Genomic DNA, 71,593 nt, shown 5'->3' on the forward strand with positions numbered 1-71,593 from the left:
AAGATAGTTTCCTGGACCTTTATTTAACTGCTTAGGGAAAAACATGACTAATTATTTAATGGCCTCCAAACTAGCTATCTCTATTTGTAGATTGAGGAAGCCTGAAGTAAACTAGGTTTCCTTGGTTATTCTAGCTTAATGGATCACTTACCTCTAAATAAATCTTATTGTGAGGAATTATAAGGTTCCTCATAAAATTATTACAATAACCTAAATTAGTTTATGAATTATAATTATAATTATAAATTAGTTTGGAAAATGACATTCTTTGTTCAAACTTTATAATAGAATGCCCATACTAACTCAAGTATTTGTAAACCTTGTAAGGCTCATCACCCTAAACTTATAAACTTAGGCAAACACACCCGCCACAAGCTAACTATATTGCCTTGGCTAGAATTGAACAAATCTGTGCTATTTCCACCTGAGCAGGCAGTGAAAATTAACCGGATAAGGGAAGGTTATGACTATATAATCCCCCTTAATTTCCGTGACTCTGGAGAACTCCAGTGAATGGACCATTTGCTTCTCTAGAGAGTTTAATGAAACTTCTGATTCTTACTTTAAGAAATCTGCGTAGTCATTTTGAAATTGCCATACCTCACAGTCATGTGCTGAATTCACAATGGCCTTCCTTTTACCCGAAAGTTGTTTTTTGTTTTGTTTTGTTTTTTAATTTAAGAGAATTGGTTATAGACAAAATTAAGAAATAAAATAGACACCAGGAGTGGCAAATACAAAGCAGATTTGGGAAAGGAAAGACAGGGATTTCTAACAATGAAAATGGAAAAGACAAGTTCCTCAATATAACTCACAATTAACCTCTTGCTTAAGAAAGGGAATAAATACACCATGAGTGGAAGTACACCAGAGGAGTTTAGGCCCCTAAAAGAGTTAGTAGGTGGAAAGACACCATTAGGCATAGAGGAAGGATGGAGTAAGAAGACACCATGAGGCAGAACTGGACCTTCTTCCCTCCTGTCCTCCCTCCCGCTCCCTTCCAGTAGGCCTCAGACAGATTTAAATTTCCAGGGGGGGGGGGGCGGAGGGGGAGGGGAAGGAGAAGGGGGGGAGGGGAAGGAGATGGGGAAGGTTGGGTTGAGGGGTTTTTTTGGATCTAACTCCACCTGCAAACGTACGTAGGATCACAGAAGACCTCTACAGGGCGTGGGATTTTAAGGTTGGGCTGATGCTCATCAGCGCCCTTCCTGCTAGTCTCTGAGAGTAACTGGAGGCTTTCTCCTATATGAGGCAGGACCGCATCAGATCTAAGTCTGCTTGCAGTTTTTGTTGAGGGCGGTAGCCCCTTTGGTATTCCTTGTTTGATCTCCAACTTCCTTTGGGACTTGGACTTTGATACAAGATCTGGTCAAACTAGTCTGGGCTTGTACCCAGCCCCCCACTGGATCTGAGCTGGCTTGGATAAAGCCCGCCAAAAATCTGGCCTTCTAGGAATTAACCTGAGCTCCGCCCATTACTTCTTCAAGCAGATAAAAAGAGCAAAGCTAGAACCATCTTTGGTTCAGAGATTTGAAAGATGCCAGCCAAGATGCTCGCATCAGAGATTCTCTGTCCCCGCCGCTTTCGCCTATATCTTCCTCTATCTAAAGCCTTTTACTAACCAGACCTTAACCTTGCTTCCAAACCCTGCAATAAACATCTTTTACCCATCTAGGTTTTCGGGCCTGTAAATTCATTTACAGGGGACTCTCGCAGCCACTAGACCTGACTTAACTTTGTATCCTTGTGCCGAATCCTAAGGGGGTTGCAGGGGAGCTCCATGTGACTCCCTGTACCCCGAATCCTGCCACTAGACCTCACTTAATCCTATTGAGGTATATACCTCATTATTAGGTATTTATCTCATGATTTGGTTCAAGTTACCTCATCATTTTGAGGTTCCCTGTTACCTCATCAGTTTTGATCACAGATTTTGTCTTAAATCCCGATTGGGACGTGCTTGCTGCTGCCCAGGAGCTCCCCATCTCGTAGGGAACTGCCGTCCTCCCTCCCCCAGTCCCCCATCCCCCGAGCCCGGCTCAGGGAATGTGACAAGGCCGTGGGGCACTCGGGGAGCCAGTAACGGAGGGCTCTGGGAAGTTCCCCAGAACTCACCGCCTGGTGAGGGGGCGCCGGCTCTACTTCCTGTTTCTGCGAGGTGGTTTTCTCCGCGACCAGCAGGGGCGGAAGAAAAAAGGAAGGCGAAAAAATCTTGTAGGTGTGTGCACGAAAATTTCTGGCTTCGGTGCCCTCTCTGCGCTTTCGCACCGCCCTCAGGGAAGCCATTGGTCGGCCGGTTGCGCAAGTGGGAGGGCTATGCAAATGAAGAGCGTCGGAGTGAGCAAGGTTTTCTGGGTGTCAGGAAAAGGGTTTGTCTTGCGACGAAAGCGCTAGAATTTGACAAAGTTCTGCTTTGTGGCGCGTTTGTGGCGATTGGAGTGTGTGTGAGCGCGCGCAAGAGTGGCGTTGGAGCTGTATGTTGTGTTGTGAGAGTTGTGGGAGTAAGGTGAGTCTTGTTGGAAGTGCGTTTTGTCGCCGCGTGTGTAAAGGGTAGTGTTTTTCGAGGGGTAGGTGAGCGCGGGCGAGGTTGGTTATCGCTTCTCGGCCTTTTGGCTAAGATCAAGTGTAGTATCTGTTCTTATCAGTTTAATATCTGATACGTCCTCTATCCGAGGACAATATATTAAATGGATTTTTGGAGCAGGGAGATGGAATAGGAGCTTGCTCCGTCCACTCCACGCATCGACCCGGTATTGCAGTACTTCCGGGAACGGTGCACCTCCCTCTGGGAGGATCATGCGGTTCAAAAAGTTAGAACAAACCTTTGTCAGTCTGTTTTTATGCGCTTGCTATAGGTAGTGCTTTTTTGTTTCTATTGAGTTTTTCTTCATGTGTTTGTTGTGTGGTCTGAAGGGGAAGTGAGCAAGCACTGGGAATATACGACGTAGATATAATTTGGTCAACTTGCCTGTTTACTTGCGTTCCCTGAAAAAACTTATGGCATTTGCTTAGGGAGAAATGTGGTTTCTCTCTTTCTGGAGTATCCTAGAGTATAGATAGTGAACACATAGGATCTCTCCCAAATCTTGTGTCTACGTGGGAGCTACCTGGTCAGGGCTGCAACTCAGCAAGTATGCTAGTATAAGAGTTCTTAAGTTTGCGCATGGTTGTTCTCAAACATGCTATCAGTTTTAAAACTACAGTTTGTGAAACCGTAGCCAGAGACCTCTGAATCAGAAAAGATGTGTTAAACTAGCTGTGTTAAAGCTGGTTTACACAGCAAAGGTCCGTGGCCGGAGGATTCAATCTGGAATTAGGAAAGAACAGGAAATGTAAAGAAATGCAGAGTAGGATTGAGGGCATTTGTAAATGAAGTGACTGCCCAGCATTTTGTTCTTTACATTTAGGAATCTATCTTTACTAACTTTACTTTATTCTCAGCAATACAATAACCCAAAACTGGTTTGACTGATTTATGATGACGAATGCTATTCTGTCTGAATTGAAGCATACTTTAAAAATTCTGTAATTAGGAGAGAACTGGCATTGTAAGGAAATGCAGAATAGGACTATAATAGGGCATTTTCAAATGAAACCTAAAACTGGTTTGAATGACTTATGATGACAAATGCTATTCTGTCTGAATAAATAAAGCATACTTTAAAAAACAAAACTTTCTTGAGGTTTCTTTTTGGGGGGCAGGAGGGAGAGCTATGTTTCCTTTTGCATACAAGTCATGTTGACTTGTATGGAAATGTTTTGCATAACTTCACATATGCCTTCTCAAATGGGGGGCGCGGGGGGGGGGGAAGAAGAGAAAAACTGCAATTCAAAGTTTTATATGTGTGTGTGTTTTTATTTATTTATTTTGCTGAGGCAATTGGGGTTGAGTGACTTGCCCAGGGTCACACAACTAGGAAGTATTAAGTGTCTGAGATTAGATTTGAACTCAGTTTGTCCTGATTTAGGGGCTGGTGCCACCTAGCTGTTAAGAATCAAGCCTAAATGAAGGGGCAGTTCAATTATCTGAAAGCCTTCACAGCTGTGGATCATAATATTTGAAGGAGCTGCAAAGTGCAGGTGGGAATTAAATAAATTGGAGGCAAGAGGGAAGAGGAGAGAGGTCAGAAAACTAAACTGCCTCTCACTCTCCTTTTATCAGCAGCAGCAGCATCCTTTTACATGAAGAGATCCATTCTACAGGTCTGAGTTACACCTCCAGCAGCCACTGGCAGATGGCTCCCATATCACAACACTTAGCTGCCATTCTTTATCTATTAGCTACAAATATCAACTACTCAGAAATTGTCTCTTAAACTTCACAACAAAGAGTATCCTTCAATAATGATTTGTAAATTCTCTGTCTATGGCCTCTTTCTTCCCTGGCTGTGTCAATGATTAATCACAAAAAAAATCACTTCTTCAGTGGATGACTTTGGGATTTCTTAATTTTAAGAAATCTTAAGTTCTCATTTTTTGAATCCTCAAAATGATCCTACCTGATTCAAGAGAAACCTAATACGGAGTTATACTATTAGATAGTAAGAAGAAGAGTACTTCTGAGATACCTGCCCATCCTCTCCTCAAGGACAAGGCAGGCTTTATAGCAAAAATGTTCTTTGTTGGTGTTTTTACTTAAATAATTTCATCTAAAATTACTGTTATTGATTGTTCTTCAAGGATGGTCTGTAGTGTGCTTTCTAGAGCGCCCACCCTAGGGTACCAAAATATACCCTCCATTCTAGCTCTCTGAGACCAGCCTGAGACCTTGGTCTTAGTGGAGGAGTGATGAAACAGGGAGTCCATTTATTTCAAGTCCTCTCAGCCTCTAAATACCTTAGTACAATTACATCACCACAGTATACTAAGCATGTGCTAATAATTATAGTACCATTATGTCATCACAGCACACTTGGAAAGTGTTAACTATAAGCACCTTGCTACTGATATGTAAATGCCTCTTTACTGTATCTCTGTTTCAAGTAGAACACAGGTGGTCAGGCCTCCACCCCAAGTGGAGATGGGAAGCCAAACCAGACATTGTCAGCAGTGTCATATCTTATGCTGAGTTCCACCAGTATCTGTTGCTCTCTACAATGGCCATTCTTACAGATGCTGCAGTGACCAGTAACAATCAGAAGGAAAAACATAAGAGGAAGATCTATCTTTTGCTCCTGAATTAGTTGAGGCTGTGATCAGTGTTATCATAAATAAAATTAAGGGTTTGGGGCACAGGTACTCATGTCCATTTACTGGAGCAGCGAGTATTTTGGAAAATATTGCTGCTGGGGGTTCCTAGATAGGAATAATCCACCATTCTTGTGAGTAATACATATCCAGCAGTAATCAGCTGAGACTGTTACAATCATAGCCCCAACACCCCAGGAAACTGGGTTGGAGAACTTAAAATGACTTAGAATGAGAAGTTAAAATTTCTTAAAATTAAGAAATCCCCAAACTCTTTTTGCACTCCTTAAAAGACCCTTGTCTCCTTCCCTCCTACATAAATTGAGTGGAATCTCATGCAAGACTTCTGTCTCTCTGCTCCTGTCTTTGATATATGTCCCCTAACAAACAATTGCAAATATGTCAGATAAGAAAGCAAGCATTTAACCTGTTTTGTTCAAGGCCACATGCACTTTGGATGTGAATCCTATATGGCCAGAGTCGACTTTAATATATTCTCCAATTGAAAATTAATATATTTTATATACATATTCTATGGTGAAAGGTGGTCAAAAGTAAAATTTTTAAAAAGTCACAAGTAAAAAAAAAAAAAAGTGAGTCTACCACATACCTATGTGCATGTTCATTAAGTATATAAGAATGTTTCATACTTATGATTTTTGTTACTAGAATTCCAAGCAATTTTCTGTAAATTTAAACAAATTATATTCTTTGTAAAGGAACATATTGCTCATGCAGCAGTATTATTAAATTGAAGCCTCTTCTGCTTAATTTTCTTTCTTTTTTTTTTTTTTTAATTTTCTTCTGCTTAATTTTCTAATCCATGTAATGTCCTTTCTTCCATGAAATCTGCCATCCTATATGGTCAAATAAGCCAAAAAAAGTTATAAAATCTAAGCAAAACCTTCTCCAAAGACCAACTCATTCCCCCTTACACTAGCCAGCTGTGGTATTGCCATGCTGGTGTTAATATCTGGGACTAGATTTTTCTTGTGCAACAAAATAACTGTAAGGATATGTATACATATATTGTGTTTAACATATACTTTAAACATATTTAACATGTATTAGTCTACCTGCCATCTGGGGGAGGGGATGGGGGACGGAGGGGAAAAGTTGGAACAGAAGGTTTTGCAAGGGTTAGTTCTGAAAAATTACCCATGCATATATCTTGTAAATATAAAGCTTTAATAAAAAAATATGTGGGACTAGCCCTCTCTACCACCTGATCTATCATTGCAGGCTCTTCATTGTCCAGGGAGCTAGTGACAAATCATTGTTGAACCCCTAGGACTCTTGGGAGTGCTAACACCCTTTCCCCCTAATCATTTTGGGCTACGGTAACCTTCCCCCATTCTTTCTTACCCCTTTTCCCTTTTCCCTTCTACAATCTGGAACCTGATCTGAGGAGCAACCCAGCACATTATACAGGTTTCAAAGCATATTCTTCTTGTAAATTCTATACCTTTGGCCTTTCTTTCTTCCCTGAGTGTATCAGTAATTGGTTGCAGTCATTTCTTTAGAGGGTGCTAACGGTAGGAAATTATTTGAAGAGGAAAATCTGCTCAATTCTATTTTTCAATTATTTTTGGTGAACCCACAAAGTAACCTTACCTCCTGCAGGAAAAAAAATGCATAGATTATTACAACATTGGAAGAGGAGTAATTCTGTGATAATATCCCAGACTCTCCAGGTTTCCCTCTCAGAAGGATTTGATGGGTTTTGTAAGCAAATGTGTCTCTTTGTGGTTTTGTGTTGTTCTTAAAAAGATGAAGCAACAGTTTTTGAGTAATTGGTCATTGGTCAGGATCGCTCTTGAATAACAAAGACCTCTCATGAAACCCAGCAAACATTTCATTTTCGATCATCCTCCTGCCCCTGCACTCTTCCACTAAGATCAAGACTGGGCCAGAATAAAGACTTTAGACTCTATTCTTGACCATTCTCGTGTATCTATCCTGCTGAGACCAAGGCCTGTCTGAAGGACCTCCAGAAAGCCAGCCCGGACATTACATTTGTCCTTGGAAGAGTCAGCTCTGGTTAGCAAACGAGAGAATGAATATTATGAGAGGTGGGCTTATTCTAATTAAATGGTGAATGTGACTGATCACTAAGACTAAAAGACTTAACCATACTCATCTCACCCTCTCTAAGCTAATCTAGACAAAAGGGAGAATTGAGTAACATAATGGGCCAAAATCCATCCATTGACTTAAAATAAATTTCTTTACCTTTTGAAAGATCTGAATTTTTCCTCTCATTATCACCCCTGAACTTCAAGGCTGCCTGAATAACCTACAGGCGTGGATTTCTGAATGAAGAAATAAAAAAGGGGGAAACTCCTAGTCCTAATTCAGTGATTAGTTATTAATATAAGAGAAAAATAATAATTTCTTTCAGTTGGTATTTCGACTTAATAGGTTCTGTCCCAACTTGCAATTCTTCATTGTCCTCAAAGTTGGCAGTGCTAGGAAATGACTCTCTGATCAACAAAAATAAAAAGAGAAAATATAAGAGAAGGCTCATTAAATGCGGATGTAGTTAGTATCCTTAGGAATGAAACGGCTAGAATGCTTTGGGGCTTAAGGACCTATGTTCTCTCACTTCCGAGCAGTTCTTTGACTGGAAAGGGTTTCTGCTGGGGCAGTGTCCTCTTTTTTAGGTGAGAATGATCAGTCCTTCATCTATGTACTATTTAGTCATTAGGGAAAATTTCATCCGCTGAGAGTGATGACCTAATGATGCAGGGCCTTTGAGATAATGTTCTTTAGCATCAGCAACCTCAGATCTCTCCGATGTAGCCTCCGTTACATTACATACGTTAGGAAGCTTAAGAAAGGAGAGTTCTGTGCCCACAGAGATTGTCTTTGAAGTCACTGGGACAAAGAAGGTCAAAGCCAAAGGCAAAGGCAGGAACAAGAGGGAAGGGGATGCATTGGATAATTTGTGATCTGGCCACGTTTGTGCGTGTGCATTTGCAAAGGTAAATCAGTTTCACATATTTTCTAGCTATATTCAACTGTTAATGACCCAAAAAGCAGATTCTCTGAAGTGACTACGACTGTGTCTTATAACAAAAAAGTTTTACAAAACATATGAAAACTACGGGATAATTTCAGAAGGGCTTCCCACCTTTTAGCAGAAAAGGTATTGAATGAAACTGAAATGAAAAGGGAGGGCCGAGGCGGAGACTCCGAACAGCCCGCGAGAGGGGAAGCCGAGCCCCAGCGTTCCCGGCGGGTTCGGAGGCGGAGCAGTTAGGACAAGGTTTCAGGGAAGAGGCGTGGCTTGAACTGGGACAGATTCAGAAAAATGGAGAAAAGCGAGGAGAATCGAGGACCCGCATAATAGTAAACCGACCGAAAAATAAAACTAATCTGCTCTCGCCACAGAGAGAGGAGGATACATTCTCATATGTATGCATAAAAAAGCATTTCTTTTGTCTCGCTCCTAGTGGCTTAGAGCGATAGCTTATGAGATGGCAGTCTCCGGGAGGCTGGGTGAGTGACGTCAGAAGAGGGAGGCAGTATGCAGATGAACCACTCGTGGGCCTGTTTTGTTGACCAGTTTTCTCCCCCTGGAAAGTGGAGTTCTGAGGGTCGGAGCTCGTAGATTTCTGGAAGGGAAATGTTTTTTGATTTGTGTGGTTTGCGTGGCTGGAGATCGGTGTGTGGGATGTGTTGTGTTGGTGACCGTGTGCTTGATGTGTGAGCATGCGGAGGGAGAGGGCAAGCGTGGTGTTTCAGAGCATACTTACCTGGCAGGGGTGATTCCATGATCACGAAGGTGGTTTCCCCAGGGCGAGGCTTATCCATTGCACTCCGGATGGGCTGACCCCTGCGATTTCCCCAAATGCGGGAAACTCGACTGCATAATTTGTGGTAGTGGGGGACTGCGTTCGCGCTCTCCCCTGATATTTTAGTATCAAGAACAGCCAATTGCTCCTAGCATTAGTTTAGTGCCACATGAACGAAGTATATGTTATTTTATTTATAGTCCTTGGTTTTAGTATCCGGAAGTCCAAAATGCATGATTTCTGCGACGAAATTATGCTTTGGAATTCCGTCACAAGCTTGTTTTAGGTCAAAGCTCCCCTTATTGGCGCGTACTGGAGTGGGTGACAACATTCTTGGAATACCAGTTAGCACGCGCTTTGCATAAATGGCCGGTGAAATGCAGTTCCTGCACTAGGACTTTGCTTTCTCGGGAGAATCAATATGCAAACAAACTAAGCATTGTAGAGAAGTAAACGTTTGGTGATGAAAGAAAACACTGCAATTTAACAGAGAAGGTTGTGAGGTTGTATTTTAGGCATTCCGGTCAGTCATAGAGAATACCTTGCGCTGAGATGTGTTATATGGAAGAAACTGGAATGGAAAGTTATTTGCTCCTGGAGGCAATCGGAAGACACTGAATTTATTTCAGTAAGGAGAGAAACATGCTCCGTCTGCATTTAAAGAACATTATTTTACTGACTAATTGGAGGATTGATTGAAGTAAAAAGAGACTAAGGGAGGTAGGGGAAAGAGATTTTTTTTTTTAATTTTTTTTATTATATATATATATATTTTATAATATTATCCCTTGTATTCATTTTTCCAAATTACCCCCCCTCCCTTATTCCCTCCCCCCGACGACAGGCAATACCATACATTTTACATGTGTTACAATATAGTCTAAGTACAATACATGTGTGTGAATATCATTTTCTTGTTGCACAATAAACATTAGAATCCGAAGGTACATGCAACCTGGGCAGACAGATATTAGTGCTAACAATTTACATTCCCCTCCCAGTGTTTCTTCTCTGGGTGTATCTACCTCTGTCCATCATTGATCAACTGGAAGTGAGTTGGATCTTCTTTATGTTGAAGATTTCCACTTCCATCAGAATACATCCTCATACAGTATCGTTGTTGAAGTATACAGTGATCTTCTGGTTCTGCTCATTTCACTCAGCATCAGTTGATTTAAGTCTCGGGGAGAGAGATTTTTTGATGGTGAAATCACAGAGTTTGGCAACAGCATGGATGGATGGATGGATGGGTGGAGTGGGATAAGAGTTTGCGAGGAATCCAAGTTGACACCAGGCTGGGTTTTGAGCTTGAGGTACATACAGGGAGTATGTTGCTCTCCACAGAAAAAGGGATGGTTCAAGGAGGGAAGTATTTTGGGGAAAAAAACTAGTTCTCTTTTAGACATACAGAGTTTAAGGTTTTAACTGGACATTCAGCTTGGGATGTCTAAAAGGTAGCTGGAAATGGGATATTTGAGGTCAATAAAGACATTGGGACAGAAAAAGTAGATTTGAGCATAAAGATGGCAATACTGAGCTGGAAACTTATGTGAACTATCTTCCTCTGTCCGTAAGAAGCCCATTTGACAATTATTAGACCAATTCCCAGACTAATCTGTTGTTCTAGAATGATTGTGAGGTTGGAATTTGCCTATCCTTCCAACTTCTGTGTACCTTTAAACAACTTTTGAGATATTGATTAGCATATCTTTAGACAGGTCTGGGACGTGGTCTGTCGGGTTCATTCCTAGCTCTTGGACCCACCCTCTTGAGTTCAGTTACTTCTCTGGTCTCCCTGAGAAACTCCAAAGCCTTGCTTTCCCTTCTAACAAATCTGCTTATGATGAACTTTGATAAATTCTTTCAGGACTAAGCCAACTATGACATTTTTTTCTTTCTCTCTCCTTCATAGTGCCTTCCCTTTCATGGTGACTTTTCCCTTACTCAACTGCTTAATTTAACCTGCCCCTTTAATGGCTTACTCCCATCTCACCAAGTGTTTCTGTTCTCCTGATTATTTCTGAATTCCCCTGGAGAATTTTTCTTTTTCCTTACTAACTATATGCTCTCTCAACTTTATTTCATAGTTGCCACTTCTGGTTCCTGTTTTACCTCTTATCTATTCCCCTAAATAAATCTACTTTTGGCCAAAGAGAATGGCATTGTGAATGTCACATGTTTATTTTGAATTGCTACTTCTGCCATCAAGACCATCAATACCATCTAGCTCATCCTTGCTGAATCGTGTCTTGGAATTTTGGCTGAGAATAGAAGGTTGCCCCTTCAAAAACCATTAGGGTTTTTGGATTTGGGAATTCATTATTCTGAGATTGAGCTCATTATAAATGATTATTTTGTTCAATTTAAGTAAGATGAAGAAGACTAATTTCCTAAACTCTGCCAAAACCTACAATAGAGACTGAGGCCTAAGTGGGAACTCCAGGTTATCACTAGTAGGGTTAATGAGATGGAGAGAAGGCCTGCACTGCAAGGCTTTGACCATGTTTCTTAACCAGATGCCTCATTACAATGATCTTAAAGAGTTTTCACTATTATTTGTTGAAGAGTATAATGCAAATTCAGGATAGGACTATTAAAAATAAAGACTCCTGACATTTTTTGGTTGTTGTTGTTTAATAATGACAATTTATTTTCACAGTATAATTATTTTAAAAGGAGATATCAAATAGCTTTTTTTTTTAAATTCTGCAACTTATTGCAGAAACCATAGATAATTTCCTTTTTAGTTTTTTTAGTCTTTTTAGTTTCCTGTTGGTTTGTCTCAAAGTTCCTAAAGAATTTATTTTTAAAAATTGATTTTTTAGTAACTAAATTAAATTAATAATTAATTAAATTAAAAAAAAAAAATGAAAAGGACCTACATGTGCAAAAATATTTGTGGCAGCCCTTTTTGTAGTGGCAAGAAACTGGAAACTGACCTTTTGTCCATCAATTGGAGAATGACTGAAGGAGTTATGGTTTATGAATGTAATGGAATAGTATTGTCCTATAAGAAACGACCAGCAGAATGATTTCAGAAAAATCTGGACTTACATGAATTGATGTTGAGTGAAATGAATCAAACCAAGAGAACATCATACACAGCAAGAAGCGTATGTAACTGTAATGGATTTGACTATTTTCAACAATGAGGTGACTCAAGGCAATTCCAATAGACTTGTGATGGAAAGAACTACCTACCATCCAGAGAAAACAATGGAGACTGAATGTAAATCAAAGCATAGTATTTTCACTTTTTTGTTGTTTTCTTGGTTTTTTTCTTTCTTGTTTTTTTTTTTTTCCCTTTTGATCTGATTTTTCTTATGCAGCATGATAAATATAGAATTATGGTTAGAAGAATTGCACATGCTATTGATGAGGTTTAGAATTGGGGTACCTAAACAAAATTAGGGTTTAATTGAGGTCTAGTGGCAGGTTCGGAGTATAGGGAATCAAATAGAGCTCACCTGCAACCCCTTTGGATTCAATGCAAGGATAGAGAGGTCTAGTAGTGGCGTAAGAGTCCCCTGTAAAGGAATTTACAGACCAGAAAACCTAGATTGATAAAAGAGGTTTATGTTGGGGTTTGAAAGAAAAGCTAAAGTTTAGTTAGTAAAAGGTTATGGTAGAGGTAAGAGGGCACCAGAAACAGAGTTCCAGTGGGCAGAGATCCTTGGCATGCCAGGTGTAAGGCTGCCATGTTTGGAACCTCTGTAAGGAGAGGACTCCAGCTTGGCCCTTTTATAATGAGAGATTTAGCTAAAGAGGCTGGTGGGTGGAGTCCCAAGTTGGCTCAGATCTAAGTGGGGATTGTGAGAGCCTGGATCTCCTATTGGAATTCAAAAGGATGCTTTTGACAGGATTTGTGAATTAAAGGTCCCATCTTCTTGAATTGATAATGCATCAGCTAGGAGGGGCTGGGAATCAGAAAGGAATAAATCCATCTGAAAGGATTAGTTTCTTAAAGGGACCACAACTGAATGGAAGAAAAATTTGGAGCATAAAGTTTTGTAAAGGTTGAACACTATCTTTGCATGTATTTGGAAAAAATAAAAGAATAGCTTTTTAAAAGCACCAATAATTTTTAAGAGATTTGCATTGATTTACTCAAAAAAGTGTACATTTTTGCTGTGCTTTCATATGTATATGTATGTATACACACACACATATATATAATAGTAAATTTGTTGCCTTTGTTTGGATCAAAAGCAAATATTTTGAAATCCTAACAATTCAAAAAACAATGACCAGAGAAATAATTGTAGGACACAAAGCAATTTTGCAAGTGATACTAAAGTAGTTACTATCCTTTTTATAGGAAATAGTGTTATATTCCAATGGGGCCCAAAAAGTACATCATACCATTGTGTCCATTTCCTTTTCTATTAAGATTGCAGCTTTCTTAAAGTGCTGCTGGGGAAAAGATTATGCTGATACCAATCAGAAAGTAATATTTTGCAGATATTTCTGAATTTCAGTTTCAAAACTGCCTGCCTTTGGGATGGCCTGGGGGGTCTTTCTGAGAAGCTTCTACTTCATTCTTCCTCTTCCCAGGTTCCAGGCTTACTTTCCTTATGCCTTCTCAGACCTGGTCCTCAGTCTCCTCCTCCTCCTCTCATATTCACCTACATCCATCTTCTAGAACTTAGTGGACAACACTGTGTTTCAACATCTCCAAACCAGAAAAGTTTAAATTATTCTCCATTGTGGTCCCTGCCAATGAAACCTCTATTGATTATATTTTCAATACTTTTTGCCAGCTGCCTGGATCATGGGCTTCTGCTCTCAATTTATCTTTTTTTTTTTTTTTTTTTGGAGGCTGAGGTTAAGTAACTTGCCCAGGGTCACACAGCTAGGAAGTGATCAGTGTCTGAGATCACATTTGAACTCGGGTCCTCCTGAATTCAAGGCTGGCGCTCTATCCACTGCGCCACCTAGCTGCCCCTCTCTCAATTTATCTTTACTGCAGCTCTATTGCTTTGGGTTGTCCATCAACTGACTCAGTATTAATAGTGCCACTTAAAAAAAATCCAACAAGATAAGATCAGGGATGTTGTTGGTATGTACTCAGTTAAAGGTAATAAGCAGTCCTGGGGTGCTTACCTTAATGCACAGAATTCCAGAGGTAATCTCCAAATAAAGAGGTAAATGATCTCTCAACCACAAAAAAAATCACATGATTTTCCCCAATCAGATCTCTAGCAGTACATCTGAATTTCCTCATGCACTTTTCATATTCCATTTTGTATTTGTGTAAGAATAAACGTCTTTGAAGGCAAGGATAATATTTTCTATATTTACCCCATCAACCATATAGACACTTTGCATTGTATATTTGATTCATACTTAATATAGTAACATTTGCTGTATTAAATACAATACAGTATTAGTGTTTGATGCTGAAAATGTGCTGACTGATTTTTCTGAGTGGGAGGATTGAGAAATGAAATGTATATAGAAACAAAGTTCAGTGTTGACATACTTGGTGCTTTTGGGGTAATCTGGGTCTCTAGGAATGAAACAAGGAGAGCCATAACTAGATAGTTCAGTAGATTTCCAAAGGACAGATGTTCTTTCTTCCACTCTCTTTAACTTTAGGCCTTCCTGGTTGTGTCCTGCCCAGATGAGCCTGAGCCCTGGACCGATGGTTAACTCTTTTAGCAAGATTAATTTATTAAATTTTACAGAGAGGATGATGAAGGATCATGAGTGATATTACCCCATAAAACAGAAGCACTATAAAATAAACGGGTTTAAAAAAATCGTAGCTATCAGAGGCCCAACCAGGACCAAAGTTGAAGGATTTTCTAGATTTGGTGAGGTCTTCCAGATTCTCTTATCCTAGAATAACCTCCTGGAAAAGTTCTATTACTTTTGGTCCAACTATCCACATATACAAAACCAAGTGAATGAAAAACCTCTATTGTCAGATTATAGTCTGTCCTTATGATGGGAATATAACTTCTAGGGGAAACAGCAGTAAGAAGGTTCCCCCCACACACATGTTAGAGTGCTTCTGTTCTGACAATGTCAATGATTTTAAAGTCTTCTGGCCTTAGAATAGTCCTACAAACATTACTGACCGACAGATACATAATCTGTTGGTCAGTGATACCCAAGTTCCTGAGACCACTCCTCAGTTCTACCTCTAAGCCATATAATTAGCATATCAGTGACATGGAGAACTGGATAAATTTGTCTCCTTGTTCCTGGTTCTTTGCTAAATTCTTTTGAAACTTAGCCTGCTTCAATTGGTGATACAATTACAATAGACTTTGCCCCTTGACTTGGAGATGAGTTCAAGCCTGCAAATGCTTTTGAGACACCTTGCAACATTGGTCTGTGATCCCCAACCTTTTGGGGTCCCTTCCCAATCTCAACATTTAGATAGCTAGTCTTATAATACTTGTCCATCAAGGACAAGGGAATCTGTCTCACAAATATTAAAATTGCACTTTGGGAAAACCAGTATATTTTTCTTGAACAGACACTGCAAATGAGGAAGATATTGGGTAAGGACTTAATAGGAGAACACACCAGATTGTCTTGGGGAAATTGAAAAGCTTCTTTAATGCCCCCAAATTTTCAGCAGGAAGTATTCAGAAGTGTCTTACCCAGTTCACAAGAATAAGATGCAGAACTTGAACTCATATCTTCTATACTCTGAGCCAGCTCACTAAAATGCTTGGAGTGGTCATACTGTTGATGTTCAAAAGGAGACACCAAAATGTTGGGGCTGCAAATCAGTGTTGGGAAGGCTTGAACCTGCCTCCAAGTCAAGGGGCAAAGTTTATTATAACTGAAGTGAGCTAAGTTCCAAAAGGGTTTAGCAAAGAACCAGGAGCAAAAAGATAAATTTCTAGGAAAAGACAGAGATGCTAATTTTATGGCTTAGAGATAGAATTGAGGAGTGGTCTGGTATGCACCTCAATGTTGAATTTTATGGTTTAGGGGTAGGGTTGAGGCATAGCTTGTACGTACCTCACCATTTGTCTCAGAAACCCTGTGATCACTGACCAATATATTTTTATGTGGCAGTCAGCAATATTTGTAGGACTAGTGTTCCATTATATATATATATATATATATATACATATATATATATATATATATATATTCACTATATTATTCCTAATATATATATGATGTAAACTCAGGTCTTTTGGGGAAGAATGATGTAAATTGTGTCCCTTTTGATCTTTAGGGGACACTGAAACTGCCTCCCCCTTTTGGGGGAAGGGTATTCCTGAGCCTCAAACACCTTTCCCAGACAACATCCTTCCCAAGTAAAGTGGTCTCATTCAATTGGAGACCTTGGCCAGGGGCATAATCACCACCCTCTACTAAAATGGAGATTAATCTCTCCAACTGTTTTGGGGGAGGGGCCTGGGAACCCCCCCGCATAAGGGTTCAGAAGGCTGATAAAAGACAACTCTGAATCCTGAATCATTGCAAATGTCCTAACAAGATTTTGCCCACTGGTGAAGATATTTGCTTCTCAGTATAACCCACCTTTGCTATATTCCTAACAGGACCTTGCCTGTTAGGGGCCAGGACCAGTCACAGGAAACCTCAACAGAGACTGCCTATAACAGCTTCCCCGACCGGATGGGGCTTCCCCCGGCCCTCCTTGTTGAGACAGGAGGAGGGAATCACCAGACAGAGAGCCAAGGTGGATAGAACACAGTGATGTTTATTGAAGTTACAAGCCAGCAGTGTTTCTCAGAGCCCTTCCGCATTTGCTCTTTTATTTTGTTTTGGGTTCTTCCGGGGCTCCTCCCTAGTTCCTCCCCGAGGGTGGAGCCAAACCCTTCAGATGCCTCCCCAGAACCCGCCCAGGTCCTGCCGTGTCAGCAGTGCCAAGGTGGCAGTTCCAGGTTCGGGCGGGTCCCAACATCAGGCCGTCTCCGCTCCACTCAGGAGGCCTAGGTCCAGAGCCCCTCACACTTGCCCACTAAGAAAGCTTTCTTTTTAGTGAAAATAAATTCCCTTTTGCCATCCAGACTTTGAGTTGGCAAATACTTTCACAAAGAACCTGCAGCACTGACCAGAGGGGATCTCCTACCCTCAATTCTCACATCCCATCATATATACACATACACACCGATGTAAACTGTGTCCCCTTTAATCTTTGGGTGGAGAAGGGTTGGAAAGAAATCTGTGGGGGAAGGGTGACTAGGGTTCTCAAACTCCCCCCCCCCCCAACACGTGTGGGAAAAGGGTGAAGAACTTACAGACTAAGCACATATTGATCAGAGACTGTTAGCTAAAGGCCCCAGTCCCGTGATTTTAGATAAGGCCTGGACTGCATTCCATTGTCCAAAGAAGCTGTATATCACCTTATCTACTACATTCCATTGACCAATTAGAGAAACAGTAGACTTATGGGACCAATCACAACATATAGAGGGTGGGATTTTGGAGATTCTTTGTCTGAAATGTATAAAAGCTGTAAGCGTTTTCAAGGCTCTGGCCCTATCTTGCTGTGAAATTTGGCTCACAGACCAGGATGGGGTCTGCTTCTTGAGATTCTAATAAATAATTCTGCTTTCTATGCGTGATATCTGAGTAGTCAAATTGGCTATTAATAGAACATCAAAAAATATAGAGAACAAAATGGAAAAGTTCAGGTGGGGACCCAAGTAAACAGTGCAAATGAATGGCTACTTGTTATGGGCCAGAACTTTGTACTTAAAACAAGGATTCTTACAAGATGTTAACTCAGTGGAACTGATGAGATAATGGTGATCTAGTTTAGCATGGTGAGTAATAGTTCTCTAAGTCCAGTATGATTGATTTTATCTTACAACAAATAATGGTTCCCTAGTGATATAATAATTGGTTTATACTCAGTGTGGAGAATATAAGCTGGGACTCAGACTCAGAACCAGATTCGTTCACTTCCTCTCACAGCACTGTGATTGGCCTGGCCTGCTGCACTTCCCCCACTGAGACTAAGACCTGTCAGAGCCAGAGAGAGACTCAGAAGGGACAGACATAGACTGGAAAGAGATTGAGAGAGAGATTCATTTCATCTTCATCAGCCTCTTAATGGCCAGACCTGTCCTTCTGTTCCCCCATGAGACCAAGACTGCTCTGAAAGGCTGGCCTGGGCCCCAGGCAAGGAAACTAGATTGTGAAGGAGTTAATAAAGGATCTGGACTTTTACACCTGGCTATTCTTGTGGTGATTACTGAAAAGAAGGCTGCTCCCTAGACCTCCAGAAAACCAACAAAGAACATTACAACTACTTTTAAAATCTTAATACAAATTAAAAAAAAAAAAAAAAAAACATGAGTCATAAATTCCTTGGTTATTTTTTGTCTACTCTGGTGAACAGAGCCCTCCCTGGGTTTGGAGTCATTTTGGGTTGTGGATGGTGAATTTCCTGTTGTCATGATTTAGAGATCATCCCTCAAACCACCATACTGCTTCTGACACTACCCTTGTTAAAAGGGAGAGCGGGGAATCAATTGTTTTAAATAAAGCAATTTATAAAGGAGAATGATTACAGGAAATATGTTAAACATCCTATACAGATTGTACCTAAGACAAGGAAAATATCAGAACAAAATTTCCAAGCTCCAAGCAAAACAAAAAACTTTTCCAGAAGAAAAGATTCAAAACTTTCATACAGTTATTTCACTAACAATAACGAGGTTATATAGTTCTTAATATGAGCCAACTCTATGGTGTTTTCCAGTTATTATCTCATTGGATCACATAAATCACTATTTATGGCTGCTTTTTTCCTGGTAGTGTAATACCAGTAGAGACTGGTTTAACTTTAAAATGGAGAATTTAATAAGCTAGCTGACCAATGGGACTGTTGTCCCAAGCATTTGGTGCAGAGGAAGCGAGGCAGAGCTTACTTAGGATTGTAGCTGGGGAAGAAGCAGAGAGAACGCAGTTAGGTTAATTTCTCGATTTATCATGTTTTTCACAGCCTAAAGCGATAACAGAATGCATACAATGGTGGGAATGGGTTAAGGGGCCCTTCCAGGGTCAGTGTTTTCAGAGAACAAACAGTAACTGAGAAGCACCTCACAGGTGGGATGCCCCAGTAAGCGGAAGAACCGAAACAGGCAAGGTCCCTCTGTGGTCATGCTGTCACTTTGCTCTAGTGCTCTAGGCCAAGTTTAGGTTCTCAGAGGAAACTTACAGGGACCTTTTTGGCTCAACAGTAGCAAAAACTGGGCAAGTGTTCTCCCACGGGAGTGACTGGATCCCCAGTGCTTTATGAATGGGAGCGTACATTTGTGTACCATAACAAATGATGAAATGGATGCTCTCGCAGCAAGGTGGATGGGACATACCTTTATAAAACAGGGATAATTTTACAATAATATTATATGAAAAGTCTCTGTGAAAAGCCTGAGAATGAAGATGAAACCGGGCTCACGTGAGGGAGTTAAAATTAAGATGTAGACACATACTTGTGCAGTCATGAGCGACGTAGAAAATGGTATTCCTGGATTACGTGAATAAGTATTAAAGGTTTTATTGTTTGGGCTTTTAAAAAAGTGGATGACTACATCGAGGGAGGGTGACAGTCAGCAAAAATGCTTATTAATCAAAATGAATAAAAATTAACATTAAACTATTTAAATAAAAAGAAACTAGTCCGACGCCTGACCCAAGATAAACATTTATTAATTGTTGGACGAATTGGCTTGTAAAAGAAAAGGCAAGGAGAAAAAGCGGTCTCTCCGCTTCCGTTCTCCGAGAAGGGGGGCGCCCTCTCTCAGTCACGGACCACATGCGGATCAGGAGGACCAGGCGGATGTGCAACATATTAAAAAACCCTTAATCCCAGTCAGTGTAACCGTCAAAGCGGCTGAAACCAGCAGCACCATGGTGACAAAGGGCTAGAGATTGCAACCAATTGTCGCAAATCAGCAAAATCTTGCCCTACAGGGCAGGAATCTTTGCAGCTCCAATTAGAGTAAATAACTGGACAAAACCCCTAGGAGCACATTCGTCCTAACAAAGAGAGCTCAAATCAGAGTCCTCCGATCATTTCCGCACTTTCGTCAGGAGTTACACAAGATCTTCCGGCCACTCTGCGCGTTTTGTCTCCTGGGTAACGTCCACTTCCTATTCCACTTCCGCCACGAGCGGGCCAATAGAAAGGCGTTTCAGCCCTTCGTCACTTCCTTCCCGAGAGCCTTGTGCCGGCGCGCGGAGAGCTCAATTCAGCTCCCGTGGCGTTTTCCTCAGAACTCTTTTTTTCCCTCTCCTCCCGTGTCTTTCGTGTCGCTGAAAAGCCGAAGAGAAGCCCGGTCCTGTGTGAAGCAGAGTTGGGAAGCCACTCCGTTGCCGCCGTCTCCTCTTTCGCCGCCGCCGCAGCTGCAGCCGCCGCCGCCATGGTGAACGTGCCCAAGACCCGGCGCACCTACTGCAAGAAGTGCGGCAAGCACCAGCCGCACAAAGTGACGCAGTACAAGAAGGGCAAGGATTCCCTGTACGCGCAGGGCAAGCGCCGCTACGACCGCAAGCAGAGCGGCTATGGCGGCCAGACCAAGCCCATCTTCCGCAAGAAGGCCAAGACCACCAAGAAGATCGTGCTGAGACTCGAGTGCGTGGAGCCCAACTGCAGGTCCAAGAGGATGCTGGCTATCAAGCGCTGCAAGCATTTCGAGCTGGGCGGAGACAAGAAGAGAAAGGGACAAGTGATCCAGTTCTAAGCGGCAAGTGATCCAGTTCTAAGCGGCAAGTGATCCAGTTCTAAGCGGCAAGTGATCCAGTTCCAAGCGGCAAGTGATCCAGTTCCAAGCCGCAAGTGATCCAGTTCCAAGCCGCAAGTGATCCAGTTCCAAGCCGCAAGTGATCCAGTTCCAAGCCGCAAGTGATCCAGTTCTAAGCTTCTTCCAGCGCGCCCTCGGCTTCGGGAGAGAAATGATTAAAATATTGAAGTTCCAGTATTTCCCTGCCTCGGTCTCAGTTTGTGGGGGTGGGGGGGTGGAAGGGACGGGCTTGGGGGAGGGGTTGGCTCTCGGGTAGGGAGGAGGGTTGTTAGGAGCCGGGACTGATGGGACAGAGACTTGGGTCTGGGTACCTGGGAGGTAGGGAATATGAGGTGGCGGTACAGTATTCATTACTGAACTGGGGCAGAACTTGGGAAGAAAGGAGTTCAGTTTAGGACGTGTGGAGTTGGGGATTTCTGGGATTTTGAGTATCTTGTCCAAATGCTTTGGAGGAGGAGTGGGGAGAAAATGCAGAGAAAATAACGAACTCGTGGGAGCTGAAGAGAGATCAGGGGATGGAAGCTCAAGACATGGCGCAGTAGGTGGGTGTGACCTGGAGAAAGACCCCGGGAAGGAGACTGAGAAGTAATCTGATGGGAAGAATCGGGGGCAGAAGAGATTATTTAATGAGGAAAACACTGCTGAAAGAGTTAAGTATCCTAATCTCCCATTTTCGGTTTAGCTCATTGATGTTTCTGGAGGAAAGGTCCAAGTGTAAAGGCTGGTGTAGAGAGGGGTGTGTCCAAGGTTGGATTGAGAAGACCTCATTAAATATATTGGAGATGGAGGGGTGAGGGGAAGAAGATTGGACTTGGGTACTGGGAGGATGATGGTGCCTTGTTTATTAATGAAGGGGCACAAGGTGGGGCTTGGGAAGAAAGGCAAGGTTTGAGATGTCTTACTCCAAAGTAGTGGATGGGAGATTAGGAGCTCATCAGGAAAACTAAGTTTAAGGATTAGATGGGGGAGAGAAGAAATATTCTGCATATAAATAATTAGATCTTTGGCAGCAGATGAAGAGTGCATGGCGTGTTACCTGGACAAAGATCTGAGGAGCAGAGAAGGAGCAGGAGGCGGAAGTGCCATGAGGTGCTTTCCAGGAAAAATGTTGAAGGCATAGATAAGATACCTTGGTCTTTTGTTATTGGAGGAAGAAAATGGCTTAAAAGGTATTGTCCAATTTTTTTTTTTTTTTAAATCGGTTTCACTCTCATTCAGGTAGCAAGTAAAGGTGGGCTACAAATACTATTCCATTGCTGATTTGCATTGGGAGCTTTAACTTGCTATTAGGACTGGTTTGACTCATCTTGAGTAGCATGGCATCCTCACACACACCCTGGGGCTCATGATTTATGCAAAATTTGTCAGGGATACTTCATCAGGTTATCCTCCTGCAATTCTGACATCACTAAATGAACATGAATCTTTTTGAAAGTATGAAATTAGCATGTTTGCAAATTTTGTTGTTTGCTTTTGATTCTTCTAGAGATATGATACAGTCTGAGGTTCTCTTTTCCACCTCTGGGAGATTAGAAAGTAAATTAGCTTCTGGCATTCAGTAGAGACCTCTATGTTCTTTAGTTGTTCCTTGAAGGTAATTCATATAATTGTCTTTCAGGCTTACCAGGAGTTTTTAACCAGCTGTCAGGTTACTATTTATTTTTATATTTCAATGTCTATTTACAATATTCTTTGTTTCCTTTGTCTTTTATGTATTTAAAAACATTCTGTGGAATTCACAAGTTTCAATGAACTGCAGTGACAAAAAAGGGAAGCGCCTTTGTACTAGAGGATTTCCTCAGAGCTCACTTTCAAGGTGCCTGAAAGGAATTGTATGAAATAGGATTGAAAACTGTTATTACCTCTCAAACTCATCCATAGAAAAGGACAATTGCAGAAGAATGAAAAGTGATTAGGTAAGAATTGCTTTTGAATGTTTTTTTTGAAAATGATATTGCAGCTGAACTACCAGTCTTCCATACTATGAACATAGCCAAATAATTGAGAGGAATGGTGGGAGAATCCCAAAAGTAAAAATGCAAATCACAGTAGATCCCTAGAATATTGAGATTATTCAACCACCTTACTAATACAACTTTTTAACATACTAATACAACTTGTTTTTTTTTAGTGTAAGCCATTGAGGGAAGCATTAGAAAGATTAAATTTCTTTCTTCCTGAAGCCTAGACCTTACTGTAAACTGGCAACCAATTGTATTCAAATTGATGTGGATTGATGGGGAGTAATACCTTAGTTTCAAAATTTTCATTTTTACTCCCAAACCATATATGTTCCTTGTTCTCTCCCTCTGCAACTTTTTTAAGGGATCCCTGCAGAGCTTATTCCTCAGGTGTGATTCCCCTATCCTTGGAAGTCCTAGTTACTATTGGTACCTGGTAGAGAAAAATACTCTCTGATTTTTTGCTCTGTATCAATCTTTTCACATAGGTAGATATCCAACATTTGTAGTCTGAGTGGTAGCCTTTTAAGTTTGATATATCAAGAGTTCCTAGGTCCCTCAGTGGAAACTGACTGGCATCAAAAAACTCTTGAAGAATTATTGATGGTTGACAGGAAGACCAGTCCAGACCCTTGTATATAATGCACCAGAATTTCTTTGAAGTACCTGAGACACCTTAATCAGGACCAGCAGGAGGGAATGACACTGGCTTGAACGAAACATTAGGTCTCAGCATATGAAAATTGAGTGAACCCTCCTCCCCTATGCTTCTGTCAGGATAGGGTGGCAATAACAGTGCAAGCCCAAAGCAGCTCTCTGCATAAGGAGAGAACCAGGCCCTTAATTCTAGTGCCTTTTAATTAGAAGCCGCAGGGAAGTGGATAGAAGGTTGTTCGTTCTATGTATCTATTTATATATATATATCTGTAGAAAGTCAGGAACACCTGAGTTCAAATGTGGCTTTAGACACTAACTGCATGCAAATTATTTTACATTTGTTTGCCTTAGTTTCCTCATTTGAAAAATAGGGATAATAATACCTATTTCTTAAGATTGTCATGAGGAATAAGAATTACAAAACACTTAATACAAGGTACATTGAACATAATAAGCACTCCATAAATGTTAGCCATGGTTATTTTCTATTTATCCTTAACATAACTTGCTTTGTATATATTTGCATGTTGTTCCCCCATTATATTGGGATTTTCATTGGGGCAGAGACTCTTTTGCTTTTTTCTTTATCCCCAATACTTAGTGCCTGAAATATATATAATAGTTGGTTAATAATTTTATTGATCATGGTGGAGGATGGAATGTAACTATGTCCAGCATAATAGGGGCAGTGTGCTCATCTCTGATAAAAGGGGACAGTCAAATCAACACTGTTGAATGACTTGGTGGTCTGGTCTGATCTGCCATAGGAAAAAGGGGAGCAGAAAAGTTTCAAGGTTTTCTAAGATTTTCAGTTGTATATGACTCTTTGTGATCTCACATGGGTTGTGGTTTGTTTGGGTTTTTTTGTTTGTTTTTTGTTGTAAAGATACTGGACTGATTTGCCACTTCTCTAATTCAATTTATAAATGAAGAAACCGAGGTAGATAGGGTTAAGTGACTTCCTCAAGGTCACACAATTAGTAAGTGTCTGGCCTCAGACACAGTAATACTCATATGGGTTATGTGTTCCTCATCCCTAAAGTGATCATTATTGACCTCCTAAGACTAGTCTCCTTTAAATGTTGAAGGAATTAGCTTGGTAGACATCTAAATCAATTGGCATGTTCTATTCCTAGGGATGAATTGCAATAATGTAGTTGGAGTGTGGTTACAGATTGCAAAGTGAAGCTGGTCATCACTAATGAATATGGTACATAAAGGGACTATCAGAAGGTAAAGCATGCAGACTTTATTGAGGGGGGCTTAGAAAGGGGAAATTCAGAGAGCATAGAAATAGGTCATGTCTACTGGGATCCCTGATAATACTGAACAGGACACCAGAATTTGTAAAGGTCAGTGGCCTTTTTTACAGCCTTTTTATCAGTCTAATGAAAATGAATGCCAAAGACAATTTTTACATGTATTTGGAAAAATAAAATCCTATTTAAAAAACCTAAAAATAACTTTAAAAAGCATAAAGTGTTTGGAAGTTCTAATAAGAAATGCATATCAGTCAAAAATTTAGCTAGAAGTCTATTTAATCTAAAGAAATAGATTAACTTGTTGATATATAGTAATATAAAAGACAATACTACTAAAAAAAAAAAAAGAAATGTAGGCTTGGCTCAATAAAAACAATTTCCATGCCTTGGCAATTGTTCATTCATTTATTATAATAATCTTTAAAAAAAAAAATTAAAGGTTCTTATCTGAACCAGATAGGACAAGGTATTAGGCAGGAATGGAGAATCTGGGCCTGTTTGTGAAAATTAGCATGATTGGTGCTTGATTAATGCTGGGCAATGGGAACCCCTGGGGAATTGGCAGAACTACTTAATATGGTTTTTTTGTTGTAAATAAGGCAAGTTAGACTTATTCTGGTAGACTTGGAGAATTGAGTTTCCTTGATTCATTTAGTAGAGTAGGGAGACAAATTTTAATGAAATTTGTACTGGCATCATCCTTATCCTATTCAGAAAAGAAAGTCTCTTCAAGAAATTCTTATGAGTAGTGGTTCAGGAAAAACTGGGATGGTGATTTTGTTACTCATCTATTAGGTTAATGACAAATAGGATTATGTAGTATTATTTGCTGACAAGGTAAAGAGGTCTTTTTCCCATTTGCAGAAATTTCTAGAAATATAAATAAATTTTATACACTCACCCTTTTATAAAGAGAAATATATTATCAATTTGTGATCCACAAATAATCAACTCTGAATTTCCAAATCATTATAGGAGTGCGATTTGAATATTTGAATTTCTTATGCTAAATACACTAATAGACATTTTTCTTTTTTTTTTCTTTTGTTTCTCCCTTAGGTGGAAAAAAATTGTAGATTTTGAATTTATTGCTTTAGCGTTTAAATTTTTTTCTCTTGTTTAAATCATCTTTTTTTTTATTAATAATTTATATAATTATAACATTTTCTTTGGCAGTACATATGCATAGATAATTTTTTTTTTTTAACAACATTATCCCTTGTACTCCCTTCTGTTCCGAGTTTTTCCCCTCCTTCCTTCCACCCTCTCCCCTGGATGGTGGGCATTCCCATACATATTAAATATCTTATAGTATATCCTAGGTACAATATATATGTGCAGAACCGAATTTTGTTGTTGTTGTTGTTGTTGCAAAGGAAGGATTGTTCACAAGGTAAAAGTAATCTGGGAAGAGAAACAAAACAAAACAAAACAAAAAAAAATGCTCACAGTTTACACTCATTTCCCAGTGTTCCTTCTCTGGGTGTAGCTGATTCTGTCCATCATTGGTCAATTGGAATTGGATTAGCTCTTCTCTATGTTGAAGATATCTACTTCCATCAGAATACATCCTCCTACTGTATCATTGTTGAAGTGTATAATGATCCCCTAGTTCTACTCGTTTCACTCAGCATCAGTTGATATAAGTCTCTCCAAGCCTCTCTGTATTCCTCCAGTTGGTCATTTCTTACAGAACAATAATATTCCATAACATTCATATACCATAATTTGCCCAACCATTCTCTAATTGATGGACATCCATTCATTTTCCAGCTTCTAGCCACTATGAAAAGGGCTGCCACAAACATTTTGGCACATACAGGTCCCTTTCCCTTCTTTAGTATTTCGTTGGGATATAAGCCCAGTAGTAGTACAGCTGTGTCAAAGGGTATGCACATTTTGATAACTTTTTGGGCATAATTCCAGATTGCTCTCCAGAATAGTTGGATTCTTTCACAACTCCACCAACAATGCATCAGTGTCCCAGTTTTCCCACAGCCCCTCCAACATCGTTATTTGTTCCTGTCATCTTAGCCAATCTGACAGGTGTGTAGTGATATCTCAGAGTTGTCTTAATTTGCATTTCTCTGATCAATAGTGATTTGGAACACTCATATTAATTTCATCATCTGAAAATTGTCTGTTCATATCCTTTGACCATTTATCAATTGGAGAATGGCTTGATTTCTTATAAATTAAAGTCAATTCTCTGTATATTTTGGAGATGAGGCCTTTATCAGAGCCTTTAACTGTAAAAATGTTTTCCCAATTTGTTACTTCCCTTCTAATCTTGTTTGCATTAGTTTTGTTTGTGCAGAAACTTTTTAATTTGGTGTAATCAAAATTTTCTATTTTGTGATCAATAATGGTCTCTAGTTCTCCCTTGGACACAAACTCCTTCCTCCTCCACAAATCTGAGAGGTAAACCATCCCATGTTCCTCCAATTTATTTATGATTTCGTTCTTTATGCCTAAATCTTGGACCCATTTTGATCTAATCTTAGTATGTGGTGTTAAATGTGGGTCCATGCCTAGTTTCTGCCATACTAATTTCCAGTTTTCCCAGCAGTTTTTGTCAAATAATGAATTCCTATCCCAAGATTTGGGATCTTTGAGTTTGTCAAAGATTAGATTGCTATTTTTATTCACTATCTTGCCCTGTGAACCTAACCTATGCCACTGATCAACTAGTCTATTTCTTAGGCAATACCAAATGGTTTTGGTGATTGTTGCTTTGTAATACAGTTCTAGATCAGGTACAGCTAGACCACCTTGACTTAATTTTTTTTTCATTACTTCCCTTGAAATTCTTTAAATCATCTTGAGCAAAGAAAGTTTTGCCTCAAAGAGAGAGTAAACATGTGACAGTGGGGAATTAATTTTTTTTTCCTGTTTTTTTTTCCCCCCAATTATTTTTATTTTATTTACTTTTCCCCCCTCTTATTTTCAAGCCTTTTTTTTTTTTTCTTTAATAGTTTTTATTTACCAGATATTTACATGGGTAATTTTACAACATTGATAATTGCCAAACCTTTTGTTCCAATTTTTCCTCTCCCCCCCCCCCCAGCTCCGCAGATGGCAGGTTGACCAATACATGATAAATATGTTACAGTATAAATTAAATACAATATATGTATACATGACCAAACAGTTGTTTTACTGAACAAAAAGAATCGGACTTTGAAATAATGTACTGGAATGTACTGGAAATAATGTAATGGAAATTCTATGTAGTGGTTCATAGTCATCGCCCAGATTTCTTTCACTGAGTGTAGCTGGTTCAGTTCATTACTGCTCTATTGGAACTGATTTGGTTCATCTCTTTATTTATTTATTTATTATTATTATTTTTTTAAATTAATTTTATAATTATAACTTTTTTTTTTTTTTTTTTGAAAGTACATATGCATGGGTAATTTTTTACATTATCCCTTGGACTCACTTCTGTTCCAAATTTTCCTCTCTTTCCTTCCACTCCTTCCCCTAGATGGTAGGCAGTCCCATACATGTTAATTATGTTATAGTATATCCTAGATACAATATATGTGTGTAGAATCAAATTTCTTGTTGCACAGGAAGAATTGGATTCATAAGGTAAAAATAACCTGGGAAGAAAAACAAAAAGGCAAACAGTTTACACTCATTTCCCAGTGTTCCTTCTCTGGGTGTAGCTGATTCTGTCCATCATTGATCAATTGGAACTGAATTAGATCTTCTCTGTGTTGAAGATATCCATTTCAATCAGAATACATCCTCATACAGTATCATTGTTGAAGTGTATAATGATCTCCTGGTTCTGCTCATTTCACTCAGCATCAGTTCATGTAAGTCTCCTCAAGCCTCTCTGTATTCATCCTGCTGGTCATTTCTTACAGAACAATAATATTCATAACATTCATATACCATAATTTGCCCAACCATTCTCCAATTGATGGGCATCCATTCATTTTCCAGTTTCTAGCCACTACAAAAAGGGCTGCCACAAACATTTTGGCACATACAGGTCCCTTTCCCTCCTTTAGTATTTCTTTGGGATATAAGCCCAGTAGTAGCACTGCTAGATCAAAGGGTATGATAACTTTTTGGGCATAATTCCAGATTGCTCTCTAGAATGATTGGATTCTTTTACAACTCTACCAACAATGCATCCGTGTCCCAGTTTTCCCACATCTCCTCCAACATGCATCATTATTTTTTCCTGTCATTTTAGCCAATCTGACAGGTGGGTAGTGGTATCTCAGAGTTGTCTTAATTTGCATTTCTCTGATCAATAGTGATTTGGAACACTCTTTCATATGAGTGGAAATAGTTTCAGTTTCATTATCTGAAAATTGTTCATATCCTTTGACCATTTATTAATTGGAGAATGGCTTGATTTCTTATAAATTAAGAGTCAGTTCTCTATATATTTTGGAAATGAGGCCTTTATCAGAACCTTTAACTGTAAAAATGTATTCCCAGTTTGTTACTTTCCTTCTAATCTTGTTTGCATTAGTTTTGTTTGTACAAAAGCTTTTTAATTTGATGTAATCAAAATTTTCTATTTTATTTAGCGTTTAAATTTTTTTCTCTTGTTTAAATCATTTTGAGCAAAGAAAGTTTTGCCTCAAAGAGACAGCAAACATGTGACAGTAGGGAATTAAATTTTTTTTTTCCTGTTTTTTTTTTTTTTTTTTTTTTTTTGTGATCAATAATGATCTCTAGTTCTCCTTTGGTCACAAATTCCTTCCTCCTCCACAAGTCTGAGAGGTAAACTATCCTATGTTTCTCTAAATTATTTATGATCTCGTTCTTTATTCCTAAATCATGGACCCATTTTTATTTTATCTTGGTATGTGGTGTTAAGTGTGGGTCTATGCCTAATTTCTGCCATACTAATTTCCAGTTTTCCCAGCCATTTTTGTCAAATAATGAATTCTTATCCCAAAAGTTGGGATCTTTGGGTTTGTCAAACACTAGATTGCTATAGTTAATCACTATTTTGTCCTGTGAGCCTAACCTACTACACTGATCAACTAGTCTATTTCTTAGCCAATACCAAATTGTTTTGGTGACTGGGGAATTTACTTTTAAGAATTTTGTTTGCTTGACCAAAAGTGACTTTCTCTGAATGATTTGGCCTAAGTAAATTGGAAGCAAAGTTACCTAAAAGAAATTAAAATATACCATTTATTTTGAATTGTTAAGAAACCAAATTAAAAATGTTATACTTAGCAAAGTGAGAAAATATTTAAATCTTGATGTTTCAGCTCTGTTTATGAAAAGCAAAGGTTTGCAGTGAATACGAAATTCATAATAATATTGTGCCAATTTGCAAAAAGTCATTCAGTGGAGTAAAAGCGGACTAGATCATGAAAAAACTTGAAACATGGAAGCAGAAAAGCATGGATTTTTAAAAATATAGCATTAGGAAATGAAATGCTGAACCATATAAAGAAATAGAATTTTGAGATTACAAGATTTGTCTGGGTTAATCAGAATACATTTTTTAAAAAAAGAAATCAGTCAATAAATGTTAAGCACCTACTATGTGCCAGTCATTTTGCTAAGTCTGGGGTTACAAAAAGAGTCAAAAGATAGTCTCTGACCTCAAGAAGCTCACAGTCTAATCAGAAATAAGATCTAAACATGAGTACAAAATAAGTTATATACTGGATGCATAGTAAATAGAGAGAGGAGGCCTTAAGGGTTGGGGAAGGCTTCCAGTAACAGATGAGATTTTAGCTGGGAATTGAGAAGGCCAGGAAAGTCACTAAGTTGGAAAAGAACTCTGGAAGTGGATGTGGGAGAATACTAGAAAGGTAGGAGGGGGGTGTAGGTGAGGGAGCCGAGTTTATTGGGGGGATTGGGAGAGAATGAGAGAGAGAGTGTGTGTGTGTGTGTGTGTGTGTGATTGTATCTTTACTTTAGGAAAAAGACTTAGCTGAAGGAAGAATGGGTTGGAGTGGGGAGAGGTTTGAGGCAAGCCACCATTGCAATAACCAGTCCCTGCACTAGGCAGAGGAGAAGAGAGCTTAGATATATTTGAAAGATGTTTCAAAGGTGGATCTTGGAGATGGATTAGATAGAAGTGAGATGACTTGGTGAGGAGTCCAGGCTATATAGGTTTAAGAGGGATAAGAAGCAGGAAAGATGGTATTAGGAGTGAGAGAGACTATTCAGAGAAAGGAGTTCCATTTTGGACGTATTTAATTTTAAGATGTCTACTGGACCTGTAGCTTAATATAACTGAATGGCAGTTGGTGATATGTGATTATAGTGGTGTCGTACAAATAAAAACAAGAGCCACTAAACTATATGAAGATCCCTGTAGTCCATGTATTGTCCTTTAAAAAGTAATGGCTATGTTTTATTTTATTTTCATTTATTTTGTTAAATATATTTACATGTAGTATTACAAGACTTAAATGAAAACCGAATTTATTAAAAGAAAAATGAACATGCATGTGGAATCCGAAGGGTTCACAAAAATTTCACATTTTTCTAATAGCAGGACAAAGAAGAGATGCCAAGAAAGGTCATGACATGGCAGGAACACGGTACAGCCAAGGTGTGAATAAAGACCACTCCCCATGAGAAGATGCAAGGTGATGGAAGGTTCATTTATTTTCCTTAGAACTACTACACTCTGAAGATGAGAAGGGTCTGGCTACATAAACGTTACCACAGCTTGGCACAGACTGGCTGGTGCCTGTTTCTCAAGAACACAGGGAGTTTGGGGTGCAACAATAAATTATGTCCGCTCAGGGGAAGCTTCATCTGTGAAACATTCAGGGCTTCCTATATGCTCTGGATCCAGTGCTCCTGACTGAAAAAGACAAATTCAGAGGACTCCTTAACCACACACATACACACATACGCACATCACCTCCTAGATTTATTTACATTTATTTCCCAGTTTGCATTTTCTCCAGTATTCCTGATCTATAGCTTGCAACAGGACCCAGAAGGCTCTGGAGGAGAAAGTGAGGGTGTTGACTTTGTACAGTCCTTGCTCACTCAAATTCAACTATATTGTGATTTTAAAGAAAAGTTTAGATTCGCTCCTATAAATGACGCTCTCAAGCTCAATTAAAAAATGAAAAAAATAAAGTTTTAATCAAACAAGACAAGGTACAGACAATTTAGATTTACACAAACAAACAAATGGAAATAAGAACAATTAACAATATGACAATTATAGCAGATAGAGGATGAGAATACATCACCAATTCAAGGGAACCTCAAAAACTCAAATGGCTGGGAGTCCTGTTTCAGCCTCAATCAACTTGAATTGTGCAAAGATTTTTCCGGGCGAAGCATCCTCCCCACGGATGAGACTCAGTGGAGATGTAAGATTCTCAATCTTATATACCTCTCTTAAACAAAGAGAGCTTTCAGCCAAGAAGTCTGGCACGTATACATGTGTAGAAATACGTGACCTTCTAGTGTTTTGACTTACTCCATATATTATCTTGACATCTATAAAAATACATGACCATCTGGTGTTTTGACCCATTCTATATTGTCTATACCTTGACGTATTTCCTTATCAATTGTATATGCTCAGGGCGGAAGCCAACCGCCCTAAGCATAGACATTCCCAGGAATGGCTAGTTCCTGGTATCTATTGTCAAGGACATATAGAGTTCATGGAATGGTCAAATTCCCATAATTTAGAATCTTAGGCCTGTTAGATTTGAGTGAACTTACAATTCTAATAAGAAATTTTAATTTCTTATTCATCAACTTACTTGCATGTCACAGGTCACCTTCCTGATGAGTACTCCTCCAGAACAAAGAACAAATAACAATAACAATTTTCCTATTACATTTTAATTTGGTTTGGGCTACATTCAGGAATACATTTTGACACCTCTACACTTATGGAGCAAATATAGAGCTTAATTAGTATATATGTGTTCTTAAAGGAAAAAAAGTGGAACTCTGCATATAGTGGTATTAACCCATTCTAACATTATATGGTTAAAATTTGGGAATATAGGAAAATACAATAAAAAATTGCAAATTAAAATTTTTCCAGAATTTCACTGAGGTCAGAGGAAAGGGAGGTTGCATGCATTCAAAGCTTAGAACTCCATTTAGAGAAATATTTGGGAGGTTTTTTTGGGGTGTGGGCTAACAATTTCCAAATTCAAAAGTGTTAAGTTGGTTGTCTTGTACTTAACAATTCTCTAGCTCAGAGTTCACACCTTTAAAGGAGTTGACACCTTTAAAATGTACTCCCTGATGCACCTTAAAAGAAGTACCATAGTGGTCACTCTGGGGACTAAGACTGAGGGTGGGCCTTTGTCCCTGGCCTAGAAGTATCAGTTCACATGCTGAATTGTGGCCAAGAGCTGAGCAGAAGCTGCTTTAATCTGAGTCACTGTCTTCTGGCTTTGCAGGTTCCAGGTCACCTTCTTGGCTGCTAAGTCTTTCTCGGATTAGCTCAGCAATGGCTCTCTGTATCCTCTTCTCCAATTTTTTAGCTACATCTCTTTAAAGTCCCAATCTGGCTTTCTGGGAGCAAGGTTAGCCAAATCCACTTCCTTAGTAATGGGCTCAGGCTTCCCAGATTCCAGCAGGTCTTTGACTTTCTCTTCCACTGAGGCTGGTTTGGCCTGAGGCACCTTCCTCTTCTTTAGTTCTTCATCCTCAGGAACATAATTCCTCAGTTTGAGTTCCCTGTGTTTTTCCCCTCCTCCTTCTACTACTTTCAAAAGTTTACTTTTTGGTTCCTCATCTTTATTCTTATGCCTAGTCTTTTCTCTAAGCGTCTTGAGCTGCTCTTTCCACCATAGAGCCTCTTCCTCCAGGTGTCCCACAGCAGGGACCGGTGCTGCCATGTTGTTTTTCAATTAACTTTCAGTTGGGCATAGGATGCCAAAGAGTAGACCCACGTTGGGCGCCAAAATGTAATGTTCTGTTTCTCTCTAGATTGTAATCGTTCTCTGGGAGGAGATCTGTTGGGGAACTTCTGGGGAGGCAGCCTTAGTTTTTGTTGTAGTAGCAGTAATCGCCAAAATGCAGCCAGGAGTTAAAGTCCAGATCCTATATTATGTCCTTCAAAGTCTTGAATGTTTTCCTGTCAGAATATCTCCAGCCAGTTTCAGTCTCTAGCTCCCTCTGAATCCAAAGCCTCCAGCCAGCACGAAGATAGACATGGGAGTGAATCAGACTCTGCCTCCAAGAGTGTGGGATTGTGGGTTTCCCAGAATTCAATCCTAATGTGAATCTCACAGAAGTCCAAGAGCAGGTTTTTCCTTTAGACTTGTGAATCCACTGAATCCTCGCTCTGAATCTCCTTCAGCTTCCCTGAAGTTCTCCTGGGAAGTCTTCTCTTTTACCCAGTCAAGATTGACTTCCCCACTCAATGTTGGCTCCTTATATCTTCCCAGAGAATGGGCTTGTGGGAACTCCTTACAGAATCCATGAGCAAATTCATTCAAAGGTGTAAACTCTGAGCTAGAGAATTTTTAAGTACCAGATTTAGCACCTAGTAATAATCCTAACACAAAAGTCTAATGTTCTTGTGGAAAAGTAGCTGGAGTTAGTTTTCAGTATGTGGCACATTCCATTATTCAGCAATGGCACAAGATGATTTTATCCAGCTCTCGTACATACATACAAGCTAGTATAATTTTCCTTAAAAGTTATTCAGACCATCCTCAAGACTTGTTTAGCTCAGGAAACTTAAGGCTGTTGATATCACTTCCTTTTCACTTAAATACAAAACAGCCACAAGGAAGTTCAAATTTAAAACTGGCATAGACTTGTAGGATTGGAACATTGCTCATTGAAGTGAGAAATGGGCAGTGCAGAGAAAGGTGACTTTGGATTAGCCTTCATGTTTTTCTGGTTCAGAGAGAGAAGTGATAAATAATGAGGCTCCCAGTTTGCTTTGCCCTAACATACTTAGCATATATAATAAGGTTATAGCAACTCTTTGATTCTTTGGACATGGCTCCCTTCATCTCTTTGAAAATCCATCTAATGAATAGGTCATCATGGTATGGCAACTCTTATGGGGTTGGAGACCCAGTAAATCTATACTATGAATGACCAGCAGGATAATTTCAGAAAGACCTGGAGAGACTCAAATGAACTGATGCTGAGTGAAATGAGCAGGACTATCCAAAGTGAGAAAAAGGGTGTTAAACAGATAGAAGGTCTCTCTCCTCCCCACCCTCATTCCCCCAATAAGAAGGACTTGATACTACTGACACTGGGGCCATTTATATGCATGAAAGGGATTGGCTTATAATATAAATCATTCTTAGATCTTGAGATAGTTCTCATGGTTAGTATTTCTTGGGACAATATGGTTGGTTGTTCTGGGGCCCCAGCCTTTATCTCAAGAACCAGAATTTAGTAACAGGAACTGGGACTGAACATATGATGGATGGCACTGGGAAATTAGAGAAGCTAAATTCTTAGTGAATACTTGGTCCTTCCCTAGGCAATACACTTTACCTGAAGCTGTTATCATCCTAATGCAAAGGATTATTGTTAGGTCTAACTCTGAACACCTGATAGTCTTTCTGGGCCTTTGCTCCAGGAAACAGGGTTTCTCTGAAATATTTACCCTCTCTCCAGCCTTTATCACTATCACTCATCCCTGGAAACTCTTTTTTTTTTTTTTTTTTTAATACTATTTTATTTTTCCAAATACATGCAGTTTTCAACATTACCTTTGCAAAACATTGTGTTCCAAATTTTTGCCTCTTTCCCACAAGATGATATAGCTTAAATGTGCAATTCTAAACATTTCCATATTAATCATATTGTGCAAGAAAACTCACTCAGGAGAGAAAAAATAAGAAAAAATCCCCCTTATCTTCAACATAAAGAAGATCCAACTCACTTCCAGTTGATCAATGATTGACAGAAATAACTACACCCAGAGATGGAACACTTGGAAGTGAATGTAAATTGTTAGCACTACTGTCTATCTACCCAGGTTATTTATACCTTCGGAATCTAATACTTAATGTGCAACAAGAAAATGGTATTTACACACATATATTGTATCTAGGTTTTACTGTAACACATGTAAAATGTATGGGATTGCCTGTCATCGGGAGGGAGGGAAGGATAATTTGGAAAAATGAATACAAGGGATAATATAAAAAAAATCACTCATGCATATATACTGTGAAAAAAAAATTCCAAATAAAAAAAAAAAAAAGAAAATCCCCCTAGCAACAATAAAAAAAGGTGAAAACACCTATGCTTTGATCTAATCTTGTGGATGCAGATGGCTCTTTCCTTCACAAGTCTATTAGAACTGCTGTAAGTTTTCCTTGAAACTGTTCCCCCCTGGTTTTCCTACTATGTCTAAATTTTCCTTCACCTTTGCTGGAACTATACAGCCACTAATTGTCCTCTCAGGCTGTGCTGAGATTTCTCTTTTCTGTCACTAAGTAATCTCTTGTAGTTACTAACCGAATTATTATTCCATAGGAAATGAAGATGCTCTCAGAAAAAAACAACAAAAACTTGGAAAGCCCTCTATGACCTCAAGCAAAATGGAAATGAACTGTATACAAAGTAATAACAATGTTTTGGGATGACCAGTTGTAAATGACTTTGCTGTTCTCTTAGTAAGATCATCCCTAACTACTCTGAAGGGCTTATGATGAGAAATCCTTTCTATATCCAGAAAAGGAACTGATTATGTCTGAATACAGATTGAAGCATTGTCTCTCTTAAAAAAAAAAAAAAAAAAAAACCCTTAAATTTTCCTGAGGGTTTTTATTTTCATTAGGATGAGAATCTGCTTTCATTTACAGCTTGACATTTATGGAAATGTTTTGTATAACTTCACATGTGATTTCTTAGTTGTGGGTGGGAATATAAGGAAGAAAACTCAATTTAAAAACAAATGTAAAAAAGTTGGGTTTTTTAGTTTTGAATGTAGCAGAGAAAAAATATTAAATAAAACAATTATTACCTCCATATAGATGATTCCCAATTCTCTATATCCAGTCCTGGCTTCTCTCTTGAAATCCAGTCTTCTACCATAAACCACCCCCTTGGACCTCTTGAACCTGATGTTCCATAGACAATTCATATTCCATGTGTCTAAGACATATCTCACTCTCACATCCACCATCCATATCCAATTTGTCATCAACATCTGCTTTGGAACTTTTTAGACCGACTCCTCCACCATTCTCAGGAGGCTCATTCTTGGGGTAATAAGCAGTAAGATCATAGGTACAAACAGCTAGGTGGCACAGTGGATGAAAAAGGCTGGGCCTGGGAACTTCAGAGTTCAAATATGGCCTACTGTGTGGCCTTGGGCAAGTAAATTAACCATGTTTGCCTCAGTTTCCTCATCTATAAAATTACCTGGAGGAAACAAAGGATTCCAGTTTCTTTGCCAGGAAAACCCAAGCTTGGGAGCAGAGAGCTCAGCTCCGACTTTTCATTTCTTAGCCTGCTTAGTGACTTTGGGACCTCAAGACTTCTGCCCTTTCTCTGATTTAATTGAAGCTCTTTGATTTCTGTATCCCCTGTGCTTAGCACAGTGCCTGCCACAATAGGGATTTAATAAAGTTGTCTATTAAACTGGCAAAGCTCTTTACAGATGTTAATCCTGGAAGTCAACTAATATTCCCATTTTACAAAGGAGGAAGCTAAGTCAGAGGTTAAATTGACTTAACTAGCTACATCACACAGCTAAATATCTTAAGACATCTTAATTCGTTTTTGATCCCAGGGCGCAGCAGCACCTGGCTTCTTACTTAGGGAAAAATTCACAGTAATCGAGGTTTGGTCCAAGACTTTTCTCTTCCCCGAATGGCAAATGTAGTCCAAGATGTATATTAATAACTGCAACAATTTCTCACAAAACAATAAGATTTTGCTGCTTCTACCGTTTCTAATTGCTCCTCGGCCTACTTAGCGGGGTCTTCCTTCCCACCCACCTACTGCGAAAGTCTTTTGAGCTTCCATGCTGCTCCCTCGACTTCCAGTTATTTTCTCCCCCCTTCCCCCAAGCTACACATCCAATCCCTCCTCCTCCTGGGCTTTTGGAAAATAAAGTCCCAGAAATCCCCAACTCCTCCAAAGCCGAACTTATTAACTTTCCTCCCAAGTTCTGTTCCCCTTTCCTCACCTCCCCCTACCTCCAACATACCCAGATCCCATGTCTCCCACCTTCCACCCTCTTACACGTGGGCGCCACCCCTCCCCCCCAAACACGAGAGCGAGGCGGAGAAATACTGGAATTTTAGTATTTAATCGTTTCTCTCGGAGCTGAGGGCGCGCGCTGGAAGCAGCTCAGAATTGGATCTCTTGCAGCTTGGAACTGGATCACTTGCAGCTTGGAACTGGATCACTTGCAGCTTAGAACTGGATCACTTGCAGCTTAGAACTGGATCACTTGTCCCTTTCTCTTCTTGTCTCCGCCCAGCTCGAAATGCTTGCAGCGCTTGATAGCCAGCATCCTCTTGGACCTGCAGTTGGGCTCCACGCACTCGAGTCTCAGCACGATCTTCTTGGTGGTCTTGGCCTTCTTGCGGAAAATGGGCTTGGTCTGGCCGCCATAGCCGCTCTGCTTGCGGTCGTAGCGGCGCTTGCCCTGCGCGTACAGGGAATCCTTGCCCTTCTTGTACTGCGTCACTTTGTGCGGCTGGTGCTTGCCGCACTTCTTGCAGTAGGTGCGCCGGGTCTTGGGCACGTTCACCATGGCGGCGGCTGCTGCAGCTGCGGCGGCGGCGAAAGAGGAGACGGCGGCAACGGAGTGGCTTCCCAACTCTGCTTCACACGGGACCGGGCTTCTCTTCGGCTTTTCAGCGGCACGAAAGACACGGGAGGAGAGGAAAAAAAAGAGTTCTGAGGAAAAAGCTGCGAAAGCTGAGCAGAGCTCAGCGCGCGCCGGCACGAGGCTCTCGAAAAGGAAGTCAGGAAGGGCTGAAGTTCCTTTCTATTGGCCCGCTTGTGGCGGAAGTGGAACAGGAAGCGGATGTTACCCAGAGGGCAAAGCGCGCCGAGTGGCCGAAAAGTCCTGTGATGCCTGTCGAAAGTGCGGAAATACTCGGGGGACTGTCTTCTCGGCTGCTTTTCTTGGGACGAATGTACTGCTGGGATATTAGAAAGCTATTTACCCTATGCTTGATAGGCGGATTTTGCCGCGGGTTGGGGCGGGCTTGTTTGCAGTCGCTTGCTCTAAGTCGCCATGGTGATGATGGTTTCCGAAAGCCTTGCTGTGAAACTGATTGGTTTGTAGTTGTTCTTAGAAGTAAAATTCTATCATTATGTTAGAGACAAATTACAGTGTGTTGGACTGCGGCTGATCAGACCAATAGAGCTCGGAATGCTCTGCCACAGGTTGGACACAGATAATTCCTATGAACATTTGGGGCGGATTCTCTAATTTGGCATATTTCGTGTTTCTTCTGAGCTAATTCAATTCTGCTTTGCACGTAGAGCACAGCATCTTCTCTGAGGAGGGCTCGCCGTGCTGGGCGGTCCTGTGCCAGTGTCTATGTCATGCGATCCATTCTGAAGTTCTTTAAAGGTACCTTGAGAATGCCCTTGTATTGTTTTCTTCTGACCACTTTGTGAGTTTCCCCCAAAATAATATTTTTGACAAGCATACATTTGGCATTGGAACAAGGTGCATTAATTAGCACAAGCATGGGACAATTGGTCCATAGTTTTTTGGATCTCAGCTTTAGAGGCTGATTCTGCACCATCATCTGCAAACAAAAAACCGTGCACAACGCTCCTCTCACTTTAGTTTGGCTCGTGGCCTTATTATATTGAAGAATTTGCCATCAGTGAGACAGCTGCCTTTCTTTCCATGGTTTGTCCTCGTTGAAAGCATTTGACCACATGGCTGAAAATATCACAGTAAAAAGCATGGGAGCAAGCACAGAGCCTAGGTTTACACTCCGTGGGTGAGTGGGAAAGCTGGAGAGCGTTGTGCATTGTTCAGAACCCAGGCATGCATGAAATTGATGCAGTATACTGATGAACTTCTCCGGCAATCACATTTTGACATAATTTCACATAAACCCTTAGGAATGATAGCATAGAAAGTCTTGGTCAGATCTATAAATGTTGTATACAGATCTCTGTTCTGCTCCTGGTATTTCTCTTGGAATTGTCAGTAAAAATGTTTACCTCAAGTTGAAATCAATCCCTATCTGAAGTTCCAACAGAAGAAGAGGTTTTGAATGTCATTAGGCTGTTTTCATCTGGCAAAGCACCTCTTGCTAATTCTATTCCCACTGAGATTTACAAGGTGGGGGGACCATGCTCATGAAAAAACTGAAAATTTCCAGATTACATGGCAAGAGAAGGTTATGCCCCAGAATTTCAGGAATACTTCCACTGTCCATCTTCATAAGGGTAAAGGGTATTTCTGTGACAGTCTCCAGGGTGAAGAGGAGGGGTGTGTGTGTCTCTCTCTTAACCGTTGCTGGCAAGATTCTAGTAGGCAAGCGTCCCCCACTTGATAGCCTGATCCTACTTCTGGAAAAATGATCATCTACCTGAGAACCAATGTTCCTTCAGAAGGGGCTGAGGAACAGCCAGTTATGAGGCAGAATAAGGAGGACTCACTGAGCATCTCCTCAAAACTGCTCCAAATTCCTTTAAATAATAACTCTGGACAAATTTTAGAATATCAGAACACACAAAAAGATGGGGTGGAATATTTTCCAGCCAAAGGCAACTTAGAAAGTTAGCAGGAAAGATCTGTGGTACCAAGATGGAATTCTAGCTATACCAATACAGCCCTAACCCCAGCATCAGCAAAGCAGGAATGGTTCAAGGGATTTCTAAATCAACAGCAGTAAAGAGAGAGTTTTCAACATTCACCCTTGCAAAACCTTGTGTGTCAATTTTTTTTTCTCTCCCTTCCCCTTACCCCTCCCTTAGATGGCAATTAATCCAAAATGCATATTAAATTTAACAAAGTAGTGATATAAATGCACTGTTTCCTTGGGTCCCGTTCTTTACTTTTTGGTTTTGTTCTGTTTTTTTTTTTTTTTTTTTTTTTTTTTTACTAATACTTTTGTTATTGCTGCAATCATTGCATTAATTTTCACTTAGTAGGGAAATTTTCCCTTGTTTAGCAAATATTTCTTATTCTTCATCTATCACTCCTTCTTCCAAGAATTGAGAGAGATAATGTTTTTTGATTGAACTTTTTTCTCTTTAATTAACTTGACCATGAGCATTTCAATTTACAAAGAAGAACAAACAAGACTAGATATGAAACTGGACTCCTTTAGATTTAGATTGGGTTTTTTAAAAATATTTAATATAATATTAACAAACTGCCCTCCTTATTTATTCCATCTTTCCAACTTCCTTCTGAATGTTTTTGTTTGATGCTCTTTTTTTCTTTTCTATTTTTCATTGCTATGCACCCCCCAGGCAACATAATATAGTGGTTGGAATTTCTGGTTTCAGAGTCAGAAGATAAATTCAAGTCATGCTTGTGATATAAATAACCTGGTAAGACCCTTAAAATGTAAGTGTTGTAGGCAGAGTGCTCATTTAAACTTATTAGAGTAAATTTCCTCATTAAGGATATCATTATTGAAAAGATGGATCTTTGTTTCTTGAGGAAGTTTGGGGAATTTTCAGTTTCCCAGTGGCTTTTTAACCTGCTCTGTTTCCTCTGTTTACATCCAATATATTGATCATCATCAATTGGGCAAAGCCCATTCCTCAAAATGCAGAAGAGTCTAAGCTGTGTTGAAAGCAGACTTTTTTTTTTTTTTTTTTTTAGGAGGAAAATCAAGCACAAAAAACAAATTAGTGTGAGGGTTGGGCTCAGCATGAGATACAAAGGAGCTCACATTCTAAGATAGGCAGAGAGCAATTTATGTTTAAAAAGTAGAGAGGAGGTTCAAGAAACTGTTAAGATGAAAAATAGAAAGCCTTTTCTAGGAATAGAACACCGAAGCTAGATATTTTGCAGGAACAGTTGACCATTAAAGCTAGTTTAGGCTAATTTGGGGGATAGGGAGGGGAAGGCACAGCTCAGCAATGTCAGTCATCACAAAGAGGTCTATTGGAATGAACTGGCTCCCGACTGGCCCCTTTAAGCAACATTAAGGCTTATTCTGTGTCCAGTGGACCTGCCTAGTAAAGGAGCTCATAGAAAATTGATATATTAATCTCAGGGGCACTCTCACAGGTTGTCCCAAAAGTCTTAGTTCAGATTTAAGCTGATATTTTTGGAATAGATAACCTATATGTTGACTAGTATTACATGCTGGGTAGCTAATTTCTAGATTCCATAATCTGGAAATAGAGTATTTTTATCCACTTGGTTTTGCATATGTGAATGAAAAGACAATGTATTTGAAAAGGGAATAGATCTTGTTTAGGAGATTCTGTGAAATTCCCGGGCTTGAATCCAGCAATTGTCATCTTCAGACAGGAAGTCTAGAGAACCTCAGCAGCTCTAGAGAATCCTTCAACTTTGGTCTTGTTTGGGTTTTTGATAATGTTTTTTTCAAATTTGTTTTATCCTTTATTGCTTCTGTTATGAGACATTTCTTGCAATCCTCCATCACCCTCCCTGCAAATTTATATAAACTGATCTTTCTAGAAGAGAGCCACAGTCCTGAGATCTAGGCTTAGGCCCTCTTCATCTACTGTAGAAGCAGCTTCTTTCAGTGCAAGAGTAGAGGTCAAAGAAGGATTTTACTCCCCAAACCTACTGCATCACCACAGGAAAGGGGTGGAGGTGTGAAAGTGAAATAGTTCCAAAGCCAAAATTAAAGAGAGAGAAGAAAATGAGAATAAAAGTTATCTATTTTTTATGTTTACCGAGTAGGAAACTAGCTCCTTCTGGCTCAGTGCCTTATTCTCTTACATATAAACCTCTCCCCTTGAATTCCCACAGGCCAAGGATTTACTGTGTCATTCAAAAGTATCAAGACTGTTAGCATTGAACTTTTTGTTTTTCTATACATTTCATTTCTCAAAATTTCCCACTTCTTCATATCTTCCCCACTCACTAAGCCATCCTGCTTCATAATTTTCTTGAATGGGGTAGGAAAACCAACCCAGCACATCTTCAGGATCTGATAATATATTGTAATTCTGTTTAATGAAGCCAAAAATTATTAAGTATGGATCAATTGCCCAGTGCTTATACAAAATTTAAGTATGGTTTGTAGGGTGGACAATTAGACATTTGTACCTTCTAAGATCTTTATAATGTAAATGGGACTGCTAACATAAGAAAATTCAAAAGTGTTAACAGATAACTGGTTTTTTTTTAATAAATAGCTTCCTCCCCCCAAAAAAAGTACATGCAAAGACAGTTTTCAACATCCACTCTTGCAAAACCCTGTATTCCAAAATTTCCCCCTGACAGCAAGCAATCCAAAATATATTAAACATGTGCAATTCTCCTATATATATCTCCACATTTATCATGCTGTACAATAAAAATCAGATCAAAAAAGGAAAAAAGGAAAACAAAGCAAACAAACAACAAAAAAGGTGAAAATACTATGTTGTGATCCACAGTCTCTCCAATCCTCTTTCTGGATGCAAATAGCTCTCTCCATCACAAGCCTATTAGAATTGACCTGAATCATAAAGGTCTGATTATGAAAAAAAAAAAAAAAAAATTGGGGGGGGGGGGAGAGTTGGGCCTTTTACCTTTTTATGAAAAATTTCACTTGGAATTCTAAGCATTATAGTAGCTACCACATTAAACATTTCTTACTTTTAATGATTCCAGACAGGATTGAACAGCCACTGAAAATCCAGTCCTGTTTTTACTTTGGCTTTAAAAGAAATCTTGGTAGAGGAAGTGACACCTGCGAGAAGGCTTTGCAACAACTCTTACACAGTTCAGAGATTTCATCTAAGGGGATTGAAATAGAATAGTATGGGTAAACTACCTAGAATTCCCAATCCCTCTACCTTTGTCCACCTGCATTTTTTATTTCCTTCACAGGCTAATTGTATACTATTTCAAAGTCTGATTCTTTTTGAAGAGCAAAATTACTGTTTGGACATGTATACATATATTGTATTTAATTTATACTTTAACATATTTAACATGTCAACCTGCCATCTTGGGGGGGGGGGGGAAGGGGAAAAATTGGAACAAAAGGTTTGGCAGTTGTCAATGCTTTAAAATTACCCATGCATATATCTGATAAATAATATATATATATATATATATATATATATATATATATATATACATATAAAGAACAATATGGGTAACAACAGACCTTAACACTGGTATGGTAGAAAGAATACTGGATTGGGGGTTAGTTTTGTGGAACACGACCAACAATATAAGTTATCCATGGAGGCTTTTCCCAATGGGGGTTTTAATATATCTGGAGTTGGTACAGATGTCAAATGGGAAATATTGGAGAGTTTACAATATAGAAAAGTTTAGAAACTCCAAAATTCATTAAATATATATGTATTCTATATGTATATTGTATAATGATATTGCTCAATACCATAAAAATTCAAGCTTCTCTGGTACAAATGGAGGGGCAAATTAAAATATTTAAAACTAAATATAAAATAAAAAACAAATAGAAAAAGGCAGAAAAGGTAAAAACAAATCAAGATATTGTCAAGCGCTCAGCAGAATATCATGAAGGATTCAAAATATGTAAAAATAAATTTCCATTTCAAGAAAGCATATGAATATAATAATGAATAATAATGAAGAAATAAGACTAATTTTTTTTACATGGATTTTCCAGATTGGGAGTGGGGGAGCACCAGGGCCCTAATCCTTAAAATGTGGAAGGGATAACTCTACTACAAAGTTTATTTTATTTCTGAGAAAACAGGCACCCTACAGCTTTAAGTATTTGTTACATTCAGATTGTCTATTTTTCCTACCTCTTAGCTCCTTTGAGTTTTGGGGCTTCAGAAAGAGGGGTCACAGAATAGTCAGAAATATTTGCAAATATTACTTTTTAATTGGCATTTGCCAATCTTTTGCCCCAGTGGAATGGTTCTTTTTAAGTAAGATGTGATCTTAATGGAAAAGGAAGCAGAGAGGCTGATAGGTGGTATAGTGGGTAAAGTTCCACTGAAGTCAGGAGGACCTGAGTTCTAATTTGACCTCAGACACAACACTTCCTAGCTGTGTGATCCTGGGCAAGTCATTTAACCCTGAGTGCCTCAGCAAAAACAAACAAACAAACAAAAAAAACAACGGTATGCTTTTCTATCTTGGACAGCACCTGTACAGAACACAATTTCCTATTAAAAACATAGCTGCTTTTGACTATCATATGCTTATATAGTATGTCTTCTATAATTGTTTATCTGATTTTTTATTTCTGACTCTAACAAAGTACCCACTAAATTTATTATTTCGGTATTTGTTTAATCGCAAAGAAAAGTTTTTGAGTAAACCGAAGCAAATCTCTTAAAAATAACTGGCGCTTTTAAAAGAAAAGATTTCAGGACAAATGAGGAACATTCGAATCTATGATCAAAAGGCAAAATAGAAAAACATCCATACCTCCTCCCCCCAAAAAAATTTTTTTGAACTTTAACAGCAGCGTCATTTGACAAAACTCAAAAGAATTGCTGAAACAAACCCTTCACGATAACGTAGTCTCAAGTGTGAGAAAACGGGCCTAGATGACTGCTGCGACAAATGCAGTGTGACACTAGTGGTTCCAAGGAATCAATAAACCTTTTCTCTCGGCAGCTAGTCAGCAAGATGCCAAGGAAAAACTTAAAGCAGAAACATAACATTTACAGCATTAGTTGACAACTTTTACCTACGTTGCAGTCAGAGACTATATTCCTGCACTGTAGGCAAAAGTATGTCGCGCGCACGGAAGCTACTTTTTGTCAACTTAAATATCAGGGGAGAGCGCGAACGCAGTCCCCCACTACCACAAATTATGCAGTCGAGTTTCCCGCATTTGGGGAAATCGCAGGGGTCAGCCCATCCGGAGTGCAATGGATAAGCCTCGCCCTGGGGAAACCACCTTCGTGATCATGGAATCACCCCTGCCAGGTAAGTATGCTCTAGAACACCACGCTCGCCCTCTCCCTCCGCATGCTCACACATCAAGCACACGGTCACCAACACAACACATCCCACACACCGATCTCCAGCCACGCAAACCACACAAATCAAAAAACATTTCCCTTCTAGAAATCTACGAGCTCCGACCCTCAGAACTCCACTTTCCAGGGGGAGAAAACTGGTCAACAAAACAGGCCCACGAGTGGTTCATCTGCATACTGCCTCCCTCTTCTGACGTCACTCACCCAGCCTCCCGGAGACTGCCATCTCATAAGCTATCGCTCTAAGCCACTAGGAGCGAGACAAAAGAAATGCTTTTTTATGCATACATATGAGAATGTATCCTCCTCTCTCTGTGACGGGAGCAGATTAGTTTTATTTTTCGGTCGGTTTACTATTATGCGGGTCCTCGATTCTCCTCGCTTTTCTCCATTTTTCTGAATCTGTCCCAGTTCAAGCCACGCCTCTTCCACCAAACCTTTCCCCACAATTTTCCTGTCTCAGAACAGGACAAAGCCCGGAACATCATCTACCGCCTGGACCACATATTGTAATAGACTCCTTGACTTTAATTGCTTCCTTCTCCATCCATCCATACACCTGCCAAATTGTTTTCCTGACCACGTACTTGACGTCAATCCTCTAGTTGGAGGACTCTGGATGTCCTTTTGTACTTAGGATATTGGAAAAAATTGAAAGTACTTCCATGGGACTGAAACTTTTTCACAATCTGGCCCAGACTTATCACACTAATGTTACGTCTCTTCCTGCACTCTGTATAGTTCTGCCAAACTGACTGACACTCTCCAATTCCTCTCTCTGGATCTTTGCTTGTCTCCCATACCTGCAATGAACAATCTCTTCACTTCCTACTCTTAGCACACCTTGTTTGCTTCAGGTCTTAGCTCAGGCATCACCTTCTACATACATAAAACCTTTCTAGATTTCATAATCCTTCTCAGAATTATTTTTATTCTAATTTGATATAATAAAATCGATAAACGTCAACCACCACGACCATTTCCATATACAAAGAAAAAATGACAGACTTCCCTATGAATCTGCTCCATCTTTATTGCAGTCTATTTTTAAGTATGTAAAAAAACTGAAGCGTATTACTTTTATTCTTCTTGTCTGTGCCTTCCAATAGAAAGATCCCTCTCCTCCTTAGTTTTCAATTTTTGGCTACCATGAAAAGAATTATAATTATTTTTGAATATTTCAGTCTTTTTTTTCCTGAGTTCTTTGGCATACAAAGTTTAAAAAAAAAAAAAAAAAAGAAAGATCATGTAGTTCCTTTTTTTTTTTTTATTTAATAAGGGAGGAAATAAATTGCACAATATAGTTGGATCTTTTGAAATTTTTTTGTTATAATTTTTAAAATGCTGGAAAATATGACAAGGGCCCAGTAGTCCAGCTTTAGGCTGCAGTAATACTGAGAGTTTCAAGACTAAATTTAACAGGAAGAAGAGAATAAGAATATAAATTGGTTTCTCTCTCTCTCTCTCTCTCTCTCTCTCTCTCTCTCTCTCTCTCTCTCTCTCTCTGAGGCTACAGAATGGATAGTTCCTCTAGCTAATTTTCTGACTCAAATCCTTCCCTTTGACCAAGAGATTGCTGTGTCACTTCGGATAGCACCATAAGTCAGTAGGCACTGAGATTTGTTTTAATATACATTTCACTTCTAAAATGTGTAACTTTTTTTTTTTTTTAAAGTGTAGGAAAATCAACCAATATAAACCTCAACATTTGAGAGTATATTGCAGTTCTGGGGCAGCTAGGTGGCTAAGTGGATAGAGCACCAGCCTTGAATTCAGGAGGACCTGAGTTCAAATATGATCTCAGACACTTAACACGTCCTAGCTGTGTGACCCTGGGCAAGTCACTTAACCCCAGCCTCAGGGAAAAAAAAAGAGAGAGAGAGAGTAGATTCCAGTTCTATTTAATGCAGCAAACATTTCTTTATTCTGCATGGGTTAAGTGCCTTAAAAAGGATGTATGGTGGGTGGAGTAGACAATGGAAAGCTAAGATGGTACCTGCATTGTAAGAGCTTTGTAATCTAATGGGTATTTTTTGACAAATGTACATTTGGCATTTGAACTATGTGATCAGTTGCACTCTGCTGTAGAGTTGTAATGCTTGGCAGTTGAGTTAAAAAAAAAAAAAAAAAAAAAAAAAAGGACCTTAGTGTCTGGTATCTTATCCTTCCAGGTGATCTTAAGAATCTTCCCAAGATAATTCAGATGGAAGCAATTCACTTTTCTGGAGTGGTATTGGTACACTGTCCAGGTTTCATAGGCATACAACAATGAGGTCATCCCAATGATTCTGTAGACCTTCAGTTTGATGATCAGTCTAATAACACCTCTCCTCTCCCACAATTTCCTTCAGAGCCTCACAAACACTGAGCTAGCTCCGGCAGTTCATGTGTCTATGTCTTTATCAATGTATTCATCTCTGGGAAGCATACTATCAAAGTAAGAGAACTTATGCACAACATTCAAAACTTCATCACTTGCTATAACTGATGGTTCTTTGTATGGATGTTGTGATGCTGACTGATGGAGTACTTGAGTTTTCTTGGTTTTGATTGTTAGGCCAAAATTAGCAGGAGCAGCTGAGATTCAATCCCTACTTTGTTGCATGTCAACTTGAGTCTATATTGAGTGCACAATCATCTGTAAAGAAAAAAATCATCAACAACACTTACTCCAGTTTTGGCTTCTAGCGTTTTCAAGGTGAAGAAATTTTTTTATTGAAGTTTTTTTTTTATTTTTAAAACACATGCAAGGATAATTTTTTTAACATTGACCCTTTAAAAACCTTGTTTTCCAATTTCCCCCTTTGCCCCCACTCCCTCCCCTAGATGGCATGTAATCCAATATATATGTTAGACATGTTAAAATGACATATTAAGAAGTCCAATATAGGCATACTTATTTATACAGTTATCTTGTTGCAAATAAAAATCAGATCAAAAAGTTTTTAAAAAATGAGAATGTAAAATTCAAGCAAACCACAACAAAAATAGTGAAAATGCTATGTTTATAATCCACTATTAGTGGATTATAATCCTCTCTCTGGATGTAGATGACTCTCATCATTACAAGATCATTGGAACAGGCCTGAATCATCTCATAGCCATGTCTATCAGAATTAATTATCGTATAATCTAATTGTTGCCATGTGCAATGATCTTTGGTTCTGCTCATTTCATTCAGCATCAGTTCATGTAAATCTCTCCAGGACTCTGAAGACTTTCCTACTGATCGTTTCTCATAGAACAATAATATTCCATAACATTCATATACCATTACTTATTCAGCCATTTCCCAACTGATGGGCATCCACTAAATTTCCAGTGTCTTGCCACTGCAAAAAGGACAGCCATAAACATTTTGGCACATACAGGTCCCGTTCCCTCCTTTAAGATCTCTTTGGGATATAAGCCCAGTAGAAACACTGCTGGATATATACAGTTTGATAATTCTTTGGGCATTGTTCCAAATTGCTCTCCAGAATGGTTGGATCCGTTCATAACTCCACCAACAATGCATCAGTGTTCCAGTTTTCCCAAACCCCCTCCAACATTCATCATTATTTTTTCCTTTCATTTTAGCCAATCTGTGAGGTGAATTCCTCAGAATTGTCTTAATTTGCATTTCTCTGATCAATAGTGATTTAGAGCATCTTTTCATATGACTAGAAATGGCTTCAATTTCATCATATGAAAATTGTTCACATCCTTTAACCATTTATCAGTTGGAGAATGGCTTTAATTCTTATAAATTTGAGTCAATTCTCTATAATTTTAGAAATGAGGCCTTCTTAGAGATGCAAGGTGAAGAAATTTACCATCAATGCTGTAGCTAATTTTGATTCCATGTTTGTTCTTATTGAAGGTGTTTGACAATTTACACATGGTGATCAAAGAAATTGCTATGAAAATATTCTCAAGAACTTTAGAATCGATTGCATCACATGGGAGACCCTGGCATCGGACTACACAGCATGGTGTATCCTCATTTAAAAAAGATGCTATTGTCAATCAAAGAATTGAATTAGCTTAGAAGAACAAGGGACTATATGCCTGACCTGTGGCAGAACATTTTGAGACAGTATTGACTGTATTAACCACAGCTGAACACACTTTAACATCTTGGTCATCTTGCAGAACGAAGGTTTACCACTAACCCATCAAATGTGTGGTGGGGATAAGGTTTTGGGCCATTTACACACATACCTAGTTTATAGTAGAAAATTCAGTATTGATGGAGATTTGACTAAGGAAAAATAGTTTCTCTTATCACTTAAGACGTTCTACCTAAATTTTCAGAAATTACATTAGGCATCCAACACCTGGTTTTGTTGACATTTGGGGGCGAAGGAAACTGATGAATTAAAAAACGACGGCATAGCAAAAGAAGTTAAGAGGACGTCGTTTTTTAGGTTTAACTTAACAAACATCAAGCTGAATTTGCACAAACAAAAGAAATACTGAGTAGGTGGTAATAGCCGAATAAAATGGTAAACGCAAAAGCCAATAGTTTCACGTTGACGGCTGCACTGCAAAATTAAAAAGTTAAGCCTATGTAAGAGAAGGCAACGTAGCTTTTTTTTTTTTTTAAACACGTGAAAATCAGGGGAGAGCGCGAACGCAGTCCCCCACTACCACAAATTATGCAGTCGAGTTTCCCGCATTTGGGGAAATCGCAGGGGTCAGCCCATCCGGAGTGCAATGGATAAGCCTCGCCCTGGGGAAACCACCTTCGTGATCATGGAATCACCCCTGCCAGGTAAGTATGCTCTGGAACACCACGCTCGCCCTCTCCCTCCGCATGCTCACACATCAAGCACACGGTCACCAACACAACACATCCCACACACCGATCTCCAGCCACGCTAACTATACAAAACAAAAAGTATTTCAATCAGAGCAACATAGTAATTATGACCCTCTGACAACTCAGATCTATGTTTTCCAAAGGGAGTAACTGTTCAGAAATATAGACCCTAGAGACCCTTCATCTGCATATTGCCTGCCCCTTTTTGACGTCATCTACCAAGGTTGCTGGAGACTGCCTACTAGCGAAAAAGGAAAACTGGGACAAGGAAATGAGTTCGATTGTGACTGCTTTAGCTGATCTCATACCATGTTGTTTTTTATTTGATCTTACTTTTACTTTTTACTTTTTATTTTATTTTATTTTTGCCGAGCCAATTTGAAATTGTAGATCCAAATGAGTTGTTCAGTTTTCTCTATTCACCTCCCTCCTTTCTATGAATGTGTTCCAGCGCAAATCACGCTGCTCTCAGGAAGTTTTTTTTTTTTCCCCCTCTACAATACTAAAACCGGACGGAGAAGTCTTGAGATCCGGGCATCACCCTCGGCTGGACTGTTGCAAAAGCTTCCTGTTTGGTCTCCCTGATTCTCGTCTTTCCCTTCTTCATCCATCTTCCACTCGTCAGTCAAACTAACCCTATTTTCCTGATCTATGGCAATCTTGTAAAAGTTCCTCTCTAAATAAACAGTAGTTTGTTTGCTTGGATCTGTGCATCTACTAGGAAATACTTTCTGTTCATCAGGATCTTCCCAGGCTTCTCTTGATTTAGGATTTAAAATGTCATGAAACTTATCATGTAATATCCACACACATAAAAATTGACTTGGTTGCTCCCATTTCAATAAGGTTTGTGTTTCTTTCCCAACTTTACAATCTAAAGAAATACTCAGGCTAGAGCACTGAATATAATTGTAATTAAATGGTGGAAGATAAAAAATTCCAGCCACTCTTAACTTTTTGGTTCTCTGCTTCCTATTTCCCATTCTTCAACTGGGTATTATTCTCAGTATACCTGACAGACCTTTTGGTGAGCATGTTTCTGCATTCCACTACCAAAGTTAGCTGGAAAAAGAGGAAGTTTCTAGTTCCTTACCACTTAAAAAAAGGCTTCCCCAAACATTTTTTTGCACATTTTTTTTTTTTTTTTAATAATCTCTTGGGATACAGGCCCAGTAGACACAGGCCTTTATTCTCAAAGAGAATCAATGATATCACCAGGGTGATGATTTGACAGAGTTGTCAGTTGTCTTCTTCAGAGTCAGTGGTAAGATAAAAGTCAAGATGGCTGATGATGATCCAGGATGCAGTGGAAGACCTTGGCCTTTCTAAATTAAGGCTTTAGTTTGTCTGAGGCAACACCCATTCAACAATTAAGGGCAAGCACAGCCACAGAGAAAAACTCAGGTTGGACACAAATTCAACTACCATTCCTGGGAGGGCTGAAGGAAGAGTTTGTTTGTTTGTTTGTTTGTTTTAATTAAATGAGAACTGTAGAGGAAAAGTATAGTGAAAAATTTTGAAAGGAAATGAAAACTATAAGACAAAGAATTAGAAATGAAATTGACAATTTGTCATACAAGGTTCAAAACTTTGCTTAAAAAAATAAACTTTCTGTATGACTTAACTGCCTTAAGTGTTAGGAGATGCAAAAACATTGTAGTGGGAGTTCAGTAGTGCTTATTCCCTCTGCTACAGATAAAATCTATAGCTTATATCATATTGATCCAAAGTAGATCAAAGATGCTTCCCATTTTTTGGTGGGTAGTGCCCTTTCTCTCTGCTTTTTAACAAAATTTCTTCCCTGCTAGGTATGCAGAGCTATAATTTGGAATTCTTTCATTTGAGAAGAAAGAGTTGATCAGATAAGAGATTATAACATATATATTATATGTGTATATAATATATATAATAATGTAAGATGGCTCAAGGACAATCCAACCCATGGCTGTAGCTGTACTAGGAGAGTGGCTAACCCATCCACTAGAAAAGTTGGGCTATATTCCCATGCAGAGTTATTCCCATGGACCCCAGGATGTCTTGACAGTGGAATTCTAGGGATAGCAATATGGGGCCAGACAAGGGAGTAGAATTGCAGTATGTAGTGTAGGCTAAAAAGAGGCTTGTGTGGAAAAGGACTGTACAAAGATTGTCATAGAGAGAGAAGGTACCTTCTAGTCCAACCTCCTTATTTTAAAGATGAGGAAACTGAAGCTCAAAGAGGTCAATGCACTTGATGAAGATTACACAGGTAGTGAATGGCTGAGCCAGGATTTGAATTTATATTCTTTGTGCTCTTTTCACCTACACAGTTGATTCAGAAATGGCTCATATTTCCTATCTATTGTAAATAATAGGCATATTTCATTAAAAGAATATCACTAAAGGATCATCTTAAGGCAGGAAGTGTAGCCTCCCCTTCTTTCTCTTTCTCACATATTTACTCACCAAATGTTACTCATTTATGTTATTTTGGGTGATTGACTGATTACAATTAAATTTCATAATATTATAATGGGATCTGGTTAATATATATATTAATATATAATATATAATAAGCCAATGAGTTTGGTTGGGACAGCATTATGTAAATGAACACAAATAATATTATAATTTTAAAATTGGATATTTGTCACTTAGGATAGTGCCTTGCATTTAAATAAATAATAGTTATTTATAATGGTGCTTTAAGGTTTGCAAAGCATATTTACAAATATTGCTGTCATCCTCACAGCAACCTTAGAAGATAGGTACTAATATCATCTCCATTTTACAAATGAGGAAACTGAGGCAGACAGAAGTTAAGACACTTATTCAGGGTCATGTAGCAAGTGAGTGTATGAATTGGTATTTCTATTCAGGTCTTTTGGTACCATCTCCCCACTATATTCATAGTGCTACCAGCTAATTGGTGAAGCAGTGTTCACCAGATAAATAATCAGCCCTGAAGTCAGGAGGACCTGAGTTCAAATGTGACTACAGGCACTTAACACTTCCTATCAGAAAAAAAAAAAAAAAAAAAAAGAAAAGAAAAAGAAAAGAAAAGAAAGAAAGAAAGAAAGAAGAAAAGAAAAAAAAGAAAACCAGTTGTTGAGGTAACATTGCTTATATAGGGGAGCAAACTGTTTTATCAAGGTGAAGAAGTAATTAATAGAGTGTAGGTTTCTTTTTCAAAAAAAATCTTTTTTGGCTTTGGGTTAAATACTATATTTATTAGTATTCAATACTACATATATATATATATATATATATATATATATATATATATGTGTGTGTGTGTGTGTGTGTGTGTGTGTGTGTGTGTATATATATTTCTTTTGTTAGTGATTTTCTTTGAATGGACTTATGTAGTCAGAAAACTTGAATTCCCTTATGATATTATTTTCTTAAGCATGCTAAAGCTTTGAGGTGGTCTTCTAAATAGTGATAGTTTTCAAATTGGCTAGAATGACAGGGAAAGATAATGCAGAATTGTTGGAGGGGATGTGGGAAAATTGGGACACTGATACATTGCTGGTGGAATTGTAAATACATCCAGCCATCCTGGAGAGCAATTTGGAACTATGCTCAAAAAATTATCACACTGTGCATACCCTTCAACCCAGCAGTGTTACTACTGGGCTTATATCCCAAAGAGATCTCAAAGAAGGGAAAGGGACCCACATGTGCAAAAATGTTTGTGACAGCCCTCTTTGTAGTGGCCAGAAACTGGAAACTGAGTGGCTGCCCATCAATTGGAGAATGGCTGAATAAATTGTGGTATATGAATATTATGGAATATTATTGTTCTGTAAGAAATGACCAATAAGATGATTTCAGAAAGGCCTGGAGAGACTTACATGAACTGATGCTGAGTGAAGTGAGCAGGACCAGGAGATCATTGTATACTTCAACAACAATACTATATGATGATCAATTGTGATGGATGTGGCCCTTTTCAACATTGAGATGCACCAAATCAGCTCCAATAGAGCAATAATGAATTGAACCAGCTATACCCAGCGAAAGAACACTGTTTTTGTTCTCCTGCATTTTTTATTTCCTTCACAGGCTAATTGTACACTGTTTCAAAGTCCGATTCTTTTTATACAGCAAAACAACTGTCTGGACATGTATACATATATTGTATTTAATTTATACTTTAACATATTTAACATGTATTAGTCAATCTGCCATCTGGGGGGTGGGGAAGGAGGGGAAAAATTAGAACAAAAGGTTTGGCAATTGTCAATGCTGTAAAATTACCCATGCATATATTTGGTAAATAAGAACTATAAAAAATAAATAAAAAATAAAAATTTTTTAAAAATAAATTAAAAAAAGAGTTTGGGAACTTTAGGAAAACAGAAAAGGAGTTCGTTGCTACTTGAGAAACTCTGGCAACCAACAGCCTGCTTTCCAGTTATCAAGAGTCAGACTTCTGAGGGTGCTGTCAGCAAAAAAAAAAAAAAAAAAAAAAATTGGCACTTTAACCTTTTCCTGGATCACAAAAGAGAAATGGTTCCTGTAAATTGAAAATAACCAAATGACAATATTCAGTTTGTCTAGAACATTTAATTAACACTTAGAAGATCAAAGTCAATTTTAACATCTGTTCTATCTCAATTTTAAGAATTGTCTTGTATTTCCCTAAAACAAAAGGGAAACTTATTGAAGGGAATAGAAATCCTCCCTGAGAACTTCCAAAGCTAAACAGCTTGGGGACAGAATAAGGGTAACAACTAAAAGAAGGTGGAAAGTTTCTTTACTTATTTATTTAATTAAAGTTTTTTTTTTTTCTTTTCAAAATATATGCAACATTAATTTTCCAATACTGACCCTTAGAAAACCTTGGGTTCTAAATTTTCCTCTCCTTCCCCACCACCCCCTCCCTAGATGGCAAGTAATCCAATATATGTTAAACATGTCAAAATATATGTTAAATCCAATATAGTTTCAGTATATTCAATATATTTTCAAACATATTTATACAATAATCTTGCTTCAAAATCAGATCCAAAAGGGGAAAAAATGAGAAAGAAAACAAAATGCAAGCAGACAACAACAAAAAGAGTGAGAATGCTATGTTGTGTTCCACACTCAGTTCCCACAGTCCTCTCTCTCGGTGTAGATGACTTCCTTCATCACAAGATCATTGGAACTGGCCTCAATCATCTTGCTGTTGGAGAGAGTCACGTTCATGAGAACTGATCCTTGTAAAATCTTCTTGTTGCCTTGTATAATGATCTCCTGGTTCTGCTCATTTCACTTAGCATCAGTTCATGTAAATGTCTCTAGGCCTCTCTAAAATCACCCTGCTGATCGTTTCTTATGGAACAATAACCTTCCACAACATTCATATTCCATAACTTATTCAGCCATTCCCCAACTGATGGGCATCCACCCAGGCTCCAGTTTCTTGCCACTACAAACAGGGCTGCCACAAACATTTTTGCACATGTGGGTCCCTTTCCCTGAAAAGTTTATGTAGCTTTGCTAATCCCATTTTATAATATAAAAAGTAAATGTAATTTAGGGTATTTCCACCTTTGCTAAAAAAAAAAAAAAATTAAGAGGAAATTGGCTAATAAGCATATTTGGCTCTTAGGAAAAATCTAAAATTTTTACCTGAGTTATGTGGAGTTATTGTCATCAGGTTAAACCTAAAATTGGCAATTACTTCATGGGAAGCAAGGAGGATGAGGGCAAAGCCTTATCAATTCCCCTTCAAGGATGAGGGTGTGCAGCACCTTTTCCCCCCTTCACAGAATGGAGGAGGTATGGAAGAGCATAGCCCATGAAAACACTAAGAACAGTTGGGATGGGCAACTGCAAGCTCAGCCCCTTTCCTGGGGTCTCTGTTACCTCCCCTTAATATGTAAGCTTGACACTTTTCTTGAAACCATCAGGGTAAGCAAGGTTATCAGTCTTGAGAAATGAGCCTGTTTATGATGTATAGTTCCTAAACAAAGAAATGTGTCTACTAAGAATCTATAAAGTTGTTTATTGATCCATTGCCTCAGGATGAGTTTAGACATAAGAGACATGTTGAGCAAACCTCCCATGGGTGTAAATCTTGAGAAACCTTTAGAAATTGATTTAACTAGCCCTGAGTGGTGATTCATAGGAATTGCTGTTAGAGATAAAATCTCTTGGGACTGTAACTGGTGTTCTTTTGAGTTCTGAATTTCATTGCCTGATCAGTCAGTAACCTGACCATTTGAGAGAAATGCCATGTTACTCAGAGGGAGAAATGCCAGTTACGTCCTGAACTGTCACGGATGGACTTCTTCTCTGGGCAAGAGCTGGCAGGACAACCTTAGTCTCTGCTCAAAGTCAGATCTTCTGACCCGGTTTCCCACTTCTGTTTCTTTCTTTCCCACCGGATTATTCCTGCATCTCCCCATAAGGTGAAGCTGTTATCATGGGTGATCGACCTGAGCTTTGTCTGTCACGTGTATGTTCCCAGGCTGAAGCCTGAAAACCCGGTTTTGATGGTAATATAATCATACACCTGCATTTTCCTCCTAGGGCAAATTTCTGATATCAGAGCAAATGGTCAATAGAAGCCACCAGCACACTTGCTGTTTTCAATCTGAAAATATGTACTTATTACATCAGTAAATAATTAGGTGAATGAATATTTGACCTAATCATCTATCTGTTACTAGATGTTTATGTCTGTATGAAATAAGGTCCTTCAAGGTTTCTAAAATAACTTAAGGACAATTAACACCAGTGTCTGTGAGACCTAACTCTTATTGGATTGTTTATTGAAACTAAAGCTGAAACATCTTGAACATTTGTATGTACTGTGTGTCTTGTGATACAAATATATTTCTTCACATGAAAAGTTGCTGGCCAATCTACCTTGGCCTCTCGACATGTGATAGCAGTCTTTCTGGGCTTGTCTTTCTATGTCAGATTATCCTGAACATTATTTGTTCAGTTGGTTTTTTTATTTTAGATTTTGTTCAGGTATAGCTGTGTTCCACCCTATCCAAAAAAAAAAAAAAAAAAAAAAAAAAAATGGAACCCTGTAGATGACTCAGCTCTATGCCCATTCTCAGCAGGAAGTTTCAGAGGGGGAGATCATTGCCCCTGTCCTCCAGAGGACTTTGGGCCCCATAGCTCTGGGGAGGAACCGGGAGGGACTGGTGAACAGACTCGAACTATCCAGTTGCAAGGAATTTGAAACTTAGGATGGAACACATTTTCACATCTCAGATATGACATTCCAGAATGTTTCAGGCCCCTCAGAAATACATTGTGTTGGTATGTTTAAAATATCCACAGATATCTCTAACGAAAGACGCCATCTTAAGAAATGGCACTGGAGTCCAAATCATGAATGTACCACGAGGGTAGATTGAAAAATGTTACAACTGTGTTTTATCCCGGAGTCTTACTTCTAATTCATTGCCCATAGTTCTTATGTGATAGTGCCTACTACGGTTAATCACAATTGGTACAGAACAGCAAGCAGACAGGCTTGGGATTACATCAAGAGAAAATTAGAAAAAGAGGTTTGTTGGATTCCTCATTGCTGAAGTTCTAGAAGCTATGGCAACTATTCAGGTTACTGGCCGTTTCAGCTTCAGCTCGAACAGAATCTATTCAGACTGCTCATTTCACAGATCACCTAGCCAAAAATGTATCACGACCCCTTAAAGCACAAATTAATATAGATAATGAGTCGAAAGAAGAACTAAACTTAATGGAACAATCATTGATATCTTTAGGGGATTGTCTACACAATCTGGAAAGTCGATTACAACTAGCATGCAACTACCTAGATCTACTCATGAATGTGTAACTCGATCGAAGTGGGATCATGATACCACCAATGGGACAAGGGACAGAATAAATAGAGCTACCCATAATCCCAACCTGACTTAGAATATCTCTCATTTAGCTTCTTTAACGGGAGCATTGACAGAAAGTCCTGCCCTCTGGAATTGATCCCGAGAGTGTAGCAAACCAAATATTTGAGTGATTTCAAAAGGTAAATCTTGTCAATTCTATGCTTTTCCATGTTGTTACTCTCCCACGTGTCCTCCTTGTACTTACTGCCTTAGTCCCTTTTGCTCTCTGGTGTATTTGTCAATCATGGTCATCTATGGGAACTGAGCTTCATATGCTTCTGCTCATGAAAAAAAAAAAAAAAAAAAAGGGGAGGGTGGGTGAGGTGGGGGCGAGAGGTACTGAATAAGTCCATGTAGTGTAAGAGTCTGTTGGCTCACCTTCTCCCCTGACAAGGAAGGAGAGACATGCTGGGGAGAAACTGAAGATGATCTTGGTGAAGAATGCATGTAACAGGAACGAGGAACCACCAACTAACTATACACTTTAGGAATCTGTTACAATGAGGACATTGTTACTGCTACTTCAAGGTATTTATGCCTGGTGGAGATAATCACCTTGTTATTGCTAGTTACTGTTTAAAGTGAATGTCAGACTGAAATGTCAAAGTATGTTTCATTAAGCAGAGGGCCTCCTGGAGCCATGCAACACTAACTTAATTCTGGTGTCACTGCAACATTAGCTTAATTCTGGTGTCAATGCAACACTGGCTTAAAGAGTGTATAAACTCTGGCTCTCGGATCAATAAATGGACTGTTTGGATAGGCTCCCTCCTAGCACGTGTGTTTCATTTTCACACTCATCTTATTCCTGGGAGCTGGCCTCCAAGAAGGGAGGGCTTTCCAGGTTTTTCTGAGAGCCTCCTACTCATCATTTCCCATAGAACAGGAACATTCCATCTCAACCACATATGACAATTTATTCAATCATTCCCCGTGTGATGGGCATCCTCTGTTTCCAATTCTTTTTCCTAAAAAGAGAGCTGCTAGAAATATTTTTGTACATATTTTTTTTTTCCTTAAAGAAAAATAAAATCTCTTTTGGGATCCATGTCCACTTGTGGTATTGTTAGGTCAAAGGACATGTATGTTTTTATCGTCTTTTAGGGATAGTTGATATGTTTTACTCATTTATCAATTGGGGAATGCCTTTTTTTAAAATATAAGTTTGACTCAGTTCCCTACATAATTGAGAAAGGAAGTCTTCCTCAGAGCAAATTGTGTTCTCAATTGCTCTTGTTATTTCTCTCTCTCTGTCTCTAGGTCTGTCTCTTCTCTGTCTCTCTCTCTGTCTCTGTCTCTCTGTCTGTCTCTCTGTCTCTCTCTCTCTCCCTCTCTCTGTCTGTCTGTCTCTGTCTCTGTCTCTCCTCTGTCTCTGTCTGTCTGTCTGTCTGTCTCTCTCTCTCTCTCCTTTCACCAAACCCTCCAAAAAAAGCATTTTGATTTGGTACTGACTACCCCTGTCCCCAATATGTCTTCTCAATCACCCTCCCTGTGCCCCATATGCCCTTCTCCTCCTGTTTTCCTTCAGGGTAAGATAGAACCCATATTTAATGTACATGTTATTTACTGTTTGAATCAAACCTGGACCTAATGTTCCACTCAGGCTGAAGTGAACTCTGGCTGGTAATCAATTAATGATAGAAGAATTTTCTAATGAGAGGTGGGCCTATTAGAATACATAAAAGGCTGGATTATGGTGCTAATTCCGATCATGCGCATCAGAGACAAAAACAGCCTCCTGTGAAACAGGAGCACCTCCTCCCCAGGTAATCGATCAATGAGCAATGAATGAGGGCAGGAAGAATCCATCTTCGTGAACTGAGCTGAAAACATCGACAGTACAACCAAAGTCTCAAAGAAAAAAGTGAAGATCCCACATAAGCCCAACGAGAATTCCTAGAAGACCCAGAGACAGTGATTTAGAGACAGAGAGACAGACAGAGAGAGGAGGTGCAATCCCGTGACAGAAAGTTTGTGTTATTTCCCAAATGTATCAATCTGAGACGCTGGGTAGTGGTGCATCTAGATCACAGGGACCGTGCGTGCGTGAGAACTGGATTCGATGAGGCCCTTGCACCAGTTGTCCTCACCAACTCTCCTCCAATCCCTGAAGTGCAGTCAGTGGCAAGCAAAAAAATCAAGAAAAATTGTTGCTTTCCCCCAGAAGGAACGCTTCATGCTGTGTGGGGTAATGCCCAGGCAAATGCAATTACTCTCACCAGGAAGGCGATAAGAAGACTGCTCACCTGTAAGGGAAAAGGGTAAATTCTCGACAGCTCTTTTTTTCTCGTACGCAAAATGATCCCCGGGGGGAAGTGCACCGTTCCCAGAAGTACTGCAATACTGGGTCGATGCGCGGAGTGGACGGAGCAAGCTCCTATTCCATCTCCCAAGATCAAAAATCCATTTAATATATTGTCCTCAGATAGAGGACGTATCAGATATTAAACTGATAAGAACAGATACTACACTTGATCTTAGCCAAAAGGCCGAGAAGCGATAACCACCTGCTCCCGACCTCCCCTCGCCCTTCCCCACAGCACCCTTTTCCACTCGCGCCCACTGCAAAAACGCTGACCCGGCCTCCACCGCCCTGCTCTACCTGCCTACACCCGACAAAACCGCGGCCAGCCTTGACCCGACCACACCAGCGCCTAGAAGCACGCCACAAAACCGACCTTGGCCACGTTTGGCCGCTTTCTTGGGGCAACAAGACACTTTCCCGCGGCCCACAAACCCTTGCCTACCGGCCTGCTCAACATTTGCATAACTCTCCACCCTCCCGCGCTTTCCCTTTCCCTTTCCCCAGGACTTCCCCTCCCCCCTCCTCCCTTTCTTCTTCAAAGCCCTTCTAAAGCGAAACCCAGCCGGCCGGAAGAGGCGCCAGGGCCCTCTGCTTCCCTGGATCCAGAACCGGCACTTCTCCGACGTCCTGAAGTCCTCCCTCACGGGCTTCTTTAAAGGCCCCACCGCCTGGTCAAAACCCTGGCAAGAGGGAGAGAGGGGGAGAAGCAAGCGAGCATTTACAGGTAGAGGAATATTCTGGGGGCAGAGGGAATAAGTGAGAGGAACAAACCACTCCGCTTCCCCTCCCAAAAACCCATTTCACTTTTAGTGCTCGGTTAGATGACCTAGCAGGTTTTCGAGCGACAAGCACGGCCGAATCCCTTCAGAACAGACCTGCCAAGTCTTTGTCATCATCAATAATCCTGGAGAGCAGCGACTTGTCTTTTGCCCCTCATTTAATCGCCACCGTTTAGCACAGCCTTGCCCCAGAGCAGGCCGATTCATCAGCGTTTCTCATCTGATGTTAACTGTGCTTTGTTGGATGGCTTTCTGATGACAAGATGAGAGCTGGATGGGAAATTTGACATTCCAACCCAAGACTCAAAAGGAGCCCACAAAGGCGTGATGAGTGAGAAATCTTGAAGACGGTACAAGTAAGGATAGTGTCATCAACAAGGAAGCTAGAAGGAGAGGAATTGAGTGAGACAGAGTGAGGCACTTAGGATGAGACGATCTCAAAAGAAAAATGGAAAGGTGAGAAGCAATAGGCAGGCTCACGCTCTCTGACCTGGTTCAAGAAGGGAAGAATAAACATACATCCGGCATAGAAGTTCATCTTCCATTTCTAATCATAAGAAAAAAATGCCCTAAATCCCTATGGATTAGACACATGCAAATTAAGACAACTCTGAGGTACCACTACACACCTCTCAGATTGGTCAAGATGATAGGAAAAGATAATGATAAATATTGGATGGGATGTGGGAAAACGGGGACTCTACGTTGTTGGTGGAGTTGCGAACTGATCCAATCTTACTGGAGAGCAATTTGGAACTGCCCAAAGAGCTATCAGACCGTGCACACACTTTGATCCGGCAGGGTCTCTCCTGGCTCTGTATCCCAAAGAGATAAATAAAAATATTTTTAAAATATCACATATATATAAAAGGCGAAAGGCCCAACATGTGCAAAAATGCTTGTAGCAGACCTTTTTGTAGTAGCAAGGAATTGAAGGATGTCCATCAGCTGGGCAATGGCTAAGTTATGGTATAGGTATGGTATGGAATATGATTGTTCTTTAAGAAACGGTCAGCAAGATGATTTCAGAAAGTCCTGGAGAGACTACATGAACTGATTGATTATAAGTGAAATGAGCAGAACCAAGTGAGCATCATACCCAGCAACAACGAGACAATGGGATGATCAGCTCTGGTGGACTTGCTCTTTTTTTTTGGGGGGGGGCTGGGGGCTGGGGTTAAGTGACTTGCGCAGGGTCACACAGCTAGGAAGTGTTAAGTGTCTGAGACCAGATTTGAACTCGGGTCCTCCTGAATTCAGGGCTGGTGCTCTATCCACTGCGCCACCTGGCTAGGACTTGCTCTTTTCAAAACTGAGATGATTCAGGCCAAATCCAGTGGACTCGTGATGGAGAGAGCCATCTCCATCCACAAAGAAATCTGTAGGGACTGAATGTGGATCACAACACAGCATTTGTACCTCTGTTTTTGTTTGCTTGCTTTTCTTTCTTTCTCACTTTTCCCCCATTTTGATCTGACTTTTCTTGTGTAACAGGATAAATATGGAAGTATGTATATAAATACACAGGTTTAAGAAAAGAAAGGACAGAAAAAAAGGAGGGAGAGAGAGCGAGCAATCAAGAGAGCCAGCAATTCATCTTGTGCAATAGGAGATAAGAGAAAGGGGGTGGGATAGGAGGAAGAGTGACCTAAGGAAGGGAGTGGTCAGAAGCAAATGCACTTTTGTGGATGGGACAAGATGAAAGAAAAAGAAAAATGAGAAGAGAATAGGGTGGGGCAAGTGTAGAGTGAATGTGAGTGGGATGAACTCGTTGATAAAATAGAAGTATAAGAGAATGGATTAAAGACCAGAATGCGCTTCATATAAATTCATATAAAATTCCCATACATCTTGCCCGAACAAGAAAGCACTACAATAAATATGTTTGTGCCTCCTTTGTATCTTTTGCCCTTTTCTTGGATCTCTTTGGGATGCAGACCTAGAAGTGGTATTGTGGGTGCAAGTTTTGGTCAACAGCTTGGTTGCCCTCTGGGCATAATTCTCCAGAATGTCCATACTCCTTTGTCAGCTGCCTTCACTCCTGCCGGGTCCCGATAATCCCTTCCTGCCACGCGGGGGAGAATTTCGCGCTCGGTAACACGTCGATGTGGATAAAAATTTCCGCTGCAGCAGCCACTTTTCTGGTCCGATTCAGCAATTGGCTGGATGGCAGAGAAGAGGAGATAAGATAGCGCTTTCGAAGTTCTGACCTGACCAAGCCCCAGGTTTAAGGGTTTGAAACGAAAGAGTCGTTTCTTTGCTGGGCAGAAGGAACATGAAGACAAACAAAAAGACAAATGAGGGTGTAGGAAGCAACAGCGGCCAAAAACGCGATAAGGTTGGAGCAGGATGGAACAGGATAACTCACTTTGGTGCAGAGATAAAGGAATGTTTCAAATAAAAGATAAGGATTATAATCTCCTTCCTTTTCTTTGAACGCCGAAATCAGGGGAGAGCGCGAACGCAGTCCCCCACTATCACAAATTATGCAGTCGAGTTTCCCGCATTTGGGGAAATCGCAGGGGTCAGCTCATCCGGAGTGCAATGGAGAAGCCTCGCCCTGGGGAAACCACCTTCGTGATCATGGAATCACCCCTGCCAGGTAAGTATGCTCAAATACACCACGCTCCAGCGCTCCCTGCACACACACACACTCTAAGCACAGGCTCACTCGAGCGGCGCTCCCAGATCCATCACACACGCTCCACACACAAAAGCCACGCGCACACGCAACCCTCCGGCCTCCTCCACCTCGCCTTCGCCCCTCAGAACTTAAGAAAATACACCTTTCCCACGCGCGCTAGCGGGTTTTTTTTTTTTTTTACTTTAGGGAAAACACCTACCCGAGACTCCTCATCTGCATAACGCTTTGGCCCTTACTGACGTCACTCACTTCATCTGCTCTACAGGAGACCGCCCTCTATTATTGAGGGATAGCCGAACTTAGAAAAGCCAGGGATTGGGAACTGACGCCGGGCTAGGGCGTTTCCTCCCCTTCCGAGGGACTCACCGGGGGCTGGCCTTGCTTCTGCTTTTGTTCTGGTTCTGTGTTGGACCCGAGCCTGTCAGAATTCACACCTCCACAGGAATTGGCTCCTTCAAGTCCATGCAGGCCTTTTCCAACCTCCCCAACCCCAATCATTGTTTCTATCATTTAAAAGAATGCTTTATGTTCGGGCCATGTTAATAACAGAGGGGTTGCTTTTGTTTTTCAAGTTTATGGCTTTGGGCAAAGACGGAACAGTCCTTTTTCGTGCCATTTTTGTCTGTGCCTGTGCCTGTGTCTCTGCACAGAATGTCTGTGTCATGTCTGTTTTCTGAGCCACAGTTTGTTGCCTGGAAAGATTTCCTAACATCCTTGACTCCCACTTTAAAAGCCTGACATTTTCCTCTGGACCCCAGTTCTAATAAAATTAGCTAATTAAAATTATAGAACTGCTAAAATAACATCTTAGCAGATTCTCACGGTTTTGAGAGACATTATTAAGAAGTCTGGCAATTAAAAGGTTTGTGGCAGCTCTTTTCGTAGTGGCTAGAAACTGGAAGATGAATGGATGTCCATCAATTGGAGAATGGTTGGGTAAATTATGGTATATGAAGGTTATGGAATACTATTGTTCTATAAGAAATGACCAGCAGGAGGAATACAAAGAGGTTTGGAGAGACTTACATCAACTGATGCTGAGTGAAATGAGCAGAAGCATGAGATCACTATACACTTTAACCACGATACTGTATGAAGATATATTCTGATGGAAGTGGACATCTTCAACATAGAGAAGCTCCAATTCAGTTCCAGTTGATCAATGATGGACAGAAAAAGCTACACCCAGAGAAGGAACACTGGGAAAAGAGTGTAAACTGTTTGCACTATTATCTATCTACCCAGGTTACTTATAACTTCGGAATCCAAGTCTTACCGTGTAACAAGAAATTTGTAACAAGAAATTTGGTTTTACACACATATATTGTATCTAGGTTATACTGTAACACATTTAATATATATGGGATTGCCTGTCATCTAAGGGAGGGAGTAGAGGGAGGGAGGGGAAAGTTTGGAAAAGTGAAGACAAGGGATAATATTGTTAAAAAAAAATTATCCATGCATATATACTGTCAAAAAATTATAATTATAAAATTAATAAATATATAAAAGAAACAAGTCTGGCAATTAGTCATACCAAACAAACAAACAACAACACAACTAGGTAAATAGCCCCATTTTGCTAGCCCTTCTCGGTCAGATCAGATTAAGAAAAGAGAATGCTGAAGAACTTTAGAGAAACTCAAATTCTGCCTCACTTGTAGAAATGGGGGAAGCAGCAGCAGTCATGGGAATCCCACATACCTTTCCCAAACAACTCATGAACTCCGTGTGTGTGTGTGTGTGTGTGTGTGTGTGTGTGTGTGTGTGTGAATGGAGGCGGGGATGGAGGAAAGGACAGACCCCATGGTTAGCATTCTCTAAGCCCTGGCACCTGAAACTATCCTGGCACCAGTGGCCACAGCCTTCAGCAGGTTCTGTCCAACAACTGCATGGGTGAGGTGAGAAAGCCAGTCAGCCTCTGCATCTCATAAGCCCACTGTTCTCTGTTTCAGTTGCAGTAATGTATGTAATTTATGGCAACTTAATTTATTGCTGCCCAGTTTTCTGATTGGTTTTTGTGAAGGTCACATGTTTGCAACAGTGTTTATTTAGCATAAAGCAAAGCTTATATGAATGTTAACTTCTTTATTGTTTATAATCACTTCCTATTTGATCACTGTATATGGGTTTTTAGATGTTACCAACATATAATACCTGTGTTGAGATAAATGATTTCTTTATGTGTTTACACAGAAATGTGGAAGCAAATTCAACTAAATTAAGGCCTCCCCAGGACTGGGAGGATAATGCAAAGAGTAAAAAGGGTGTCTTTCTCTTTCTTGCCCCTTCTCTCTTTCCCTGACTGCAGCAGAGAGAAAGAAAATATACATAGTTCAGTTAAATTTGGTATTCCAGATATGCTAGTGAAAGCAGTTTTAAAGGGACTCTAATCAAAGCCCACTGAAGGGATATGGAAATTGTAACCTGTTTGCATCAACTGTGTTAACAACGGATTTAAAAATTTGGGAACTTTAGGAAAATAGAAAAGCTGCTCACTGTTACTTGAGAAATTCTGGCAACCAAAAGCCTGCTTTTCAGTTATCAAGAGTCAGATTTCTGAGGGTCCTGTCAGCAAAAAATTGGCACTTTAACCCTTTCCTGGTTCACAAAAGAGAAATGGTTCCTGTGAATTGAAAATAACTAAATGGCAATATTAAGTCTGTCTAGAACATTTCATTAGCACTTAGGAAACCTAAGTCAATTTTAAGAATTGTCTTGTATTTCTCTAAAACAAAAGGGAAACTTATTGAAGGGAATAGAAATCCTCCCTGAGAACTTCCAAAGCTCAATAGCTTGGGGACAGAATAAGAGTAACAACTCAAAGAAGGTGGAAAGTTTCTTTACTTATTTATTTTATTAAAGGTTTTTTTCTTTTCAAAATATATACCTTAATTTTCTAACAGTGATCCTTAGAAAACCTTTTATTCTAAATTTTCCTCTCCTTCCCCACCATTTCCTCCCCTAGATGGCAAGTAATCCAATAGAATATATGCCACATCCAATATAGTTTCAGTATATTCAATATATGTTAAGCACATTTATTCAATAACCTTGCTGCACAAGAAAAATCAGATCCAAAAGGGGGAAAAATGAGAAAGAAAACAAAATGCAAGCAGACAACAACAAAAAGAGTGAGAATGCTATGTTGTGTTCCACACTCAGTTCCCACAGTCCTCTCTCTCGGTGTAGATGACTTCCTTCATCACAAGATCATTGGAACTGGCCTCAATCATCTTGCTGTTGGAGAGAGTCACGTTCATGAGAACTGATCCTTGTAAAATCTTCTTGTTGCCTTGTATAATGATCTCCTGGTTCTGCTCATTTCACTTAGCATCAGTTCATGTAAATGTCTCTAGGCCTCTCTAAAATCACCCTGCTGATCGTTTCTTATGGAACAATAACCTTCCACAACATTCATATTCCATAACTTATTCAGCCATTCCCCAACTGATGGGCATCCACCCAGGCTCCAGTTTCTTGCCACTACAAACAGGGCTGCCACAAACATTTTTGCACATGTGGGTCCCTTTCCCTGAAAAGTTTATGTAGCTTTGCTAATCCCATTTTATAATATAAAAAGTAAATGTAATTTAGGGTATTTCCACCTTTGCTAAAAAAAAAAAAAAAAATTAAGAGGAAATTGGCTAATAAGCATATTTGGCTCTTAGGAAAAATCTAAAATTTTTACCTGAGTTATGTGGAGTTATTGTCATCAGGTTAAACCTAAAATTGGCAATTACTTCATGGGAAGCAAGGAGGATGAGGGCAAAGCCTTATCAATTCCCCTTCAAGGATGAGGGTGTGCAGCACCTTTCCCCCCCCTTCACAGAATGGAGGAGGTATGGAAGAGCATAGCCCATGAAAACACTAAGAACAGTTGGGATGGGCAACTGCAAGCTCAGCCCCTTTCCTGGGGTCTCTGTTACCTCCCCTTAATATGTAAGCTTGACACTTTTCTTGAAACCATCAGGGTAAGCAAGGTTATCAGTCTTGAGAAATGAGCCTGTTTATGATGTATAGTTCCTAAACAAAGAAATGTGTCTACTAAGAATCTATAAAGTTGTTTATTGATCCATTGCCTCAGGATGAGTTTAGACATAAGAGACATGTTGAGCAAACCTCCCATGGGTGTAAATCTTGAGAAACCTTTAGAAATTGATTTAACTAGCCCTGAGTGGTGATTCATAGGAATTGCTGTTAGAGATAAAATCTCTTGGGACTGTAACTGGTGTTCTTTTGAGTTCTGAATTTCATTGCCTGATCAGTCAGTAACCTGACCATTTGAGAGAAATGCCATGTTACTCAGAGGGAGAAATGCCAGTTACGTCCTGAACTGTCACGGATGGACTTCTTCTCTGGGCAAGAGCTGGCAGGACAACCTTAGTCTCTGCTCAAAGTCAGATCTTCTGACCCGGTTTCCCACTTCTGTTTCTTTCTTTCCCACCGGATTATTCCTGCATCTGCCCATAAGGTGAAACTGTTATCATGGGTGATCGACCTGAGCTTTGTCTGTCACGTGTATGTTCCCAGGCTGAAGCCTGAAAACCCGGTTTTGATGGTAATATAATCATACACCTGCATTTTCCTCCTAGGGCAAATTTCTGATATCAGAGCAAATGGTCAATAGAAGCCACCAGCACACTTGCTGTTTTCAATCTGAAAATATGTACTTATTACATCAGTAAATAATTAGGTGAATGAATATTTGACCTAATCATCTATCTGTTACTAGATGTTTATGTCTGTATGAAATAAGGTCCTTCAAGTTTCTAAAATAACTTAAGGACAATTAACACCAGTGTCTGTGAGACCTAACTCTTATTGGATTGTTTATTGAAACTAAAGCTGAAACATCTTGAACATTTGTATGTACTGTGTGTCTTGTGATACAAATATATTTCTTCACATGAAAAGTTGCTGGCCAATCTACCTTGGCCTCTCGACATGTGATAGCAGTCTTTCTGGGCTTGTCTTTCTATGTCAGATTATCCTGAACATTATTTGTTCAGTTGGTTTTTTTATTTTAGATTTTGTTCAGGTATAGCTGTGTTCCACCCTATCCAAAAAAAAAAAAAAAAAGGAACCCTGTAGATGACTCAGCTCTATGCCCATTCTCAGCAGGAAGTTTCAGAGGGGGAGATCATTGCCCCTGTCCTCCAGAGGACTTTGGGCCCCATAGCTCTGGGGAGGAACTGGGAGGGACTGGTGAATAGACTCGAACTATCCTGTTGCAAGGAATTTGAAACTTAGGATGGAACACATTTTCACATCTCAGATATGACATTCCAGAATGTTTCAGGCCCCTCAGAAATACATTGTGTTGGTATGTTTAAAATATCCACAGATATCTCTAACGAAAGACGCCATCTTAAGAAATGGCACTGGAGTCCAAATCATGAATGTACCACGAGGGTAGATTGAAAAAGGTTGCAACTGTGTTTTATCCCGGAGTCTTACTTCTAATTCATTGCCCATAGTTCTTATGTGATAGTGCCTACTACGGTTAATCACAATTGGTACAGAACAGCGAGCAGACAGGCTTGGGATTACATCAAGAGAAAATTAGAAAAAGAGGTTTGTTGGATTCCTCATTGCTGGAGTTCTAGAAGCTATGGCAACTATTCAGGTTACTGGCCGTTTCAGCTTCAGCTCGAACAGAATCTATTCAGACTGCTCATTTCACAGATCACCTAGCCAAAAATGTATCACGACCCCTTAAAGCACAAATTAATATAGATAATGAGTCGAAAGAAGAACTAAACTTAATGGAACAATCATTAATATCTTTAGGGGATTGTCTACACAATCTGGAAAGTCGATTACAACTAGCATGCAACTACCTAGATCTACTCATGAATGTGTAACTCGATCGAAGTGGGATCATGATACCACCAATGGGACAAGGGACAGAATAAATAGGGCTGCCCATAATCCCAACCTGACTTAGAATATCTCTCATTTAGCTTCTTTAACGGGAGCATTGACAGAAAGTCCTGCCCTCTGGAATTGATCCCGAGAGTGTAGCAAACCAAATATTTGAGTGATTTCAAAAGGTAAATCTTGTCAATTCTATGCTTTTCCATGTTGTTACTCTCCCATGTGTCCTCCTTGTACTTACTGCCTTAGTCCCTTTTGCTCTCTGGTGTATTTGTCAATCATGGTCATCTATGGGAACTGAGCTTCATATGCTTCTGCTCATGAAAAAAAAAAAAAAAAAAAAGGGGAGGGTGGGTGAGGTGGGGGCGAGAGGTACTGAATAAGTCCATGTAGTGTAAGAGTCTGTTGGCTCACCTTCTCCCCTGACAAGGAAGGAGAGACATGCTGGGGGGAAACTGAAGATGATCTTGGTGAAGAATGCATGTAACAGGACCGAGGAACCACCAACTATACACTTTAGGAATCTGTTACAATGAGGACATTGTTATTGCTACTTCAAGGTATTTATGCCTGGTGGAGATAATCACCTTGTTATTGCTAGTTACTGTTTAAAGTGAATGTCAGACTGAAATGTCAAAGTATGGATCATTAAGGAGAGGGCCTCCTGGAGCCATGCAACACTAACTTAATTCTGGTGTCACTGCAACATTAGCTTAATTCTGGTGTCAATGCAACACTGGCTTAAAGAGTGTATAAACTCTGGCTCTCGGATCAATAAATGGACTGTTTGGATAGGCTCCCTCCTAGCACGTGTGTTTCATTTTCACACTCATCCTACTCCTGGGAGCTGGCCTCCAAGAAGGGAGGGCTTTCCAGGTTTTTCTGAGAGCCTCCTACTCATCATTTCCCATAGAACAGGAACATTCCATCTCAACCACATATGACAATTTATTCAATCATTCCCCACTTGATGGGCATCCTCTGTTTCCAATTCTTTGCCCTAAAAAGAGAACTGCTAGAAATTTTTTTGTATGTAAAAAGACATGCATGCTTTTATCGTCTTTTAGTGATGGTTGATATCTTTTTCTCATTTATCAATTGGGGAATGGCTTTTAAAAAATAAGTTTGACTCAGGTTCCCTACGTGACAAATGCAATCTTTAAATGCTTTAAAATTCTCTTCTCAATTGCTCTCGTTCTGGTTAAACAGAAGCACCCCCTCCCCAAGCAATCGATCAGTGAGCAATGAATAAGGGCAGGATAAGAATTCATCTTCCTGAACTGAGCTGAAAACATCTACTGTACAACCAAGTTAGTCTCAATGAGAAAAAGTGAAGATGGGACACAAGCCCAACGAGAATTTCTAGAAGCGCCACAGACAGAGGTTTAGAGACAGACAGACAGAGAGAAGGGGTGGAATGAAGGCAAGGCACAAGGGCATGAAAGTGCCCCTTGACTGAAATTTTGTGTTATTTCCCTAAAGTATCATCTGCGACGCTGGGTAGTGCTGGCGGCACATCTTGATCACGTTTCCCTAGCAGAGACGTTCTTCGTCCTTCATTTTAAAAGAAGGCCTAAAACATCAAGGGAGCGTGTGAGTGAACTGGGTTCGATGAGGCCCTTGCACGAGTTGCCCTCACCAACTCTCTCCGAGTCCCTGAAGCGCAGTGGCAAGACAAAAGTCGAGAATAATT

At 39.7% G+C, this 71,593-nt stretch overlaps 2 protein-coding genes, 1 long non-coding RNA gene, 6 other non-coding genes and 1 pseudogene across 9 annotated transcripts; 4 read left to right on the forward strand and 6 right to left on the reverse strand.

Annotated features, from left to right (window-relative positions):
- The first annotated feature begins 2,593 nt into the window (after nt 1–2,593).
- LOC141565303 (U2 spliceosomal RNA) lies at nt 2,594–2,784 on the forward strand. Its single transcript, XR_012488976.1, has one exon. It is a non-coding gene; the product is annotated as a U2 spliceosomal RNA (small nuclear RNA).
- Nucleotides 2,785–8,937: 6,153 nt separating this feature from the next.
- On the forward strand, nt 8,938–9,101 carry LOC141565228 (U1 spliceosomal RNA). Its single transcript, XR_012488907.1, has one exon. It is a non-coding gene; the product is annotated as a U1 spliceosomal RNA (small nuclear RNA).
- Nucleotides 9,102–20,126: 11,025 nt separating this feature from the next.
- On the forward strand, nt 20,127–20,908 carry LOC141561727 (large ribosomal subunit protein eL42). The gene has a single exon (XM_074301671.1). It carries the CDS (start codon nt 20,351–20,353, stop codon nt 20,669–20,671), a length of 321 nt encoding a protein of 106 aa, XP_074157772.1. The 5' UTR covers nt 20,127–20,350; the 3' UTR covers nt 20,672–20,908.
- Nucleotides 20,909–20,986: 78 nt separating this feature from the next.
- On the forward strand, nt 20,987–36,551 carry LOC141561729 (uncharacterized). The gene is made up of 3 exons (XR_012488139.1): nt 20,987–22,647; nt 31,102–31,198; nt 36,057–36,551. It is a non-coding gene; the product is annotated as an uncharacterized LOC141561729 (long non-coding RNA).
- Nucleotides 31,412–35,737, reverse strand: LOC141561728 (coiled-coil domain-containing protein 12 pseudogene; annotated as a pseudogene).
- Nucleotides 36,552–37,820: 1,269 nt separating the features above from the next.
- Nucleotides 37,821–40,534, reverse strand: LOC141561730 (large ribosomal subunit protein eL42). The gene has a single exon (XM_074301672.1). The coding sequence runs from the start codon at nt 38,287–38,289 to the stop codon at nt 37,969–37,971; it is 321 nt and encodes a 106-aa protein (XP_074157773.1). The 5' UTR covers nt 38,290–40,534; the 3' UTR covers nt 37,821–37,968.
- A 4,904-nt stretch (nt 40,535–45,438) lies between these two features.
- Nucleotides 45,439–45,602, reverse strand: LOC141565240 (U1 spliceosomal RNA). The gene has a single exon (XR_012488918.1). It is a non-coding gene; the product is annotated as a U1 spliceosomal RNA (small nuclear RNA).
- Nucleotides 45,603–50,247: 4,645 nt separating this feature from the next.
- On the reverse strand, nt 50,248–50,411 carry LOC141565252 (U1 spliceosomal RNA). Its single transcript, XR_012488929.1, has one exon. It is a non-coding gene; the product is annotated as a U1 spliceosomal RNA (small nuclear RNA).
- Nucleotides 50,412–60,602: 10,191 nt separating this feature from the next.
- On the reverse strand, nt 60,603–60,793 carry LOC141565310 (U2 spliceosomal RNA). Its single transcript, XR_012488983.1, has one exon. It is a non-coding gene; the product is annotated as a U2 spliceosomal RNA (small nuclear RNA).
- Nucleotides 60,794–63,822: 3,029 nt separating this feature from the next.
- Nucleotides 63,823–63,986, reverse strand: LOC141565286 (U1 spliceosomal RNA). The gene has a single exon (XR_012488962.1). It is a non-coding gene; the product is annotated as a U1 spliceosomal RNA (small nuclear RNA).
- Between the last annotated feature and the right edge of the window lie 7,607 nt (nt 63,987–71,593).

This window comes from Sminthopsis crassicaudata, chromosome 3, assembly GCF_048593235.1.
Source record: "Sminthopsis crassicaudata isolate SCR6 chromosome 3, ASM4859323v1, whole genome shotgun sequence".
Classification (NCBI taxonomy): domain Eukaryota; kingdom Metazoa; phylum Chordata; class Mammalia; order Dasyuromorphia; family Dasyuridae; genus Sminthopsis; species Sminthopsis crassicaudata.

Coding starts and splice junctions, on each gene's coding strand:
- LOC141561727 (XM_074301671.1), top strand. CDS start 20,351: ATGGTGAACGTGCCCAAGACCCGGCGCACCTACTGCAAGAAGTGCGGC.
- LOC141561730 (XM_074301672.1), bottom strand. CDS start 38,289: ATGGTGAACGTGCCCAAGACCCGGCGCACCTACTGCAAGAAGTGCGGC.